Below are 72,089 nucleotides of genomic sequence, written 5' to 3' on the forward strand. Positions count from 1 at the left end.
TATAAATGGAGCAGTACTCTGTACTGTTACATTTGATCGTTTTGAGTGAGTCCTTCTCCTCAATTCAATCCTTTCATCTTGTGCAACCAACCTTGGAGTATCAGGCTGAGGGGGAGCTTAGTTTTGTAAGCATGCTTTGTAATATTTTGACTCAATTGTAATCATTCAGCTTGAAGTAAAGCAAGTGTTTATCAAAACTATTATCTCTTTTGTTTGTGTTTACAAAGTTTGTTGTTCATTTCCGCTGCACTTAAACTCTGTTCATTTCTGTTGATTTGTTCAAATTATACAAACAAACACAATCATGATAGCCTCCGATCCTAACATGATAAACGTATAAACTTGCATGCGATTTACAAGTCAACCCTCTATTTACGCAAGTATGAATGAATACACCTAACATGACCTCCCGTTCACGTGTGGTGCGTTACTCCTATAGCGCTATACATGTTAAGTGGAGGTGTATACGAAGCTAATGACAAGTTCATCACATAAGAATCACCCAGAAAACATGAATCAAGCATAACAAATAGTAAGCATGTATTGGATTGTTTGTTTGTATATTTGCATAAGAATATGTATACTAAGTGTGTTTTGTATATGAAAACATGTTACACCCAAAAGTGTGAAAACGGTAAAATGGGTTAAGTATGCTCACAAAATTGCTAATTCTTTTGATTATCCAATTGTTAACAAGGGAATGAGTTTAGGAGGTTGAATGTATACGGATTGGAGTTCAAGGTAGGTTTAGAGTCGGAATTCGGGATTTAAAGTATAATGAAAGTAAGTATATGAGAAAATAACCATTTAGCACCTAATACTCGTTTTGACACTATGAAATCCATAGGGGTTTGAATGTTTTCATGGGTTAAAGTACCCATTTGAATCGTAACGAGAGCTAAGTTCTTAGATGATCTAACTTAGTATTTTGACAAATAACCACTTGATTATCATCAAAGGTTCGGTTACTATGGATATTATATATTTTATATAGTATATATAATAAGTTTTAGTCCAATAACATAACAAGATTATCATAGAATTCATGCATAGAGGTAGGGAGATAAATCTTCCATTTTAAGACCTCTTTTGTATTCACCAATGCACAAGTTGTCATAAGATAATAAGGATGGTCATGAATGTACAATAAGAAAATGAAATAAACACTAGCTAACAAGGAAAACATCAAGTGATGTGTGGATTTGTAAGTAGGATAGCCCAAGCTATCCAAATAATCACAAATATTCAAGTTCAAGACTTGTTCATCACTTGTGGGTTAAAACCCTTTTTTAAAACAGAAAGTTTTGAGGCTTAAAACCTCTGGATTTATATATTACAACCTTGTTTTTAAGAACACATAATCATAGTCTTGATTAGTGGCATAAGGACATAGGAATGTATGAAGGAATAACAAGTTTAAGCCTTTGTTTTCCATAGAAAACTTGTGGAAACATACCTAAGGTTCTTCCAAGTGCTAAGAAGAAAGAATGAATGAAAAAGATGAAAGATAAGTGAAGTTATGCTCATTTTTGCAACTTGATACGAGTCTGTCTTGCTACTGATTTTCAAGTTGATTCTAGGGTGTTTGAGAGTGAAATTGAGGTGTTTGCAAAGTGGAAAATGTGTGGGAATGGGTTGGGTTTTATAGGGAAGGATTAGGTTAAGTTTGGTGGGCATTTAATGGAGAAAACACACTTAAACTAACCAAAAATCGCCCAATACCCGAGCTGGAAAGAGGGTTCTGTGGATTAGACTCTCTCTCACGGGGTGCGAGCCAGTTGGGGTGGCGGGTCGTGGCCCACGAGCCACCCTGGCTGAGTGTTTTCTTTGTTATTTTGACACTTTTAGCCCCTTTAGTTTCATATTTTGGGGTTTTAAGGTGTTTTAGGCCATTTTATGTGTAAAAGGCAATGTGTAAGGGTATGTAATGTAATTAATTCATAAAAACCAATATAAAACAAGTATTAATAAGTATGGATGTCGAGATATTATCGAATACGCATGAATCGAGCGTGAAAGACAAGTATTTGTAAGTTTTACGTATTTTGTAAGAATTACGAATAAGGTATCGTATGTATAATTAATACAAACGTATACACATGTATGAAGTATGTTGAACAGGAATTTAAAGAAATACGAATTTTATTTATGATCCAAGTCTCGGATTTTACGATGATACAATGGAAGGACGATTACAAGGAATACGAGATTTCCAAGAATAGCATTACAAGGCGAGCTTTCTAATTATGGAAGTATGAAAAAGCAGGGCGTTACAATGGTTTCAAAAAATGGTGGTTTCTTTGGAGCCCAAACAAAATATGGGAGCTGGCACCTCTTTATGGACCATAGAGGCTTTGCCTTTGCGGTCCGTAGAGGATTGGGGCGCACCAGGATTTCACCTGGTCTTTGCGGACCGTATAGGCTATACGTCTATGATCCGTAGACGGTGGCAAAAGACTAAAAATTTCCTCAAGTTTTCATATTTAGTCCCTCCAAGTTCTAACTTTCATATAATGTCATAAATGGTCCCTCTCGTCCAATATTTGGCTCATTTGAGAGTATGGACACGATCGTATAGTATCAAGCTTGCGATCCGTTTAAGGGTCACTCGGAGGCATAGTTTCAGCATGTTGACACCTTTAGTCCCTCCACATTCATACTTTCCATAATTGGCAAAATCAGTCCCTCCCGGCCAACATTAGGCATAATTGGGAGTATGGACACGTGTCGGTACATTACTGGACACGAATTTACAAGGTGTTATAGTTATACCATTTGATCATAATAAGTTGTCAGGTTTTTATACAAGTTCATACATTATGCCTTAAAATGCCGAAATGCCCTTTTGGTGCATAAATTGGTTTTAAACAATGATGAACATATAATTTGATAAACCTACTAACTTGGTAACATAATTAAGATTTTTTGGCATAATGAACTTGTTTATGACTCATCCGATCACCCGATACCGCCTATGCGCGTACGGTTGACTTATGTAACTTAGTTTACGTAAGTTAACCGAATTGGGTCAAACTCCTTCAAATTCTTATAAATTCCAGAATGTATATTTGTTTACCCATATTATTCAAGTCTTAGTACTTGTGAGGGTTTAAACTACATTATATCCGGTCACCGCTTAATCTAGCGTACCGTATCGTTTTCTTTATATTTTAACTTAACCGGTCCAAGTCTATGACTTGAATAGGACCCGCTAACATTCTAATTGGTTATAATACCATTCATTCCAGACTTGGGCGTCCAGCAAATTGCAACCATACTTGTCATTATATTTGAATGGTCGGGTATGGGATCAATGTCGGATTGGGACTAAAAATCCGCATAACCTGTTTTAATTCGTTTTGCTTGATAACTTAAACATTGGGGGTCAATGCGACCGTGTCCTGGATATCCTCGGCTCATTTAATTCCAAATGACCATGACTTAAGCACGAGGTGTAGGCATACACCCGACAAATGCTAATGCTATCATAAAATATTTTCTTACCCATATTGGGGATACCCTTTATGGGTTAAAGTGACGTGTCAGTTAATCATGTTATTGGTGTTTAGTATCGGGCCCCATATGTATTGACAAGCATGTAAATACTGAATACAAGAGACATATTTTATCCCAAGTTATTTATGAAAATGCATGTGCCTAGTGCACTTAAAATGATTTTGAAATATTTTCAAAATATGTCGGTTATTTGTATTTACCAGTGTAAACTGACGTATCTTCAAAAGACTAAGTGCAGGTTGCAAGTTACGTAAATAGGCTGGAAGCTGCCCGGTAAATGCTTAAGTGGAACTTGCAACTCCATGCATTGAAGCCTAGTAGTCTGTTTACATAGTCATTTTGTTATTTTGATCCGCCTGTGGATCTTTTATACTCTTTCATCTATATATTATTTTGAACATTCGGACACTTGTAATTTGTAATAGTATTTTAAATCCCAAGACTTCTGCTGTGTTATTTGTGTATCTATATCAATTTGTCACGTACCCCAAATCCGAGCCCACTGGGAAATCAGGGTGTGACAAATGGACCCTGACTAATAGAAGCCTAATGTTGTTAGTTTCCATCGCCAGAAAACCGTTTTTGGCCAAAAAAATGGTTTCTAAAGGTCTGATCTAAGGTTAAAAAGAGGTTTGAGATGAATATGCTGAGTGTTCCGGCCAAAAAGTTGAGTTTTCCGAACAAAGAGAAGTTTTCCGACGAAAAGGGAGTTTTCTGGCGACTTCAATAACTGGGCCTTTTACTAGAAAAAGCTTCATAAGGGTCCATAATAAAGTTACAAATAGGTTTGGGATGAAAAGGTTGAGTTTTTCAGCCAAAAAAGGAATTTTCCGGCCAAAAACGTTTTCTGACGACCGGAGGCTAACAACGTTAGGGTTCTGTTAGTCAGGGTCTGTTGGAGGCCAATATGTTAATAGTTAGGACTGTTGGCGGCCAACGACGAATAGATGGGATTATTAAAATCCAATATTCCATATATTTATTGTGGCTACTCTAAAAAACCAATTTTAACTTGACTAACAACACCTCTCATATACACAATTATGAGTGTTGACCTTTTGTTACAAACAGAAAAAACAATTGAATTTTTTTAATATAAAGTTTACAATAATGAGGCCGGTGCCTGACTATTTAGATTTTTCTATTTTATGTGTAATAAATAAATATACCATCTTGCAAACACGCAAATGCCTAACTATAAATAGAAAAAAAAAACAATTTAATCTTTTTTTAATATGAAGTTTAAAATAATGAGGCCGGTGCCTAACTATACTGATTTTTCTGTTTTATGTATAATAAAGAAATATAACATCTTGCAAACACGCACATGCCTGACTATTTTGATTTTTCTGTTTTATGTATAATAAATATAACATCTTGCAAACACACACATCATCCAATAATGGACTTTGTGATTATTGTGAGTATACTCTTTTCTTACATCCTCATCCGAGCCACATTCTTCGTTTTTGGTGTGGGTAGACCCAAGAACTTACCTCCAGGCCCAACACTTCTGCCGATCATCGGAAACCTCCATTTGCTTGGAGACCAACCACACCAGTCGTTAGCCAAACTAGCCGAAACCCACGGCCCTATAATGTCTTTACAACTCGGTCAGATCACCACACTTGTCATCTCTTCTGCAACTGCAGCCAAAGAAGTACTCCAAAAACAAGACCTTGCTTTCTCCACGCGTCATGTCCCTGACGCGTTGAACGCTTGTAGCCATGCCAGCCACTCGGTCGCATGGCTTCCGGTCTGCACCGAGTGGCGCACCCTCAGAAGGATCCTTAATTCCAATATCTTCTCCAACAACTCCCTTGAAGCTAACGAGTGCTTGAGGAGCAAGAAAGTTGAAGAGCTAATAGCATACTGTCGGAAAGCGAGTGTGTCGAATGATTATGTGGACATCGGTCGGGCTGCTTTCAGAACCTCGTTGAATCTTTTATCCAACACTATTTTCTCCAAGGATGTAATAGACCCGTATGAGGATTCTGGCAAAGAGTTTAAGGAGGTTATTACAAGCATTATGGTGGAGGCCGGAAAGCCAAATCTTGTGGACTTTTTTCCGGTATTGAAGAAGATTGATCCACAGGGTAACAGGAGAAGAATGAGTCATTATTGTGGGAAGGTTCTTAAGATATTTGAGGAGTTGATTAAAGAGAGGTTGAAAATGGGAAGATTGAAGCATGATGATTTATTGGACGTGTGTTTGAACAACATTCAAGACAACCCAAACGAGAACAATCACACACACATGGAGATCTTGTTTTTGGTGAGTAAATTAGTTATTTTCAAAGGCTTTGATGATGATAAACTTGTTTTATGCAATTAGACATAAAAAAATAAACTTTAATATCAAATATATCTACATATTTTATTAGAAGGTTATATCGTTTTATAATAGAACAGCTAACACATACATTCTCTAAATCTACTCTTAAATGTATATTAATGCATGGGACTTGAACCTTAAAAACTCGGGGAGGAATGTTTTTACTTCACACTTTGATACCACTAGGTTTTGGTTAAAATCTACATCTATTTGAATAAGATACTTGCCACAAAATGAATTTCTTGAGATTTTCTTTGATGTTTCAATTCTAACATGATTCCATATGATGATATAGGATTTATTCAGTGCTGGAACTGATACGACCTCAAGCACATTAGAATGGGCAATGGCAGAAGTACTACACAACCCAATAGTCATGAAAAAAGCCAAAGAGGAGCTTGAGGTTGTAATATTCATAAGTTTATCACGATAAATAAATATAATAACTAAGAAAAAGTTATTTTTATTGAAAATTGGATAGTTAAATTAAGTTTGCATTATAGTTATCTAAATTAAATTAAATTATTTTGATTCATAAGTTCCTAATATGTTATGGCATGGAAACGTAGATGAGAAGAAAAATAATAATAATTGAAAATAATTATGTACTTTCAAAGTTTTGTATTCATTCCATGTGACCTTATAATTCTCGTTCATAAGCATTCTCAAATATTTTCCTTTTCAAAATCAAATTGAACTAACCCACCCGTAGATTTGGGAATACGAAACCGTAGTCTCTATCATTCAACAGATTTTGTATTAGATACTCATCCTTTATAAACGAAACCACGATATCAATAGCCCCATCGTGCCCACGTTCTTTTTCTTAGCTAGAAACCGTGCCCTTCCAATTGTTACCATAAATTCCGACATCTGGAGCCTCCGAGCTGCAACCAGTTCCGTTCAACGACACCCTCCGTACAACCACCACGACTTCTCGCCGCTGCAATCGGACTTTCGACTCACGATTCAGCCGACGTGAATCACCACTATCGCCACCTTAGTCCCGCTCCGTACGACCGTTCAAAGCGCGTATTGTGTGTCTCCGGTTAGCCCCGTTCGGATAATAAGGTACTAAATCGAAGCCTCTTATGATGCAAGTATAGATATACGAATTTTCGGTTTTGTTTCGATTCTTCTGGTGACTAAGTAAAACTACTATCAACCTAAAGATAACAACGTTAAAGACTCCTATGGTTTGGTTTTGTTCACTTTCTTGGCATTCACTTTCTGGTCCATTGTTTAAACAATTGAACTTGAGGTCTAAATTAAGTCAGAGATTATTTACTAAACATTTATATGAAGAAACTAGTAGAACACAAGTTGTTGAGTCCTTTTGTTTTAGTATGATAACCTACTGTTAAAGGTTGAGGATGAAATACTACATCCAAAGAACCGATATATAATAATACTTGGTTGATTAAATCTGTTTTGAGTCGTTAACGTACATTATATAACACCAATAAAAAAAAACGTGTTTGAACAGGTGGTAAGATTTACAAATGTGCTAGTTAACAATCTTTTTCTTTACTATATTATTATTATTATATTATTGTGTATGTTGAGATTAATTATTACCATAAATGCTTAAGAGTAAATAATAAATAAAGATCTCTAAAATCATTGGTCAACGGGAATTCCTTAACAAATAAGTCAAATAATTATCATGAAACTGATTCTGGTTGTAACGGGATTATAGGTTTTTGATTTTCGAGGTCGACTTGATTAATTGGGTTTTCTTTTGCTTGCTAATAAGGTACGGATTCTGTTTTCTTTTCATCATAGTATTTTTATTCAATTCCGTTACTTTGTAGTACGGATGTTTTTGTCAGTAGTTTCTGTTTCGCATTCTTATATGACTAGTGTGTATTGTAGCATGCAATAGACCTTATACATTGTGCTCATTATTGCATGTTCCCTTTAGACTTATGTCAAGATACATTTTATTTCTGATACGGCTTTGTACTCTGTCACCCGAGCGCTTCTGACTTGTCGTTGGGGCGTCAACGACATGGCACTCATCGTGACGGTGCGTAACTAAAGTTCACGGCGTTTCTAGTTTGTGCTTGTGTAGCACATGGCCCCTAGAGGCGAATAGATCGATCTTAGCTCTGACTCCTGACTCCTGACTCCTGACTCCTGTTGAGATGGAATAATGTTTGTACGCCTACATGCACCATCTCGGCGCATGGACTATAGCCATGCATGCCTCTGTTTAGGCTCGTGGGTGCTTCTATATTACGTGACTTGTTTTATTGTTATATGTTGTCACGTATGTCTTGTCTCTGTTATGATATGTTTGATATGTTATATGCATCAGATTATGTTCAGTAACTGTTATCTGTTCAGTATAAGTTTTGGGATTCAAGTTATATAATTATCTGTTTCAGTGCCAAAATCTAGACTTGTTTAACGTCAGTACCGTTCATGTTTCTGTCCGCATGTCTGTCTTACTGTTACTGTTGATTTCTCCGTTACTGGGCAACTTTTTGGCTCAGCCGTATTTTCTTTCTGGTGTTTGTCTTATGTATTTTCAGGTAATCAGGGGAACAGGGATGAGTGAGAGGAATATGAAGTTCAAGTTTTAAAAGTTTTCGTTTTCTTTTATTTCAGTAATTGAATAATATAAGACTTAGGTTTTCTGGTGGGTTCGAGACTTTTGTTTCTTGGTTTCTTTCGTTTATTGAAACTCTTTGGTTTTTGATATCTGTAATAGTGACATGCTAGCCCGTTCTGGGTTGGGGTGTTACAGTTATGGTATCAGAGCCCAGGCTCTTTCTTGTAGAAAACTTAAACAATAATAAATAAACATGTGAGTTAATGGGTAGACGTCGGGTTAGGATTCCGTCCGTGTTATCTTCCGCACGCTATGAAACTTTCCTCTTTTCACACGTATCTTCTTTTCAGATGCCTCCTCGAAGAAATGTGAACAACAACGACGTCCCTATTGAGACTCTGATTGCTAATGCTGTCAATACAGCTATTGCGGGTTTAGTTCCCAACCTTCTACAACAGTTGCAGCAGAACAACAATAATGTACAACCACCCGGGGGAAACAACAATGGTAACAATAACGCTCCTGTTACTATCCTTGATTGGCTTGAGCGCTTCAGAAAGGAAAAGCCAAAATCGTTTAGTACCGCTGCTACACCAGTTGAGGCGGAAAACTGGATTGCTCATATCGAGAAGTTGTTCGAAGTGATGGGCGTGGCTGATGCGTTCAAAGTTAGGCTTGCTAGTTATAAGCTGGAGGACGATGCTCATAGGTGGTGGAAGACTTTGAAAGAAGCTCGTGGAGGAGATCAGTATGCAGCAACACTTCCTTGGGCTGAATTTCGCACTTTGTTTTATCAGCAGTACTTCACTGACGCTGATAGAAGTGAGTATCTGAGAGAGTATGCTTCTGTCAGGCAGGAGGATGACGAGCCTATTATGGAGTTCAAAGCTCGTTTTAGTCGTTTGGTTAATTTTCTTGGCCCGGCAGCAGGTACACCCCAGCAGCAGACTGAGAATTTCAAATGGGCTATATGCGATCGAGATAGGAAGTTCATCCTGAATCTTCGTTTCACTGACATTACTGAGGTAGTTGATGCTGTCAAGAATTTGAATAATGAGAAGAAGCAGCGTGAGAAGAAATCGGATGGTGATCGCAAACGCTCTAGGGAAAACAATCAGGATAATTCCAATAATCAGGGTGGCATTGAGCAATCCCAAGACTGCGAGGACCGTTCTGATAGGTATTACAACAATAAGTCGCGAAGTGGAAGAAACCGTTATCAGAATCGTAGGCCTGCACAGAATCAGACGCAACAAAGCGAGGCCCCTGGAGCACAACCACGTAATCAACAAAACCCGAATCAGAATCGTGCTGATATTCCTCCTTGTACTCATTGTGGGAAACGTCATGGTGGAGCATGTCGTCTTGCTGAAGGTCGTTGTTTCAGATGTGGAGATTCAGACCACTTGATTAGGGACTGCCCTCAGCCCGAGCAGCGAGCTAATACTGGTGAAAACACTAGGACTACTAGGGGAGGTCGAGTTTTCGCACTCGCAGCTAATGATGCAGCTAATGCCCCAGGTACGCTTTCCGGTTATGTGCAATTGGTGAACGTGATACGTATGCTCTTTGATATTGATGCGACACATTTTGTAGTATCACTTTTATTTGCTAAGTGTTTGAAGTCCATGTCCACTGCTTTAGAATATCCTCTAGTTCTATCTGCTCCTTTTAGAGATAGTTATTTTGATTTGATTTAGTATCCGTTTATTTGCCATCTCAGAAACTCCGTACATTAGTACGTATGATGTCTAAATGTTTGTTACGTGTAAAGTCTATTTGGTGCCCGTTATGATTGAGACCGTCCGTACCCATACTTCGCAATTTTGAGGACAAAATTTTTTTTAAGATGGGTAGAATTGTAATATTCATAAGTTTATCACGATAAATAAATATAATAACTAAGAAAAAGTTATTTTTATTGAAAATTGGATAGTTAAATTAAGTTTGCATTATAGTTATCTAAATTAAATTAAATTATTTTGATTCATAAGTTCCTAATATGTTATGGCATGGAAACGTAGATGAGAAGAAAAATAATAATAATTGAAAATAATTATGTACTTTCAAAGTTTTGTATTCATTCCATGTGACCTTATAATTCTCGTTCATAAGCATTCTCAAATATTTTCCTTTTCAAAATCAAATTGAACTAACCCACCCGTAGATTTGGGAATACGAAACCGTAGCCTCTATCATTCAACAGATTTTGTATTAGATACTCATCCTTTATAAACGAAACCACGATATCAATAGCCCCATCGTGCCCACGTTCTTTTTCTTAGCTAGAAACCGTGCCCTTCCAATTGTTACCATAAATTCCGACATCTGGAGCCTCCGAGCTGCAACCAGTTCCGTTCAACGACACCCTCCGTACAACCACCACGACTTCTCGCCGCTGCAATCGGACTTTCGACTCACGATTCAGCCGACGTGAATCACCACTATCGCCACCTTAGTCCCGCTCCGTACGACCGTTCAAAGCGCGTATTGTGTGTCTCCGGTTAGCCCCGTTCGGATAATAAGGTACTAAATCGAAGCCTCTTATGATGCAAGTATAGATATACGAATTTTCGGTTTTGTTTCGATTCTTCTGGTGACTAAGTAAAACTACTATCAACCTAAAGATAACAACGTTAAAGACTCCTATGGTTTGGTTTTGTTCACTTTCTTGGCATTCACTTTCTGGTCCATTGTTTAAACAATTGAACTTGAGGTCTAAATTAAGTCAGAGATTATTTACTAAACATTTATATGAAGAAACTAGTAGAACACAAGTTGTTGAGTCCTTTTGTTTTAGTATGATAACCTACTGTTAAAGGTTGAGGATGAAATACTACATCCAAAGAACCGATATATAATAATACTTGGTTGATTAAATCTGTTTTGAGTCGTTAACGTACATTATATAACACCAATAAAAAAAAACGTGTTTGAACAGGTGGTAAGATTTACAAATGTGCTAGTTAACAATCTTTTTCTTTACTATATTATTATTATTATATTATTGTGTATGTTGAGATTAATTATTACCATAAATGCTTAAGAGTAAATAATAAATAAAGATCTCTAAAATCATTGGTCAACGGGAATTCCTTAACAAATAAGTCAAATAATTATCATGAAACTGATTCTGGTTGTAACGGGATTATAGGTTTTTGATTTTCGAGGTCGACTTGATTAATTGGGTTTTCTTTTGCTTGCTAATAAGGTACGGATTCTGTTTTCTTTTCATCATAGTATTTTTATTCAATTCCGTTACTTTGTAGTACGGATGTTTTTGTCAGTAGTTTCTGTTTCGCATTCTTATATGACTAGTGTGTATTGTAGCATGCAATAGACCTTATACATTGTGCTCATTATTGCATGTTCCCTTTAGACTTATGTCAAGATACATTTTATTTCTGATACGGCTTTGTACTCTGTCACCCGAGCGCTTCTGACTTGTCGTTGGGGCGTCAACGACATGGCACTCATCGTGACGGTGCGTAACTAAAGTTCACGGCGTTTCTAGTTTGTGCTTGTGTAGCACATGGCCCCTAGAGGCGAATAGATCGATCTTAGCTCTGACTCCTGACTCCTGACTCCTGACTCCTGTTGAGATGGAATAATGTTTGTACGCCTACATGCACCATCTCGGCGCATGGACTATAGCCATGCATGCCTCTGTTTAGGCTCGTGGGTGCTTCTATATTACGTGACTTGTTTTATTGTTATATGTTGTCACGTATGTCTTGTCTCTGTTATGATATGTTTGATATGTTATATGCATCAGATTATGTTCAGTAACTGTTATCTGTTCAGTATAAGTTTTGGGATTCAAGTTATATAATTATCTGTTTCAGTGCCAAAATCTAGACTTGTTTAACGTCAGTACCGTTCATGTTTCTGTCCGCATGTCTGTCTTACTGTTACTGTTGATTTCTCCGTTACTGGGCAACTTTTTGGCTCAGCCGTATTTTCTTTCTGGTGTTTGTCTTATGTATTTTCAGGTAATCAGGGGAACAGGGATGAGTGAGAGGAATATGAAGTTCAAGTTTTAAAAGTTTTCGTTTTCTTTTATTTCAGTAATTGAATAATATAAGACTTAGGTTTTCTGGTGGGTTCGAGACTTTTGTTTCTTGGTTTCTTTCGTTTATTGAAACTCTTTGGTTTTTGATATCTGTAATAGTGACATGCTAGCCCGTTCTGGGTTGGGGTGTTACAGAGGTAGTTATTGGTAAAGGTAAGATGGTAAAAGAGAATGATGTCGGGAGGCTACCCTACTTATCATGCATTGTGAAAGAAACCTTAAGACTACACCCACCAGTTCCCTTACTTCTTCCTCGAAAAGTTGTTAAACAAGTACAACTCAGTGGATACACCATCCCAGAGGGTACAAAAGTTCTTGTGAATGCATGGGCCATAGGACGAGACCCAACCATATGGGATGACTCGCTAGTGTTCAATCCACAAAGTTTTTTAGAGTCTGGGCGTGATGTTCGAGGTCAAGATTTTGATTTAATACCATTTGGTGCTGGACGAAGAATATGCCCTGGTTTGCCACTTGCAATCCGTGTGGTCCCAGTCATGTTGGGCTCACTACTCAATAATTTCGATTGGAGTCTTGACACTAATATTCAAGACAAGGCTTTGGACATGAGTGAGAAATTTGGAATCACCTTATCAAAGGCTAACCCTCTTTGTGTTGTTCCTATACCACTAAACTAGCATCCATTCATTCACATCTTTTATAATTTAATGATCCATCATACTCTCTTTAGCCTCAATAATGTAACACGTGCCCAGTTATTTTCATTTGTTCTCGTGTGGAAGTGAATATTTTTAAGTGAATTTGGAGGGGTTCACTTCTTTATGTTACTGTTGGATTTCATATATTATAATTGGATATTCTAGTTTGATGTCGATTGTGACAACTGTGTTCTATAGTCGTGGTTCAATGTAAAACAATGATGATTATTAATAAAACAATGTGCTTTGGTGTTATTATATGTGTTTTGATGTTATTATGTGTGTATTTGTGTTTGGTGATTTTTCAATTTGACTCAAATCCGATTTCAAGCTTTAAATCGCTTTCTGGAAGGTTATACATGATCTGATGCGTAAATATAACCAGTTTAATGCAACAAACACTCCGGAATAGTGAAATAGGCTTAACATACCTTAAATAACCTCCACATAAATTAGAAATAAGTTTTGGATGGTTTGGTGTGTTAAAATCAAGTTTGTTCGATTGCAAGGACTATTTGTGTCAAACTACGAAACTATACAGATTTGTATAGTAACGAACATTCCAGAACTTGATCATAAGTTAAACATACCCTAAATAACCTATACATAGCTTAGAAATAGGCTTTGAGGGGTTCGGTATGCTAAAATAAACTTTATTTATCAATAGGGGCTAAAAGCGTCAAAAGTGCACAAGTTTGCACTTTCGCGCATATCTTACGTTCTGAATACATCCGGACATCCAAAAATTTATGTAAGCATTAAAATATTTTATTTTAGTGTTTGGCATGATAAATTCCATTCGTCGCTTAATTTGGATCGTTTTTTGCGTTCGTTGCGACTTCCGTCGTAATTAAGCGAATAACGCAACCGTACGACCAAACGAACCGACATCCGAGATATTTTTGAGCATGTTTTGAGTTCCCTATACCTTAACATTATTTTAGAGCCTTGAAATGGGGTTAACGGGGCTTAAAAGTGCAAAGAAATCAAGTTTTACAAATGCAGGGACCATTTTTGAAATTTCTGACCAGATTCAGTGAACCTAGTCCATTTTGAAGTGTTGATGGTTTTAACCCTTGGTTTTGCAAAACCATGGGCTGGTATTCAATGAACCTAGTCCATTATGACTCGTATTAGGGGCTCCCATGGTTTTAGAAAACCATGGGCACACATGTAAGGTCCAGATCAAAGCTCAGTTTTCGATGAATGATCTTAACGGTTCTTGAATTCCTATAAATACCCACCCTCACTTCCTCCCAAAGCACACTTGAATCTGATTTTTGCTCTCTAAATTGAAGTTTATGCTTCATACCTGAGAGTAAATCATATCAAGAGCTTGCGGGGACCTTCTGTAAGTATTCTTTCGTTCTTTTCAGTCGTTTCCATCGTTAAAGTCAAACTGCGTTTGACTTTCTGCTTTGCCCAGTTTATGGCCAACGCGAAGTTCGTTTGAACTTCATAACCTGAGCGTAATCACGATGGTTATAGTCCCTAGTGACTATACCTACTGATTACCACGTTATCTAGGCTCAGTGACGAGTCGTAGTTTCGGCCAAAATGCGTTTTCTCGCGTATTTTGTAACCAAACTACTCTAGGATATCAAAATCGTTTGTTTTGATATCAAAAACTATTTTCTAACTTAACTAAACATGTTCTAGCATGTTTAGCTCGTCACTTTTTAGATTAGTGCTTGTGTAGAGTCGTAAGTCAAGCGGACTAAACACCCGCTTAGACTTTCGAACACGACCCGTTTGGTCGATCAATAGGATCCGACCAAACATGTTTAGTGACCATAGTAGTGTAGGTAATAACCTTCTGAGGTTATACCTTATGGTCACTTAGGTTTGATTAGTCGCATGATAGGTAGTTTATATGCCTTTGGTAAATTACCAAAATGCCCTTTTCATACATAATTGGTAATTAAGCATATGTAACCTAACATTTGTCACATAACTGATTATGTAACATATTTAAACATGTCTTGGCATATAATACTTATCATAGGACTAGTTAGACGTCTCGAACACGCTTTTGCGCGCACGACGCGCTAAAGTAGCGTAAGCTACCTTAATGGGTCGCGATGGGTCGAAAGCACTTAGGTTAGGTTTCAATTTAGGATGTAGGCTTTGTTAAACCATATCACATGAGTTCCAACACTCATTTGGTTCACAAGACCTCATTATGTTCGATCTTCCGATTTATGCGTCTATTGTTTGACTAGTGGTTCGATTACTAGGTGCTACTTGATTTCTCTGGTTTGCTTGAGTTTGATTGAAGTTCTATTGATTGAGGATACTTTGCACTTCATGTGAGTACATAGTTCCCCTATTTTACTGTTTTTAAAGGTTTTGGGGTGATTCATATGTACAAAATGTTTTCAAGGTTTAAACGATGATTTCAAAAACGATTAAAACGATTTTTACTAAATAATAACGATTTCAATAATGTGAACAAAACTTTATGGTTGTAGTTACATAACAAATGACATTCATTAATTTTGGCCCAACCGACTAGTATTAGGTTATGGTACCATAGGATCTGAAAAATCCCGTTACTTTACTACACCCATGGTTATGTGTGGGGGTTGTGGGTAGCGACTGAATCTGATGTTTGTTAACTTACCCTTTGGTGGTTTCTTAATTCGAGAAGCGAGAAGCGAGGTAATCGAGTCACGAAGGTTTGAATGTTGTTAGCGAGACGACCATAAATAGTTTTTCACAAATTAAAATGAGGATGATTTTGAAACGATTTTAACGAGTTAAACGATTTGGGTAAACGATTGGTTAGTGTTTAGATAACAGGACGGGTGTAATGTGAGGAAAGCATCGTGGATACGCCGCTGGTACTTCCTATATATAAGTGTTTTCAACATATTACATACCGTGGCGTTATTTAGTTCACTTGGGTAAACGATTTTGAAACAATGTCAAACAACGGTGTTTTTCTAAAGGATATAAACTATACGAGTTATAAACGTGTTTTTACAAGATGTTTTACAAGTTGGTTTCTAAAAACAAATGTTTTTGGGGTTTAGAATCATGGCTACGAGATTTTTAAAACAATAACCATCTTGATTTGAGTTGGTTAATTATGTTGCAATACACTTTTCAAAACAAGGTTTGCATTTTGACTCTTGTAGTCTAATAAAGTACTGCAACATATAAACGAGCCATGATTCCGATACTCTTATAAAACCTATGTACTCGCCAGCATTTCTTTGCTGACTAAGTTTTTACATATGTTTCAGGTGTTGATGCTTGATTGATTTCTAGGATGCATGTGTCACATAGGATCTGGACAAGGCCTTAGTGACATAATAACTATGATAGACGATATAAAACTTGTTTGTTCTATGTGTTAAGACAATGTAATGTTTAATTTTATCAATAAAACGAATCACTTTTTGTATCCATGGTTATTAAACAATAGCTTCGGTAACAACACTCCCCGACGTTTCCGCCACGGTTTGTTGTCCTACGTGGTCGGGGTGTGACAGAAGAAGTTGGTATCAGAGCCAATGGTTATAGGGAATTAGGTTTTTAGTAATGCTTTGACCTAGACTATAACTTTTAGGACCCTAACGCAAGTTTCTTGCATTTAGATTTTAAAACAATACCATTACCTATCCTTAGGTGATAACCACAATGAGAACGCTAAGTTCGAATCCGCTTTGAAAACTAATCATCTGTTCTAGGATGATTGATTACTAGGTTTTGAACCCTTTGTTATAAGGTTTTGGACCCTTTAAGTTTTCAAAATCTCGCAAAGTTTGGGTCTAAATAGTGTGAACACGTGCAAACTGGAAGAGTGGGTGCCTGTACCCTGGGTCTTCTGTCTAAGGCTAGAGTGTTCGTATAAATCCACATAATCGGACTAGTCACTCTTACCTGGGAACTCTTGGGGTGAGTGTTCACTTATAGGCGAGCATGTCTTCGCGATACATTATATTTGACCTATTTACATTGATTAGTCGCTGCGTGTCGTTTGTTTGTTCGAGGTTACGAACAAATGATCGCCTCCTTGTGTTTTGTCGATACCTCTTTTGTTTTTCCTTTTGTCGATCCCGCTCATGGAGGAGCATTCAATCTGAATGCAAACGAGGCCCGAGCTGACCACCTCGTTGTCAATGATACCTTTCTGGTTAACGGTACGTTTCTTGTTTACAACCGACCTGCATCTATTCTTTTTGATTCTGGAGCCGATAGAAGTTTTGTTTCTTTATCTTTTGAGCCTTTGCTTGCGATACCTAGAACTAAACTGAGGAAACCCTTATCTGTTGAAGTCGCTACTGGTAAACCTCTTGTTTTCGATTCTGTTATTCGTGATTGTCAGTTGAACCTTGATAACCATCTTTTTCCTATTGACCTCACACCAATGCAACTTGGGAGTTTCGACATTATCGTTGGAATGGATTGGTTAACCAAACACCACGCTGAGGTGGTTTGTTTTGATAAGATTGTTCGTATTCCTTTGTCTTCTGGCGAAGTTTTGGAAGTTCGTGGCGAGAAGCCTTCAGATGGATTGAAGCTTATGTCGTGTATGGAAGCCCAAATGTATTTACGAAAAGGATATGTTGCTTTTCTGGCACATGTCACCGAGGAGAAAGGCAAGAGCAAGAGTATTCAGGATATTCCGATTGTTCGGGATTATCTAGAGGTGTTTCCTGATGAACTGCTTGGTTTGCCTCCAGTTTGTCAAGTTGAATTCTATATTGACCTTGTACCCAATGCCAACCCTATTGCAAAAGCGCCTTATCGTCTTGCACAGTTGGAGATGCAAGAGTTATCGAAACAGCTTCAAGAGTTATCGGATAAGGGATTCATCCGACCAAGCTTTTCACCTTGGGGAGCTCCTGTCCTCTTCGTGAAAAAGAAAGATGGTCTTTTCGAATGTGTATCGATTATCGTGAGCTGAATAAGCTTACCATCAAGAATCGATATCCCCTACCTCGAATTGATGATCTCTTCGACCAGCTGCAAGGTGCTTCATGTTTTTCCAAGATCGATCTGCGTTCTGGGTATCATCAACTTCGTGTTCTCGAATAAGATATTCCCAAAACTGCTTTCCGTGCAAGATATGGGCATTATGAGTTCACTGTCATGCCTTTTGGTTTGACGAATGCTCCAGCTATCTTTATGGACTTAATGAATAGGGTCTGTAAACCTTATTTAAACAAGTTCATTATTGTGTTTATCGACGATATTCTTGTCTATTCTAAGTCTCGAGCCGAGCACGAGCAACACCTTCGCTTAACATTGGAACTCCTGAAGAAGGAACAACTTTTTGCTAAATTCTCCAAGTGTGAATTCTGGCTTAAAGAGGTTCAATTCTTGGGTCATATAGTCAATGAGCAGGGTATTCATGTGGATCCATCCAAGATTGTTGCAATTAAAGACTGGAATACACCAACAACACCTACAAAGATTCGATATTTTCTTGGTCTTGCTGGTTATTATCGTCGATTCATCTCAAATTTCTCGAATATTGCGGTTCCACTCACTGCTTTAACTGAGAAGAATAAGCCTTTTGAGTGGGGACCCAAGCAAGAAGAAGCGTTCCAAAAGCTATCTGATCTTCAAACTCGTGTTCTTCAAGCTCAGCAATTTTGTCTTTCACAAAATTTGATAGGTAAGGAATTGCCACGTCAACTTGAGCTTAAGCTCGAAAGGAAAGATGATGGTTTGCTCTATTTCAAGGATCGTTTGTGGTTTCCAAAACAAGACGATCTTTGCACCTTGGTCATGGACGAATCTCACAAGTCTCGATATTCTATCCATCCCGGTGCTGATAAGATGTACAAGGATCTTCGTACTAAGTTCTGGTGGCCTGGTATGAAGGAGGATGTTGCCTTGTATGTATCAAAATGCCTGACTTGTCTCAAAGTCAAGGCTGAACATCAACGACCTTCTGGTTTGCTTGTACAACTAGAGATACCGGTTTGGAAGTGGGAGAACATTGCGATGGATCTCATCACTAAGTTACCACGTACATCTAAAGGTCATGATGCTATTTGGGTTGTTATCGATCGATTAACGAAATCAACTCATTTTATTCCAATTCGCGAGGATCTATCTGCTGATAAACTTGCAAAGATTTATGTTGATGAGATTGTATCACGACATGGTGTTCCTTTGGATATTATTTCTGATCGTGATGCTCGATTATCATCTCATTTCTGGAAGACCATGCAATCTGCTTTGGGAACTGTCACACCCCGACCACGTGGAATAACAAAACGTGGCGGAAACGTCGGGGAGTGTTGTAACAAAATTATTGTTTCATAACACATGGAAATTTAAATATTGTTTTATTGATTAAATGAACTCATTGTTCTATTACAATCACATAAGTACAACTATGATCTTCCAAGTTTTAAAGTTGCTAAGGCACGAGTCCATCCTAAATGTAGCATGTATCAACAATCATCTCAAGACAACACCTGAAACATGTGTAAAAATAGGTACGTCAGCATAAAAATGCCTGTGAGATACATAGGTTTTGTGAAAATGGGATTCATGACTTGAGTTTAAAGAAAACGTTTAATAACAGTCAGTCATGAACCTTGTAATTTGCTTTGTCTTGTAAATCATTTGAAAAACGATAAGATTGGATGATATGTATAAATAAGAGAACACTGTATTGTTAAACGGATAACCATGTAAAAATGTGTTTGTATAAGATAAGTCGTTTGTAAAACAATATCTCGTGAAAAGTGTGTTATTTGTATAAAATGCCATATGTCTCAAATTGAAATGATTCAAATAACGCTACAATATGTAATACCATACAAACACTTATATATAGGAAGTACCAGCGGCGTATCCACCATGCTTGTATCATATTACACACGCCTCGTTACTTAAGTCACTTACGCAACCAAACCACCAATATAGAATGTTCATGTTTAAACCAATAGTCCAAGGTTATTATATAACTCAAGTTAAATGTAAACCACGTAATGTATAAACAAAAGTTATGTATGGTAAGTGAAATGATGTAAGGTTAATCGAATAACCTTATAGCAGCATATTAACAGTATACTTTGGATTTGTAAATAACATATTAAAAATATGTTTTGGTTTGTTGATAAAATGCTTATGTTGGTTCTGTACAATACCACACATGAGAGTATATCAAACTATACCTTTTGGGAGTATATCAAAATATACTTTAAAGGTGCGATTTAAGAATTCATTCAGACCTAGTGCATCAAACTACACCTTTGAGACTATAAGGATACCACAAAGGAAATCCCTATTTGGATGGAGAAACAAATTGGTTTCAGACATTCCATGACAACAGGAATGGGGTGTCTAGTCCTATAGCGCTATATCATACTACCAATCGGTCTGGTGAACAAAATAAGTACTATTCCAACAATTACTTTTGTAATCTTTGAGAAATCAGTGTTTAAACCATAGATAGTCATTTAGTTTGTCAAAAGATAAATACTAACATGTATAATCAATTATACTTTGAAATCATGAAAATAACAGATAGGTACACATGCTTCACCCCAAAACAGTTTGGAAAACAGTAAAAGAGGGGAACTATGTACTCACCTGAGATTGCTTTGGAGTTCTTGTATAATAACCAGATAATGCTAAAGATCACGGGATATCAAACGGCACCTAATAGGTAGCTATGTTAATATACCGGACCAAAATGGAAGGATCGGATAGTACGCGGGTTCGTAAACCAAACGAGTATGGAGACTCGTGTAATATGGTTTAACAAAGCCTACATACTAAAATGAAACTTAACCTAGGTGCTTACGGTCCATCACGACCCGTTTAGGTAGCTTATGCTACCTTACGCGTCGTTCGCGTAGAACGCGTCTGGAACGCCTAACATCGTGACCACATGGTATAACCTCGGAAGGTTATAGCTATGGTCACCAAATGTGTTTGGTCAGATCCTAATGATCGACCAAATGGGTCGGGTTCGAAAGTATAAGCGATGGTTTAGATCGCTTACCTTACGACCCTATATAAGCACTAAACTAAAAGTGACGAGCTAAGCATGTTAGAAAATGCTTAACTAAGTTTAGAAAACAGGTTTGGCATCAAAACAAACGGCTTTGATGCTCACGAGTAGTTTGGTTACAAAATACGCAAGAATGCGCATTTGGCCGAAACTACGACTCGTCACTAAGCCTAGATAACGTGGTGACCAGTAGGTATAGTCACTACGGACTATAACCATCGTGATCACGCTCACGTTATGAAGTTCCATGAACTTCGCATCGACCATAAGCTGGTCAATGCAGAAAGTCAACAAAACGTTGACTTTCGGACTCGAAAAGCGATAAAACAACGAAAGAATACTTACGGAGGGTCCCCGAATGCTAATCTAGATCAGAGAAACTCAGGTATGAAGCAATACTTCAACTTAGAGCTTTTAGATCTGATTCTTGTGATTTTTACACAAAAGGGGGGGCATTTATAGGAAAAGTGGAACCGTTAGGATCGTTTATCGAATATCGTGCCGCGATCTCGTGCGTACACATGTAAAAAATGTGGTGGTTACTGAAAATGGCCTTTGGCCTTTGATTGGGTGAAAGGGCATTGCCCCTTGATCGAACGAAAGGCCAACTGCATTGATTAGAAACATTGAATCTGGTCTGACAGTCTGACGCGGCCCGCCTCAACATTTAGGCAAAACTCACGCGGGCCGCCTGAAGCTTCTGATCTGCACATACTTTCAAAAATGGCAGTTTTGGTCCCTGTTGCGTATTTAAGCCATTTCCGACACTTCTAAGGCCCGTAAAGCCAACTTTAAGGCCCTAAGATGATGCCTAAACATTGTGGACATGAAACATGCTCAAAAATGTTCCGGATGTTGGTTCGTTTGGTCGTACGAACGCGATGTTCGCTTAATTACGACGGAATGCGCATAAGCGCGAAAAACGATCCAAATGACGCGACGAATGGATTTTTCTCATGCCAAACACTAAGGCATAATATAAGGATGCTTACATAAATTTTTGGATGTCCGGATGTATTCAGAACGTAAGTTATGCGCGAAAGTGCAAACTTGTGCACTTTTTGACACTTTTAGTCCCTGAATGATCCAAAAGTTTGTTTTAGCATACCAAACACCTCAAAGCCTATTTCCAAGCTATGTAAAGGATATTTATGGTATGTTTAACTTATGGACATGTTCCGGAATGTTTGTTACAGTTCAAATTGGCATACTTTCGCAGTTTGTCAAGTTTAGTCCCTGTAAGCGAATTAACTTGTTTTTGCCATACCAAAGCCTTCGAAACTTATTTCTAAGTTATGTAAAGGTTATTTAAGGTATGTTAAGTGTATGATGGTCCTCCGGAGTATTTGTCGCACTAAACTGAGTACGTTTATGCACTAGTTTGCGTATAATTCCCCAGAAAGTGTTGCAGAGTTTGAAATTGAACAAGAATTGATATGTGCAAAACATACACATATTTATACAAATCCCAAGTATGAAATAAAATATTTTATTGGTTTGGCATTTGTTTGACGGTTGGAGTGACACAGGTGTCACAGGAACCCAACTGAATCTAAGCACTGCTTATCATCCCCAAACAGATGATCAATCTGAGCGAACAATTCAAACTTTGGAGGATATGCTTAGAGCATGCATGATAGACTTTGGTGGTAATTGGGATTCTCATCTGCCACTGATCGAGTTCTCTTACAACAATAGCTATCATGCTAGTATTAATATGGCACCTTTCGAAGCTCTCTACGGTCGAAAATGTTGTTCACCTGTCTGTTGGAACGAGACCGATGAAGCTCAGCTTACTGGACCTGAGCTCGTTCTGGAAAACAACAGACAAAATCAAGAAAATCCGCGATAATCTTGTGACAGCTCGAAGCCGTCAAAAGAGTTATGCGGATATGCGGTGCAAGCCCTTAGAATTTCAAGTCGGCGATCGTGTCCTACTCAAGGTTTCACCTTGGAAGGGAGTGGTGAGATTTGGAAGGAAAGGAAAACTTGCACCTCGATATGTGGGACCATTTAAGATTGTGGAAAGAATTGGGAAGGTTGCCTATCGACTAGAGCTACCTACAGAGCTTGGGAATATTCACCCGACTTTTCATGTGTCCAATTTGCGAAAGTGTTTAGCTGACGCTGATCTTCACATTCCTCTCGACGAGATCCGAATCGACGAAACGATGCACTTTTTCGAGAAACCCGTGGAGATCGTGGACCGTACTTTCAAGCAGTTGAAGAACAAACGGATTCGATTGTTAAAAGTTCGTTGGGATTCCAAACATGGCCCAGAGTTTACTTGGGAACGTGAGGACCAGATGAACGCGAAATATCCGTATTTGTTTTCGCAAGCTTCCTCTAGTTAAAATTTCGGGACGAAATTTCCTAAAGTAGGGGAGACTGTGACAACTGTGTTCTATAGTCGTGGTTCAATGTAAAACAATGATGATTATTAATAAAACAATGTGCTTTGGTGTTATTATATGTGTTTTGATGTTATTATGTGTGTATTTGTGTTTGGTGACTCAAATCCGATTTCAAGCTTTAAATCGCTTTCTTGAAGGTTATACGCGATCTGATGCGTAAATATAACCAGTTTAATGCAACAAACACTCTGGAATAGTGAAATAGGCTTAACATACCTTAAATAACCTCCACATAACTTAGAAATAAGTTTTGGATGGTTTGGTGTGTTGAAATCAAGTTTGTTCGATTGCAGGGACTATTTGTGTCAAACTGCGAAACTATACCGATTTGTATAGTAACGAACATTCTGGAACTTGATCATAAGTTAAACATACGCTATATAACCTTTACGTGGCTTAGAAATAGGCTTTGAGGGGTTCGGTATGCTAAAATAAACATTATTGATCAATAGGGACTAAAAGCGTCAAAAGTGCACAAGTTTGCACTTTCGCGCATACCTTACGTTCTGAATATATCCAGACATCCAAAAATTTATGTAAGCATTAAAATATTTTATTTTAGTGTTTGGCATGATAAAATTCCATTCATTGCTTAATTTGGATCGTTTTTTGCGTTCGTTACGACTTCCGTCGTAGTTAAGCGAATAACGCAACCATACGACCAAACGAACCGACATCCGAGATATTGTTGAGCATGTTTTGAGTTTCCTATACCTTAACTTTATTTTAGAGCCTTGAAATGGGGTTAACGGGGCTTAAAAGTGCAAAGAAATCAAGTTTTACAAATGCAGGGACCATTTTTGAAATTTCTGACCAGATTCAATGAACCTAGTCCATTTTGAAGTGTTGATGGTTTTAACCCATGGTTTTGCAAAATCATGGGCTGGTATTCAATGAACCTAGTCCATTATGACTCGTATTAGGGGCTCCCATGGTTTTAGAAAACCATGGGCACACATGTAAGGTCCAAATCAAAGCTCAGTTTTCGATGAACAATCTTAACGGTTCTTGAATTCCTATAAATACCCACCTTCCCTTCCTCCCAAAGCACACTTGAATCTGATTTTGGCTCTCTAAGTTGAAGTTTATGCTTCATACCTGAGAGTAAATCATATCAAGAGCTTGCGGGGACCTTCTGTAAGTATTCTTTCATTCTTTTCATTCGTTTCTATCGTTAAAGTCAAACTGCGTTTGACTTTCTGCTTTGCCCAGTTTATGGTCAACGCGAAGTTCATTTAAACTTCATAACGTGAGCATAATCACGATGGTTATAGTTCCTAGTGACTATACCTACTGATTACCACGTTATCTAGGCTCAGTGACGAGTCGTAGTTTCGGCCAAAATGCGTTTTCTCGCGTATTTTGTAACCAAACTACTCTAGGATATCAAAACCGTTTGTTTTGATATCAAAACCTGTTTTCTAACTTAACTAAACATGTTCTAGCATGTTTAGCTCGTCACTTTTTAGATTAGTGCTTGTGTAGAGTCGTAAGTCAAGCGGACTAAACACCCGCTTAGACTTTCGAACACGACCCGTTTGGTCGATCAATAGGATCCGACCAAACATGTTTAGTGACCATAGTAGTGTAGGGAATAACCTTCCGAGGTTATACCTTATTGTCACTTAGTTTTGATTAGTCGCATGATAGGTAGTTTATATGCCTTTGGTAAATTACCAAAATGCCCTTTTCATACATAATTGGTAATTAAGCATATATAACCTAAACTTTTGTCACATAACTGATTATGTAACATATTTAAACATGTCTTGGCATATAATACTTGTCATAGGACTAGTTAGACGTCTCGAACGCGCTTTTGCGCGCACGACGCGTTAAAGTAGCGTAAGCTACCTTAATGGGTCGCGATGGGTCGAAAGCACTTAGGTTAGGTTTCAATTTAGGATGTAGGCTTTGTTAAACCATATCACATGAGTTCCAACACTCATTTGGTTTACAAGATCTCATTCTGTCCGATCGTCCGATTTAGGCGTCTATTGTTTGACTAATGGTTCGATTACTAGGTGCTACTTGATTTCTCTGGTGTGCTTGAGTTTGATTGAAGTTCTATTGATTGAGGATACTTTGCACTTCATGTGAGTACATAGTTCCCCTATTTAATTGTTTTTAAATGTTTTGGGGTGATTCATATGTACGAAATGTTTTCAAGGTTTAAACGATGATTTCAAAAACGATTAAAACGATTTTTACTAAACTAATAACGATTTCAATAATGTGAACAAAACGTGATGGTTGTAGTTACATAACAAATGACATTCATTAATTTTGGCCCAACCGACCAGTATTAGGTTATGGTACCATAGGATCTGACAAATCCCGTTACTTTACTACACCCATGGTTATGTGTGGGGGTTGTGGGTAGCGACTGAATCTGATGTTTGTTAACTTACCCTTTGGTGGTTTGTTAATTAGATAAGCGAGAAACGAGGTGATCGAGTCACGAAGGTTTGAATGTTGTTAGCGAGACGACCATAAATAGTTTTTCACAAATAAAAACGAGGATGATTTAAATGATTTTAAACGAGTTAACGATTTTGAAATGATTTTAATGAGTTAAACGATTTGGGTAAACGATTGGTTAGTGTTTAGATAACGGGACGGGTGTAATGTGATGAAAACATGGTGGATATGCCGCTGGTACTTCCTATGTATAAGTGTTTTCAACATATTACATACTGTGACGTTATTTAGTTCACTTGGGTAAATGATTTTGTAACAAAGTCACACAACGATGTTTTTCTAAAGGATATAAACTATACGATTTATAAACGAGTTTTTACAAGATGTTTTACAAGTTGGTTTCTAAAACAAATGTTTTTGGGGTTTAGAATCATGGCTACGAGATTTTGAAAACAATAACCATCTTGATTTGAGTTGGTTAATTATGTTGCAATACACTTTTCAAAACAAGGTTTGTATTTTGACTCTTGTAGTCTAATAAAGTACTACAACATATAAACGAGCCATTATTCCGATACTCTTATAAAACCTATGTACTCACCAGCATTTCTTTGCTGACTAAGTTTTTAGATATGTTTCAGGTGTTGATGCTTGATTGATTTCTAGGATGCATGCGTCACATAGGATCTGGACAAGGCCTTAGTAACATAATAACTATGATAGACGATATAAAACTTGTTTGTTCTATGTGTTAAGACAATGTAATGTTTAATTTTATCAATAAAACGAAACACTTTTTGTATCCATGGTTATGAAACAATAACTTCTGTTACAACACTCCCCGACGTTTCCTCCACGGTTTGTTGTCCTACGTGGTCGGGGTGTGACATCGATCTTGCCATGGTTGATCCATGGTTGCTTCGGCTCAGTAGTTCTTGATGCACTTTTATTTGGCCTTTTTTCTTAGAACATGGGGATATGATAAGTAACATTTTCATCTATGTTCTTATATCTTTTAATAAAAAGCATTTCTTGTAATGATCCATGCATGCACCAATACATGTGCTAATGTAGCCTTTGTTTTGGGCGTATACAACAACAATCCACTAGAAAATCACATACATACATATATATAGGAACGGGATCAGGAGAGAACGGTGAAAAGTGTGAGAATGGTGAGAACGGATCCTGGCCCAACACGTGGTAGAGGGCGCTAATTGATATGCAGGGGTACGATTGTCCTTTTATACGTTCCCTCCTTATTCGCGTTATAATTCTCTTTCAAATTAAAACTCCAAAGATTTCTTGTTAGCTATCCTTTGCAAGCTTTCTCGGATCTATGGCGTCTAACGTGGAATCTGTTCGACAAAGTAAAATTCATTGACGTTTTCTATTTTTGTTCCAGCAAATCATGCAACAGATATGGTGTTTGTTCTTTTATGCTTGTTTCATTGTTTTTTTATATTAGTATTTTATAATGTGTTGTATGATTTTAATGGCGTAATTCAATTATGCAATTTAATCGCGTTTTAATTGGTAGATAAACAATTACTAAAAACTGATAATTGGAATTTTCAATATTAATTTTAATTGTCTTTTACGATCTAGTATATTTCTTATGTTTTTACGATCATTGGAGTTTTGCATCTATTTGATTAGTTTTGAATGTTATTTTGTAGTATTTGTAAACATCAATTATTACTATTTGTGAATTTGTGTAAATATCAGTTTTGTTAACTATGGCGTTTTCATTATGATGTTATATTTTTGTTAATTATTTATGTTGTTAAGTGTTTTTAATTATTCATCTCATGGCGTTTTCATCACGTCATTTTTAAATTATGTGTTTTTATGTCTTGTTTATTATTCAATTAATGCCGTTTTAATCTACAATGTTATTACGAGACATTTTCTATTTTTAATGGCGTTTTCTGATTTTTCTGTTCCTCACTGTGTTTTCTCAGACGAAGTTACTTCCTCGAGTCAAAGGCTTTGCCCCAAAACTTGATTACCATTTATCATTCATGACGTTAGTGAAGAAATAAAGCCCACAATGGACATGGTATTTGTGACATCTGTGCTTCTGATATCATTTTACAAACTCTGAACAATACAATATTAATAAAACAGTGTGTTTTGATCCCAATGTTTGTCATTTATGTTTGGTTTTGTGCCCGTGTTGATTTTTGATCGATTTTGAACTCTATATCGCTTTCTGGAAAGTTATACGCAAACTGGTGCATAAACGCAGTCAGTTTAATGCGACAAACACTCTGGAACATCATCATAAACTTAACATACCATAAATAACCTTTACATAACTTAGAAATAAGTTTTAAAGGCTTTGGTATGGCAAAACAAGTTTATTCGCTCTCAGGGACTATTTGCGTCAACTTGCAAAAGTATGCCTTTTCGTAGGGCAACGTACAGTCCGGAACTTGATCATAAGTTAAACATACCATATATAACCTAAATATGGCTTAGAAATAAGCTTTGATAGGTTCGGTGTGAGAAAACATGCTTATATGATCTTACAGGGACTAAAAGTGTCAAAAACGACGTAAGTTTGCATTTTCGCGCATATCTTACGTTCTGGACACATCTGGACATCCAAAATTTTTGTACACACTAAAATATTTTTATTTTAGTGATCGGCATGCAAAAATTCCATTCTTTTCGCAATTTGGATCATTTTCGCGCTCGTTACGATTTCAGTCGTAATTAGCCGAACAACGCAACCGTACGGCCAAACGAACCGACATCCGACATATTTTTGAGCATGTTTCATGTTCCCTATACTTTAACTTCATTATGAAGCTTAAAAATGGGCTTGACGGGTGTTAGAAGTGCCAATACGCGTTGAAACAAGCTCAGGGGCCAAATCTGTCATTTTGGGAAACTTGCTGATCTGCAGGGGTCCTTACGGACCGTAAGGGTCCCCTTGCGGACCGTAAAGGATGCCCAGCGACCAGAAATCATATTTTGCTAACTGTTTGATAATTCAGGGGCTGTTATGGTTAATTCTTTGTGTGGTGGGCAAGTTTGTGTGTTCACCAAGGCTTTTAACCTGCTTGTAACAAGTGTATGGTTGTGATTCATTGCTTAATGGCTAATTAAAACACTTGTAATGATCTTGTTCATCATCTATAAGTATAAATACCCACCTTCACCTCCTCATTTCATTGCTCATTCTCATTTCTCTTCTCTTCAATCTGCTTTAGAGCTCTCCTAAGCTAATTGGGACTTTGTCTTCTCTGTTGAAAAGATAGCAAGGACCCTTAGTAAGCATTCTTTCATTCTTTTATTGCTTACCAGTTTAAATAGTCAAACAAGTGTTTGACTTTCGGTTTTGACCATTAATTGGTCAAGTCAAAGTTCAATTGAACTTTGAAACGTGATTGTAATCACGATAGTTATAATCCTTCGTGGTTATAACCGCTGATTACCACGTTAGCTAGTTGTAGTGTCGAGTCAAAGTTTCGGTCAAAATGCGTTTTAGCACGCATTTTGCCTCGGAACTACTTTAGGGTATCAAAACACTTTGTTTTGACACCAAATCAGTAGGTTGGACATGTTTTGACATGTCTAACTCGACACTATTAGTTTGTGCTTGTTTAGGGTCGTAAGGTAAAGCGGTCTAAACAACCGCTTATACTTCCGAACCTGACCCGTTTGGTCAATCTTTAGGATCCGACCAAGCTTAGTTAGTGATCATAGTTTCATAGGGAATAACCACTGAGGTTATACCTTATGATCACATAGGATTGGTTAGTCATTTGCTAGTTAGCTTGTATGCCCATAGGAAATGACCAAAATGCCCTTTTGAAGCATAAATTTGTATTTTGACTATGTGAACATATTTTTGACGTATAATCTGATTTAGTAACATGTTTAGGATAATTGGGCATGTAAGACTTGACATAGCACATAGATAACCATCCGAACATAGTTTTTCGCTAACGACGCCTTATAGTAGCTTATGTTACCATAATGTGTCGAAACGGGTCAAAAGCACTTAGGTAGGCTTTCCAATCAGAATGTAGGGCCTATTAAATCATACCATATGAGTTCAGTTACTCATTTGATTTATAGAACCTCATTCTATCCTATCTCCCGATTTAGGAGCCGATTATTAACATAGTTACCTATACTAGGTGCCAGTTGATTCCGTGACCCTTGGAGCTTAAATTGGTCTTATTCTCAAAACTAATTAGCAATCCCAAGTGAGTACATAGTTCCCCTCTTTTACCGTTTTCAAATATTTTGGGGTGATACACATGTACATACATGTTACTTTCGTGTATTTCATGCTTTTATGACATAAACATGCTAGTTTCACCTAGTACATATATAGTACATGCTTTCCATTGTGTTTTGCTATGTATGTCAAGCATGCTAGCACATTGATTTGTTACGCATTTGTTGCATATGTTTACTTAGCATATGTAGCACATTGTTTTACATGACGTTTCTGCTATGTATGTTTACTGAGCATGCTAGCACATTGTTTTACATGAACATTTCTACTAGGCATGTTTACTTAGCATTCCTAGTACATGGTTTTCACATGCTACATTGGTTATGACATTTGGTATGTTCAATCGGGACAATAATACATTCATTAACATTAGCTACGCCGCTCGGACTTATGTAATGGTACCATAGGAATTGACAACTCCCGTTTCCGACTTCCTGGGTTTGTTTGGAAATTGGGGATGACAGAATCCGACTACATAACTTTAGATGAACCTTTAATTCGTTTAAAGGTTTGTCGCCACAGTCTCAAGGCTTGAATGTATGCGATTAACATTACTGCATAAATGTTTGTAATCATAAAGCATTGTTTTTCTGCAAAACATAACATTTGATTTAAACTTAGGTTTATTCAAAAACATGTTTTGTACATTTTCTATGGGGTTGAGTAACTTCTAGTTATTCACCATACATGACATTTGTTTTCACATTAGACATCATTACATAGTTAAGTAGATGATTTCCTACTTGCTATGCATTTCATTGGTTATACATGATACACATGACATTGTACACGGTTTACACATACACATTTTGACATATAACAAGACATCTTGGTTGGTTATTGATAAGTGACTTATGTAACGAGGCTATGTGTTATATGATAAAAGCATGGTGGATACGCCGCTGGTACTTCCTATATATAAGTGCTTTTATCGTATTATACATCGTTGCGTTATATAAACCACTTGGGCAAGACATGAACATTTCATACATAAACATGACATTGTTTTACAAATTACATATTTTACCCAAATTCATTTTCACTTGGTTATTCATTTAACCATGCATTATCATTTCATCATCATTTGATTTTCATTGATTTTTCATATGGTTTTGCAAAGGAAAAACATTTTGTAAGATTCATGACTACACTTTATTAAAAACTTCTTTCAAAAACAAGTCATGAATCTGCACAAACAAAACCTATGTATCTCACAGGCAATTTTATGCTGACGTACCTATTTTTACATGTGTTTCAGGTGCTAACGCATGAGGGTGTTTGTGCTTCACTTAGGCGGACTCGGGCCTTAGTGACTTAAAAGACAGTTATTATATAGTTTTAGTTTGAACTCAAGACAATGTAACTTTAATTTTAATAATACAAAACTTTATTTGCCATGGTTGTTGAAACAATAATTCTGTCGCTACTCACCTCCCCGGCGTTTCCGCCGCGGCTTTCGTTGTTTTACCGCGGCCGGGGTGTGACAGAAGAGTTGGTATCAGAGCCAATGGTTATAGGGAATTAGGTTATTAGCAATGCTTTGACCTAGACTATAACTCTAGGACCCTAACACAAGTTTACTTGTGTTTAGATCTTAAAACAATACCCGTCACCTATCCTTAGGTGATTACCAAAACTTGAACAAAATTTCCAAAATGATTTTGAAATCAATCATCTATCCTTAGATGATTTCTTTTGACCGTGTGCCTTCCAATTTTTCAAAATCTCGTCAAAGTTTTGGGTCTAAATAATGTGAACACGTGCAAACTGGAAGAGTGAATGCCTGTACCCTGAGTTTTCTGTCTAAGGCTAGAGTGTTCGTACAAATCCACAGTATCGGACCAGTCACTCTTACCTGGGAACTCTTGGGGTGAGTGTTCACTTATAGGCGAGCATGTCTTCGCGATACATTATTATGACTCATTTACTTTGATTTGTCACTGTGTGTTGTTTGTTTGCTTTGTGGTAACGAGCAAATGACCACCTTCCTTGCTTTTTGTCGATTTTATTGTTATCTCATTTTCATCACATCATCTCACTCGTTTTCTCTCATGTTTCCTCTTTTAGAATGCCTCCTCGACGTAACGTTCCTCAACCTGATGCCGAACTGGCAGCTATTATAGCACAGCAGATGGCTGCTATGCTACCTGGTCTCATAACTCAAATAAACCAAGCCACCAATAACAATGTTAATGCACCTGCTCCGTGCAACTTTAAACAGTTTAACTCGGCTAAACCGCTCAAGTTTAGTGGTACTGAAGGAGCAACAGGGCTCCTACAGTGGTTTGAGAGTCTTGAGAGCACATTTCGCCATGTTCAGTGTCCGAACAATCGTAAAGTCGAGTTTGCTTCTAGTGTATTTCAAAGGAGGGCCCTTACCTGGTGGAATGGGGTAATGAGAGATAGAGGTGCTGATGTAGCTTTGGGTCTGACTTGGGAGGAACTCAGGACTCTCATGATGAGAGAATTCTGTCCTCGACACGAGCAGAGGGCACTCGAAGATGAGTTCAAGGATCTGAAGCAAGTCAGTGGTGAACACCGGGCTTACACTGACAGATATGAGGAGTTAAGCTTGCTCTGTCCGACAATGGTCACGCCTTTGGATAAGGCTATCGAGAAGTACATAGACGGTTTGCTAGATCCTGTTCAGGACATTGTCACTGGCAGTCACCCTACTACCGTCCGACAGGCCATTGAGCTAGCTGCTACCCTTACCGAATCGCAGATCAAGAAGGGTAAACTCCACAGGAAAGGTGACAAAAAGCAGAAACAGTCTGATAGCACCAAGGAGAGTAAGGGCAAGAAGGCTGCTGAGTCTTTTAAGAAATCGAGGAAGCGTAAGGCTTCCAAGAATTTTGCTGTCACTACTCAGAAAAACCAGACTGCCCCTAATCAGGCAGCGCAGAATCAGGTTGCACAACCTGCCGCCAAGAGGCAGTATGCTGGTAATGCACCCCTGTGCAATAGATGTAACAGCCACCACCAGCCACAGATGCAATGCCGTATTTGCACGAATTGTGGCAAGTCTGGTCATCTTGCGAACACATGCCGTTTTGTTCCTAATCTGAACCCAGCTGCACAGAACCCTGCCCAGAATCCTGCACGACCTCACTTTCCGCCTGGTTCATGTTTCAACTGTGGGGATCTGACCCACTACAGGAACAATTGTCCGAGGTTGGCAAATGCAAATCAGGCACCGACTCGTGGTAGAGCTTTTAATCTGAATGCCAATGAGGCGCGTGCAGATAACGAAGTGGTGAACGGTACGTTTCTTGTTAACAACCATCCTGCTTCTGTTCTATTTGATTCGGGTGCCGATAAGAGTTTTGTGTCCTTAGCATTTGAGCCTTTGCTTGCGATGACTAGAACAAAACTAGGAAAGCCCTTGACAGTAGAAGTAGCTAGTGGTGAACCTGTTGTACTCGACTCTGTTCTTCGAAATTGCCAGTTGAATCTCAATAACCATCTTTTCCCTATCGACCTCACACCGATGCAACTCGGGAGCTTTGATGTTATAGTAGGAATGGATTGGTTATCGAAGTACCATGCTGAGGTGGTATGTTTTGAGAAGTTGGTCCGTATACCGCTTTCGACTGGTGAGATCTTAGAAGTTCATGGGGAGAAACCCGTCAGTGGTCTTAAGCTTATGTCCTGTACCCAAGCCCGCAAATATCTATGCAAGAAGTATGTTGCTTTCTTAGCACATGTCATAGAGGATAAAGGCAAGGGTAAGACAATCCAAGATATCCCTGTTGTTCGGGATTATCCAGAGGTGTTTCCTGAGGAATTACCTGGTTTACCCCCTGTGCGCCAAGTTGAGTTTCGTATCGATCTCGTACCTGGTGCAAATCCCATTGCTAAGTCACCTTATCGTCTTACACCGTCTGAGATGCAAGAGTTATCTAAACAGCTTCAGGAGCTATCTGACAAAGGATTCATCCGTCCAAGCTTTTCCCCTTGGGGCGCTCCTGTCCTATTTGTGAAAAAGAAAGATGGATCATTCAGAATGTGTATCGATTACCGTGAGCTTAACAAGCTTACCATCAAGAATCGATATCCCCTACCTCGCATTGATGATCTCTTTGATCAGCTACAGGGTGCTACTTGCTTTTCAAAGATTGATCTACGTTCTGGGTATCATCAACTTCGAGTTCTCGAAGAAGATATTCCCAAGACAGCATTTCGTACGCGTTATGGTCATTATGAGTTTACTGTTATGCCTTTCGGTTTAACAAATGCTCCTGCTGTTTTCATGGACTTAATGAATAGGGTTTGTAAGCCTTATTTGGACAAGTTCATCATCGTCTTTATTGATGATATTTTGATCTATTCTAAGACTCGTGCTGATCACGAGCAACATTTTCGTCTTACAATGGAGCTTCTAAAGAAAGAACAGCTTTTCGCCAAATTCTCCAAGTGCGAATTCTGGCTTAAAGAAGTTCAATTTTTGGGGCACATCGTCAACGAACAAGGTATACATGTAGATCCCGCCAAAATCAGTGCGATTAAGGACGGGGATACTCCTACTACTCCTACCGAGGTTCGTTCATTTCTTGGTCTAGCGGGTTATTACCGCCGTTTCATTGAAAACTTCTCCAAGATTGTGGTTCCTCTCACTGCTTTAACTCAGAAAGGTAAACCTTTTGAGTGGGGATCCAAACAGGAAGAAGCTTTCCAGACATTGAAACAGAAACTCTGCGATGCACCTATTCTATCTTTGCCCGAGGGTAATGACGATTTTGTTGTGTACTGTGATGCATCCAACTTAGGTCTTGGCTGCGTTCTTATGCAAAGAAACAAAGTTATAGCCTATGCATCGAGACAGCTGAAAGTGCACGAGAAAAACTACACAACTCATGATCTTGAGTTAGGTGCAGTAGTCTTTGCTCTTAGAATCTGGAGACACTACCTTTACGGTACAAAGTGCGTAGTGTTTACTGACCACAAAAGTCTCCAGCACATCTTCAATCAGAAAGAACTAAACATGAGACAACGACGTTTGGTTGAACTCCTAAACGACTACGATTGCGAAATTCGCTATCATCCTGGGAAGGCGAATGTCATGGCTGACGCATTAAGTCGTAAGGAACGTGTCAAGCTTCACTGTGTTCAGGTTCGATCTGACATTCAATCCCGCATAATTCAGGCTCAACATACTTGTGTTGCACAAGACTTGATGGGTAAAGAATTACCGTGTCATACTAATCCTGAGCTTGAACTGAGAGATTTTGGGATTTTCTATTACGTGGGACGTTTGTGGGTCCCAAGCATAGACAATCTTCGCACCTTGCTAATGGATGAAGCTCACAAGTCTCGTTATTCTATTCATCCTGGTGCAGACAAAATGTATAAGGATCTTCGAACCCAGTACTGGTGGCCGGGTATGAAGAAGGACATTGCCTTATATGTTTCCAAATGCCTTACTTGTCTTAAGGTTAAGGCAGAACATCAACATCCCTCTGGATTATTGGAGCAACCAGAGATTCCGGTTTGGAAATGGGAAAACATTTCTATGGATCTCATTACCAAGTTACCGCGCACTAAGAAAGGTCATGACGCCATTTGGGTTGTTGTTGATCGTTTAACAAAGTCAGCACATTTCTTGCCGATCCGTAAGAGTCTATCTGTTGATGATCTTGCTAAGATCTATGTTGATGAGATTGTATCTCGACATGGTGTTCCTTTGAACATTATATCTGACAGAGATGCTCGATTCTCGTCTCGCTTTTGGAGAACCATGCAATCTGCCATGGGTACTCAACTTCATTTGAGCTCAGCGTACCATCCGCAGACAGATGGTCAATCTGAGAGAACAATCCAGACACTGAAGGATATGCTTAGAGCGTGTGTGATTGACTTTGGTGGTAGTTGGGATTCGCATCTACCTTTGATCGAATTCTCCTACAACAACAGTTATCACTCTAGCATCAATATAGCTCCTTTCGAAGCTTTATACGGTCGAAAATGTCGTTCACCGGTCTGCTGGAATGAGATAGGTGAAGCTCAGCTTACTGGACCTGAACTCATTCTAGAGACTACAGATAAGGTCAAGAAGATTCGTGAAAACCTTCAGACAGCTAGAAGCCGTCAGAAGTGTTACGCGGATCGACGACGCAAGCCCTTGGAATTCCAAGTTGGTGATCACGTCCTACTCAAGGTATCCCCTTGGAAAGGTGTGATTAGATTTGGGAAGAAAGGAAAACTTGCACCTCGTTATGTTGGGCCATTTAAGATCGTTGAAAGAGTCGGAAAAGTAGCCTACAGACTTGAGCTACCTCCTGAACTTGGAAATGTTCATCCAATATTCCACGTGTCCAATCTCAGAAAGTGTTTAGCTGATGAGAACCTCCACATACCCCTTGATGAAATTCGTGTTGATAACACGATGCACCTTGTTGAGAAACCTGTGGAGATAGTGGACCGTTCATTTAAGCAGTTGAAGGGCAAACGAATTAAATTGGTCAAAGTTCGCTGGGAATCTAAACGTGGCCCAGAGTTTACTTGGGAACGTGAAGATCAGATGAAAGCGAAATATCCGCATCTATTTTCACAAGTTTCTTCTAAATAAATTTCGGGACGAAATTTCCTGAAGTAGGGGAGACTGTGACATCTGTGCTTCTGATATCATTTTACAAACTCTGAACAATACAATATTAATAAAACAGTGTGTTTTGATCCCAATGTTTGTCATTTATGTTTGGTTTTGTGCCCGTGTTGATTTTTGATCGATTTTGAACTCTATATCGCTTTCTGGAAAGTTATACGCAATCTGGTGCATAAACGCAGTCAGTTTAATGCGACAAACACTCCGGAACATCATCATAAACTTAACATACCATAAATAACCTTTACATAACTTAGAAATAAGTTTTAAAGGCTTTGGTATGGCAAAAACAAGTTTATTCGCTCTTAGGGACTATTTGCGTCAACTTGCAAAAGTATGCCTTTTCGTAGGGCAACGTACAGTCCAGAACATGATCATAAGTTAAACATACCATATATAACCTAAATATGGCTTAGAAATAAGCTTTGATAGGTTCGGTGTGAGAAAACATGCTTATATGATCTTACAAGGACTAAAAGTGTCAAAAACGACGTAAGTTTGCATTTTCGCGCATATCTTACGTTCTGGACACATCTGCACCTCCAAAATTTTTGTACACACTAAAATATTTTTATTTTAGTGATCGGCATGCAAAAATTCCATTCGTTTCGCAATTTGGATCATTTTCGCGCTCGTTACGATTTCCGTCGTAATTAGCCGAACAACGCAACCGTACGGCCAAACGAACCGACATCCGACATATTTTTGAGCATGTTTCATGTTCCCTATACTTTAACTTCATTATGAAGCTTAAAAATGGGCTTAACGGTTGTTAGAAGTGCCAATACGCGTTGAAACAAGCTCAGTGGCCAAATCTGTCATTTTGGGAAACTTGCTGATCTGCAGCAAGGTCCTTACGGACCGTAAGGGTCCCCTTGCGGACCGTAAAGGAGGCCCAGCGACCAGAAATCATATTTTGCTAACTGTTTGATAATTCAGGGGCTGTTATGGTTAATTCTTTGTGTGGTGGGCAAGTTTGTGTGTTCACCAAGGCTTTTAACCTGCTTGTAACAAGTGTATGGTTGTGATTCATTGCTTAATGGCTAATTAAAACACTTGTAATGATCTTGTTCATCATCTACAAGTATAAATACCCACCTTCACCTCCTCATTTCATTGCTCATTCTCATTTCTCTTCTCTTCAATCTGCTTTGGAGCTCTCCTAAGCTAATTGGGACTTTGTCTTCTTTGTTGAAAAGATAGCAAGGACCCTTAGTAAGCATTCTTTCATTCTTTTATTGCTTACTAGTTTAAATAGTCAAACAAGTGTTTGACTTTCGGTTTTGACCATTAATTGGTCAAGTCAAAGTTCAATTGAACTTTGAAACGTGATTGTAATCACGATAGTTATAATCCTTCGTGGTTATAACCGCTGATTACCACGTTAGCTAGTTGTAGTGTCGAGTCAAAGTTTCGGTCAAAATGCGTTTTAGCATGCATTTTGCCTCGGAACTACTTTAGGGTATCAAAACACTTTGTTTTGACACCAAATCAGTAGGTTGGACATGTTTTGACATGTCTAACTCGACACTATTAGTTTGTGCTTGTTTAGGGTCGTAAGGTAAAGCGGTCTAAACAACCGCTTATACTTCCGAACCCGACCCGTTTGGTCGATCTTTAGGATCCGACCAAGCTTAGTTAGTGATCATAGTTTCATAGGGAATAACCACTGAGGTTATACCTTATGATCACATAGGATTGGTTAGTCATTTGCTAGTTAGCTTGTATGCCCATAGGAAATGACCAAAATGCCCTTTTGAAGCATAAATTCGTATTTTGACTATGTGAACATATTTTTGACGTATAATTTGATTTAGTAACATGTTTAGGATAATTGGGCATTTAAGGCTTGACATAGCACATAGATAACCATCCGAACATAGTTTTTCGCTAACGACGCCTTATAGTAGCTTATGTTACCATAATGTGTCGAAACGGGTCAAAAGCACTTAGGTAGGCTTTCCAATCAGAATGTAGGGCCTATTAAATCATACCATATGAGTTCAATTACTTATTTGATTTATAGAACCTCATTCTATCCTATCTCCCGATTTAGGAGCCGATTATTAACATAGTTACCTATTCTAGGTGCCGGTTGATTCCGTGACCCTTGGAGCTTAAATTGGTCTTATTCTCAAGACTAATTAGCAATCCCAAGTGAGTACATAGTTCCCCTCTTTTACCGTTTTCAAATATTTTGGGGTGATACACATGTACATACATGTTACTTTCGTGTATTTCATGCTTTTATGACATAAACATGCTAGTTTCACCTAGTACATATATAGTACATGCTTTCCATTGTGTTTTGCAATGTATGTCAAGCATGCTAGCACATTGATTTGTTACACATTTGTTGCATATGTTTACTTAGCATATGTAGCACATTGTTTTACATGACGTTTCTGCTATGTATGTTTACTGAGCATGCTAGCACATTGTTTTACATGAACATTTCTACTAGGCATGTTTACTTAGCATTCCTAGTACATGGTTTTCACATGCTACATTGGTTATGACATTTGGTATGTTCAATCGGGACAATAATACATTCATTAACATTAGCTACGCCGCTCGGACTTATGTAATGGTACCATAGGAATTGACAACTCCCGTTTCCGACTTCTTGGGTTTGTTTGGAAGTTGGGGATGACAGAATCCGACTACATAACTTTAGATGAACCTTTAATTCGTTTAAGGGTTTGTCGCCACAGTCTCAAGGCTTGAATGTATGCGATTAACATTACTGCATAAATGTTTGTAATCATAAAGCATTGTTTTTCTGCAAAGCATAACATATGATTTAAACTTAGGTTTATTCAAAAACATGTTTTGTACATTTTCTATGGGGTTGAGTAACTTCTAGTTATTCACCATACATGACATTTGTTTTCACATTAGACATCATTACATAGTTAAGTAGATGATTTCCTACTTGCTATGCATTTCATTGGTTATACATGATACACATGACATTGTACACGGTTTACACATACACATTTTGACATATAACAAGACATTTTGGTTGGTTATTGATAAGTGACTTATGTAACGAGGCTATGTGTTATATGATAAAAGCATGGTGGATACGCCGCTGGTACTTCCTATATATAAGTGCTTTTATCGTATTATACATCGTTGCGTTATATAAACCACTTGGGCAAGACATGAACATTTCATACATAAACATGACAATGTTTTACAAATTACATATTTTATCCAAATTCATTTTCACTTGGTTATTCATTTAACCATGCATTATCATTTCATCATCATTTGATTTTCATTGATTTTTCATATGGTTTTGCAAAGGAAAAACATTTTGTAAGATTCATGACTACACTTTATTAAAAACTTCTTTCAAAAACAAGTCATGAATCTGCACAAACAAAACCTATGTATCTCACAGGCAATTTTATGCTGACGTACCTATTTTTACATGTGTTTCAGGTGCTAATGCATAAGGGTGTTTGTGCTTCACTTAGGCGGACTCGGGCCTTAGTGACTTAAAAGACAGTTATTATATAGTTTTAGTTTGAACTCAAGACAATGTTACTTTAATTTTAATAATACAAAACTTTATTTGCCATGGTTGTTGAAACAATAATTCTGTCGCTACTCACCTCCCCGGCGTTTCCGCCGCGGCTTTCGTTGTTTTACCGCGGCCGGGGTGTGACAGTATTCTCAAGCCTCGATGATTGTTATTCAATGTATGTTAAGTATGCCAAGGAGTGTGGGTTTTCAGTCAGGAAAAGGACTACAAAGACGAACTCTAAAGGTATCTTACATATTAAGTATTACTTGTGTAAGAGATCTGGGTTATACAAGGACAAGAAGGTTGATACGTTGGAACCCAATCAAAAGGAGCGATTAGTGTGATCCAACTTTTCAAAGAGGACTGATTGTGGTGTACTATTATGTGTAATTTTTGAGGCTGGATCATGGAAGGTGTATAAGTTTGTCGAGGAGCACAACCATGATCTTATTGAACGTCCTGATAAGTATTTTCTTCCAACTGAACGACACCTCACTCAGCTCCAGAAGCATGTTATACACAGCATGTCTAAGCTGAATTTGGGTCCCGTCAAGGCGTTTAATGTTATGAAGACTTGTTTTGGCAGTTTTGAAGACGTGGGTGCAAGTAAAGTTGAATTTAAGAACTATAAGAGGCAAATTAACTTGTTTATAGGGGAATATGACGCCGATATGGTTTTGAGACATTTGAATGAAAAAAACGTTCCCAGCCTAATTTCTCGTATGATTACTTCACAAACGAAGAGAATCGTTTGAAGGGACTTTTTGGTGTGACGATCAAGCCAAACGTAATTACCACGTGTTTGGTGATGTGATTTCGTTTGACGCCACGTATCGTTCCAACAAGTAATATTTTATAATTCAACTTCTTCTGTTTTTTGGCGTTTTATGAGTTTACATGCAATGGCGTTTTTATTAGTTTACATGATATGGCGTTTTATTAGTTTACATGCAATGGCGTTTTATTAGTTTACATGCAATGGCATTTTTATTATTGTTTCAGTTCTCATGGTGTTTTCATATGCAGATACTCTATGGTGTTTGTACCGTTCACTGGTATAGACAATTGGTGTTTTCATATGCAGATACTCTATGGTGTTTGTACCGTTCACTGGTATAGACAATCATCACTGCAATGTTACATTTGGTGCAACATTATTGGCATCGGAAACTGCTGATATGTATATTTGGTTGTTGAGAGTTTTTCTAAAAGCTGTTGGTTCTCAACCAAAAGTTGTTGTCACGAACCAAGATCCAGCAAGGAAGAAGGCTATTTCTGCTGTATTTGTTAACACGAGGCATCGGTTATGCATGTGGCATATGATGCATAAACTTTCTCTGAAGGTTGGTATTCTTATTTTTACCTTTGGCGTTTTAGGATACACTGTGTTTTAAAATACATGGCGTTTTGTACCTTGTTACTGTGTTTTTTTAATTAAGTTTTGTCTTTGTGTAATTTATATGTTTTTTTATGCATGGCATTTTCGTGTTATACATAGGTTGGTGTTAGGCTATGCAATTCCACCAATTTTAAAGAACATATTTATAGTGTTGTGTGGACGGATACTCTCACACCTGAAGAGTTTGAATTAGAATTGGAAGTGGTTATCACAGAGTTCAATTTAGCAGATAATGACTGGCTATTTGATATTTTTGCACTCAGGGAATCTTGGATCCCTGCATACTATAGAATGGAAGAGATGTCGGGTCTTATGTGAACAACATCGAGGTCGGAGAGTGAGAATCATTTTTTTGGTCAAGTGTGCAATTCGAAAGCTACTCTTATTGAGTTCATGACTCATTATGAAACTGCAATAGAAGCACAGCGTCACACACACCGAAAAATGATCATGAATCTCGATACAAACGACCCCAGTTGAAGAGTAATTACCAATTGTTGGAAGGCCAAGCTGCTGACATAGACACAAAAAGTATTTTTTGTGACGTTCAAGCTTAGCTAATTAGAATTGCGGATTGCATAAATCAACGTTACAAAGATCAGCCCGTTTGGTTTGTTAACTTTTACATAAATGACTTCCAGCAGCCTTGTACATCCTTATTTGAGGTAAACAATGGTGTTTTGTTTTTATATGGCGTTTTCTGTGAATAGCGTTTTATCATATCCAATGTGTTTTTTAATTTTTTTAGACAAACATTCTCTGCATGGCGTTCTAGAGATATTGTTTTTGGCGTTTTTCAGGTAATGTTCCGTAAGTCTGATTGCACATGCAGTTGCTCATGTAGGCGTATTGAACAGATTGGTTTGCTATGTAGATATATATTCTATGTTTTGAGAATTATGTACATTAGGGAATTTCCAAAACAATACATTCTGAATAGATGGCGCAAAGAGGCTTCCCCAAACTGCTCTCCCGAATACTCAATTAGTCGTGAATATATGACCGAGCTTGATCCCGATGTGCAAAGTATGATGCGAGATATTATTTTTTTCAACGGAATATACTTTGAACCGTTTATCTGGTAATAAAGAGGAGCTATCCTTATAAAAGGATCATGTTCAATCTTATATGAAGAAGGTTCAACATATGCAGATTGTTGCTCCTCCCGCTAGTACTAGGGATAGATTTGCCGAGATAACCGGTCAATATAAAAATGACAAGAATCTAATAAGAGTCGTTGTTGGGTATAAATCCAAAGGTTTTGGTTCTCGGAAGCGCCTGAAATCTAAACAGGAGATAGCAATCGAGAAAAAGAAATCATAGTCGAAACCCGAGGCCAAAGAAAGATAGTGTCAGAACTGCAAAGGCTATGGACACTACGCATCGACATGCAAATAGGCCGTAATTAAAAGAAGATCGACAAGGTCTTTGAGAGCTAGTGAAGAGTAGTTTGGCGTTTTGTATTTTTCATTCTTACGAGACACACACAGATGGTCTTCGAGAGCCAGTGAAGAGTAGTTTGGCGTTTTGTAAATTTCATTCCTATAGAACGCAGACATATCTTAGTTTGGCGTTTTACATCATTCATTGTACATCATTTTTTCCATCTTTTTTTCGACCTTTTTGTTTATAACATGCTACTTTAAAGTTACATAACAAACAATATAAGATCGGACAATCAAATCAAACGCCAAGAAAAAAAACAACGCCACTAAATAAAACTACCATAAACCTCTAATTTTGGTCATGCTAAACTCAATAATGTTTTTCTAAACGAGATGGACAACATTGTTAATCCTCAGTCAAGAAAGATGTCTAACAATGTTGTCCATCCTGTTGAGCTAAACTTTATTGAGAACAAAACTGAATCCCCATGAAATGACATTTTTTATTTTTTGTAGTTTTTGTATGTTTTGGTGTTTATATTGAGGATCTTGCCCATTACATCGAGTGAAAGTTTACTGAGAAAATAGTGTATCTCAAAGAAACATGGATTGGAATCTTTGATATTTAGGTTTTTTGGCGTTTTCTAAGATGAATGGTATAGAGGAAAATATGGCGTTTGGGGTTTTGGTGTGGATTTTACTAGGTCTGAGAGGTTGTTTATATAGGAAGTTTTTGGCGCGTATTTTAGGCGCGATTTTTTATAGTAAATGCTAGTAATTAAGTTCCGTTATTTCAGTACTGTTTGTTCAACTTTATCGGTCAAAAACAAAGTTTGGTGTTTTATATCTAATGGCGTTTAGATTAGGATGAAGTGTGCTATGTGTGTTAAGGCGGGATGTTAATAGCGTTTTATTCATGAGTTTCGGGTTTTGTGTAGAGAAGTCAAAAGACCCTTTTACCCTTAATGAATCGCGCCACACTATTAAAAGTGATGTTATTTACAAAAACACCACCGCATCATCTAGTCCATAGATTGTTTTGATATGACGATCCATAAGTGTTCTCTCCGTTCTCACACTTTCCACCGTTTTCTCTAAATCTTGACCCTATAAATATATAAAACTGTAACGTACAATAGGGCTTATCGTACATTGCGTACGCGGTGACAAATCACATGTAGTAAATGTTAAAAACTAAAATCGCATGTGCATAAAAGTGGTTGTATTGTTCATGGAATCGCATGTTCATGTTATATATATACATATATATATATATATATATATATATATATATATATATATATATATATATATATATATGAAATTGGATATAGTTTTAATGAAATCATATATGTTTGTGGGTGCTTTATGAAATAGCATGGGGCATATAAAATCGCATGGGAGGTGCTTTAAATCACAAATTGCATGGTGAAACATAAAATCGCACGTTGGAAAACAATCGCGTACGCAATGTATGTTAAGCCATTTTGTACGTTAATTGGCCTACGGGGCCGCTAAAATGAAAACCACCCCCAGTTAAGAGAACCACGAGAACCACTTTCCAACCATTGATCTTGAGAGATGGATGGATGAGATTAAAAGTAATAAAAACAATATTAAATTCTTTTTGTCTTATTAGGTTTAGAACTCATTCGTTTTCGCTCTTGAATTCTGTTAGTGCAATATGTCTATTGACTTCGTCTTGTATCGAGTCATCTAATAGGATTAGATAGGATAAACCAGTGCTCGGGTGCGAGAAACTGATTTTCATGTAATTGGTGGTGATTCCGCTTGAAACTGTCAAGTGCCATTTCAAGCGAAATCAAAATCAATTGATTCCGCTTGAAAGTGTCTTGGTCATTTCAAGCGGAACCTCATCAACTATATATAGGAGCTTGTTCCCTTTCATTTGAAGCAGAATCAGGATTTTGTAATCGGTAACGAAGTGCTGCCGAATTGTCTCCAGGTGCTGTAATCACGATTATATCAATATACGAGACATTATAATTACATCGAGCGTCCGTGTCATTGATTCCGCCTTTGATTCGGATAAACAACTCTTCTGAACGACTCAGTCTGGTCATACAACGATCCTACAAGTGGTATCAGAGCTCAGGAGGAAGAGTATAGCTCGATTGCATCAGTTTTCTGACTTCTACACCTTCTTTTTCAAAATTGGACAAGATTTCACGGTCAAAATGGATTGAATTTTTCACAGTACATGCGAAACAGTGTTTTAACAAAGCCTTGAGAATATCAGACCTAAATTCAGATTAAAAATGACAAAAATGGGCCAAAAGTCTGATTCCGCTTGAAAAAATCCAGCTGATTTCGCTTGAAAGTACTATTCCGCTTGAAATTAGCAAGTTATTCCGCTTGAATCTGCTATTTCGCTTGAAAAATTCATCAGATCTTGCTTCAAAGTGTTATTCCACTTGAAGATCTCGCTTGAAACAAGTGATTCCGCTTGAAAGTGGAATTCTGTTTAATATTCTGATTTCGCTTGAAGCTGTGATCTCGCTTGAAAGTGTTATATTAGTGATTTCGCTTGAAATCCTTATTTCGCTTGAAAAAGGATTTTTGTGTCAGGATCATTTCACGTCAACCGAGTGTCAGTCTATTTCGGGATATTTGATATTATTGATTCTGATTGTCTTTGTTGAATTGTCTCCAGGATCACATCATGGCTGAAGAATTTTTCAATACGTTCTACAATGCATTTACCTCGGATACAGTGGATGCTTCAAAGGTTACACCCAAAGCAATAACAAAAACCATCAAAGACAACATTAAACATGACAACTTTTATGGAACCTATTCAAAACCTCCGAAGTTGGATAACATTGAGGATTATGTTTGGTGGAAGGAGAGGTTTGTCAACTGGACGAAGGCATATGCACATGAGAGTTAGTTTTGTTTGAAGTTTGGTTATGATAGCCTAGTAAATGACAAAGGAGAAGAAATTCTGATCAAAGATTTTTCAGAGGAAGACAAAAAGAAATTTTCATACGAACAGAAGATGATTGCTTTGATCCAGCAATCAGTTCGAGATGACATTTTTTCTTTGTTAATACATGATGGGTCATCGAAGTCTGTGTGGAAAGATTTGAAGGCGAAAGCTAAGGGGGGTAAACAAATTCAGAAAAACAAAATCGCGTTATTGAAAAAAGAATTTGATTTATTTGATAGTTTAAAAGGAGAGACAGTGAGGCAAATGATTGAGAGGTTTTGCCATTTAAAGATTGAACTAGAAAGATTTAAAATTGTGAAAACTAGAGAAGAAGTTGTTGATAAAGTAATTGAAGCGTTACCACGAGCTGATCAGTGGTAAACGTTTGTTTTTATCTTGAAAAATGATGTTTTGTATGATACAATTTCTCTTGATGTTTTGTTAGAGAAAATTGAAAGTCATGATCTGGAATTGCAAAAGCAAAGCAAGATGAGCAGTTCATCGCATCATCAGAATGTTGGTCTATACTATAAAGGCAATTTACCTTCGGTGAAAGCTGATAGTTCACCAAAGACAACATTCAGTGGTGAGAAGATGAAGGAACCACAAACAACCTCATCAAATTATCATTCTGGATATGATTCATCTTCAAAATCAAGTTCTGATGAAGCAGAGGATATTATGTGCAACATTGCTCTCAAACTGAAGAATTCTCCGTCGATGAGCATCAATGCAGCTAAACAACAAATGAGTTTTCTAGCATCTGTTCTGGAATCGTATGAAGGTCTTGTAGCTAGTAAAATTGGAAACTTAGAATTAACCAAAGAAGACTACGACCAGATTGATCCAGAAGAAATGGAGCTCATAGACATCCGCTAGTGTTTGGCAAGTTGCATTCGCAGAGCTCAAAGATATATGGAGATTACCGGGAAGTAATCGTTAGGTGGTCCGTCAACGAAGCTTGGATTCGACAAATCCAAAGTGACCTACTTCAGATGCAAGCAAAAGGGTCATTTCAAAAGAGAATGTAGAAATTCTGAAGTTGCTGAATCTGAGAGACCTTTCAATGATGACTATTACCGAAAGGCAATTTATCATCGTAGTAAAGAAGAACCAAAGATGATCGAAAATATTCCAAAAGAGAAGTCCAGAGCTTATGCAGTAATTCATGACGATGAAGGTTTTGACTGGAGTCAGATTCTTCCAGATGAAGATCGTCCTGTAACAGCTCATGGCAGAAAAGCATCAAAAGCCCAGCATCATGTTCTTGTCGCTGAAATTCGTGAAGAAAACAAAGAAAAAGATACAGAGATAAAAGAGAAAACTCGAGAAGAGATTCTAAGTGAGAAAACTGAGAGAGAAAGATTCATTGTGGGGTGCAGAATGGAGAAAATGCAGGAAGAATATGAGAATGTTGTTGCGAACAAAAGATGGGATAAGAAACAAGAATGTTATGTCAACAAACAAGGTGAACCAGTTGTTCCAAGAAGTGACATAGTTCATGATGATGTTCTACTTGTTATTTCTCGATCCGGCGAATATTATTCTAGTGTTGCAAAAGACAAGACATATGTAAAAAGGCTAGATAAAATCATCAGGGATGCTATGACAACAAAACTGAGGAAGAGGAATAAAGAAAGAATGAAGAAGAACATTGAGAATTTAGTTGAGGATTTGAAGAAAGCTGCTGAGGAAGTAAAGGTTGAAAAGGTGAAAGAGGAAGATTTGAAAGTTGTTGAGACAGAAAAGGTTGAAGAAAAAGAGAAGGTTGTTGAGAAAGAAGCTGTTATTGAAGAACAGCAAGTTGAAGAAGTCAAGAAGGAGAAGGAAAATTCGATAGAAGTGAAGGTTGAAAGTTCAACAGATGTTGCTGGTGATGTTGGTGATGAGAAGCAGCAGAAAGAAGCTGATCAGACAGAAACAGAAGCAAACACTAAGGTGCCAATCACTGAGGTAAATTCTGATTCTAACATCTTGACTGAAACTGTTGAACAGTGCAAGAAATGCATGGAAACGTGCAGAGCTTGTACTGAAAAAGACGAAAAGATTAGAACAAGAGATCTTGATTTCACAAAACTTGAAGAAGTTTTCAAAAACAAATGCAAAGAAATGTTTGAAAATGAAAAGGTTTTAAAAGAAAATAATGAAATGCTTTCAGCAAAATGTAAAAAGATAGAAAAAGAAAATGAAGTTTTGAAAGAAAATGTTTCTAAAATGACAGAAAAATGTTCACAAAAAGAAAATATTTGCCAAGAAATGAAAAAGGAATATGATTCAATAAAATTGGCTTATCACATTACAAAAGAATCATATGAAAAAGTAAAAAGTGAAATGAAACTTGTTCAATCCAGATTGAAATACTGTTCTGAAACATCAAAGGAACTAAAACGAATGTATGAAATTAAACAAGGTGTTGTAAATTCATATATTGAAGATGTTGCTAAGCTAAAATGACAGATTGCTAATTTAGAACAGGATAATAACAAGTTAAAAAGTTATCACGCGTCATCATATGTGCTTGAACGTATTTTCAACATAAAACCGGATGGGAAAGATTCTGAGCAAAACAAGAAAGGCATTGGCTCAGAGTTTCATCAAGTTCCACCACCGGAAAAGTTTGTGTTTTATGATGATGAAAAGGTCGAAAAAGCTTTCAACATGGTAGATCAATTACCAGATAACATTGACATAACCTATTCCAAATCTGATGATTCTAGTGATTCAGAGGTCGTTGAAAGTGTGTTGAAAGAAGAGTCGGTTGATACAGGTAAATCTGAATCACAGGATGAAAATGAAGGTAATTTTCAAGATGGATATCTGAAAAACACAAAATCCGAGAAAAATTTGAATTTTGGTGGTAACCCTGTGGAGCCCCCTTCAAAGCCTGCTGCAGAGGAACCTGCTAAGGTGACCGAGAAGGTAGATGATGCTGGTGCTTCAAAGGATGCTGGTGGCGATGCTGGGACGAATGCTGGAGAGGATGCTGGAAGGGATGCCGGAGAAGATTTTGATGATGAAGTCATGATGGAAGAGGGTGCTACCCCTTAAAAGCAGCGAAGTGGGCGATGATGGATGTATGTGCCTAGGCTGGAGCCCACTTTTTAGGTCTGATGGTCGTGGTTTGCTTGAACAATTTACTTTTCATGTCTTTGAACAATTTACATTTCCTGCATTCAGACAATATGATGACCAAAGGTGGATGGGTCCTGGGTTTCAGGATGAAGCCCTTGGTCATCAATTAGTATAACCTGTTTTGAACAATTCAACGGTTGGAGGCGGATGGGTTTCGGTTTGAGATGAAACCTTCAACCGTTGCGTAAATATGGTTAGAAACTAATAGTGCTTTCGGTGGATGGGCCGCGGTTTGAAGTGAAACCAAAAGCACAACTTTTGACATGTTAATAATATAACCACCTTTTGACTTACTTGCTGTTGTTTTTCAATCTTTTGTTACACATCGCTTAGTTTAGATTTCAATTTTGCAAAATTAGTGCAATTTTTTTTTTTTTTTTGAAAATATCCTGATCAACATTTTCAGTGATATCCTGCAAAGACTTTCATCTAACAGAGTTTTCAAACTTCAAACAATTCAGATAAAGTCTTTAAGGAAAAAGGATAGTTTATTTTTCAAAATTCGCTTTGATAATACTTGTTTAACCAGAGTATTTGTTTTTAACCCAAGTATTATATCCCAAATATTCCAATCAAATATCCTGAAACATATTCCAAAAACACATTTCGAGAATATATCCTTAACCAGAATAATTAAACCTCTTCCAAACATAGTTTCAAAAGTTCAAATGACTTAACTAAGGTTCACAAAGGAAAGATCATACCGGGAATTGAGTATACCCCTAGTGTCGAACTTCAATCCTTTTGCAACTTCTTCCACTAAGATGCCCCCAAGTCGAGATACTTAGTACACTGGGTCCAAATTTGATCTTTTGAGCTCTACACAATCGCCTTAGAAGGAATGTCCCCTATGCATGAAGTCCTTGAACACTTAGAAAATTTTTGAATATCAGTTCCAACTGTTCGAACAGTTCTTGTGTCACAGGGGTAAAACCCAAAAATATACTTGAGATAAATCCTTAGTATTCTGGGGAAAATCCCATAAGTATCCTGGGGAAAATCCCATATTTTCATGCGCTACAGGCGTGAGTGTATAAAATCCAAAACTTAGAAAGGTGATAACCTTTAAACCTTAGAGAGTATGAAAATACCCTTCCGTGAGAGAGGGTGATCAATCCTCATATACCTTTAGGATCCAGGATATAGCCAACAATAACGAAATTGTCAGCCACTTTTACATGGACTGGTCCCGCTATCTTGAACTATCCCTGGACAGCTTGCGCTCCAGGCAGGGTGTTTAAACCCAATTCGAGAGAAAGGTGAATACCTTTAAACCTGTGAAGGGATCAGGATCCCTTAAACGTGAGAGAGGGGGCCAATCCTCTAATCTTTAGAAGTATCCTGGAGCTATATCCCGAAGCATATACTGCAAGACAATTGTAAGCTAAGGTGGGTGTTAGCCCGGCTAACACCCCTCCGATGCTTAAGTCAGTAATGGTTCAAAACAATAAATAATATTAAAACATATCAAAAGAGATAGAATCCATACCATCCTGAATTAGAATTTAAATTCCAAACTCACTTGAAATAGAGTTTTAAATGTATAGCATTCCAGGATCTTGGTAGCATATCCCCCTCTATATTCTTGAGTCGGTATGCTCCTTTTCCTGATCCTGATTCAATCTCATAGGGTCCTTCCCATTTTGGAGCCAACTTTCTGTAACAACCCTCACTAAAATTAATATTTAGTATGATAATTATGCAATAAGGAAACCCTAATTAAGTTTAGTATGATTAATTAATCAGTTAATCAATATTAATTAAGCTAACAAGATTAATTAAGCTAAGTAAGGTTTATTAAAAATAGATATATATGGGGTCGTATAAGAACGTTTAATATTAATAATTAAATATATTATTTTATTTCCCTTACTCCGTTTTTAATGAAACTTAGGTTAAAACGTAGATAAAAATATGCTCATTCTAAAGACATATTCGTCGTTTTATAAAACGTTATATTTTAAAAGTTATGCAAGAAAAACGAGTGAAGCAGCTGAATTAATATATATAAGCAACCTAGCTAGCACGTCAAGCAGGTAGGCAGGCAGGTCACTATCCCACATCGACAGAATTAGGTTGAGGTGCTTGCTTGCTTGCTTGCTATAAATAGGAAGCTTAGGATTCATTTTTCTTTGCTCATTTCTCTTCTTCTCTCTATACGTTGGTGTTCTAACCAATAATCACCGATACGATATTCTGTTCGGTCGATTCAGGAACCAACTAACGGATGCCAAAGTATTATACTTTGTGAATTTCGTTAAACGGAATCCAAAGTACTACTTTGTGAGTTCGTTAAACGGATGCCAAAGTGCTATACTTTGTGAGTTCGTTAAACGGATGCCAAAGTACTGTCTGAATAAGACTACACTTTGTGAAGTTCGTTAAGGTTCGAATCTCGTGACTATCGTTGAGGTTTGATTTGGGTTTTTACACAAATACGTATTCCGTTCTGTTAAGCTATATGTTTAACTACCGAAAATACTCCCCACCACACACACGCGAATCACTAATTAGTATAGCAGGGTGCTGCTACGATACAGGGTATTAACTCAATCGCTATTACGATTCATTTTCCGACCGATCAATATATCCAATGGATGTTTAAGTGCCACCCACATTAGGGTTATACTTTGTCGTTCGTCGTTAAATCGATGGATGTTTAAGTATCGCACTTTGTCGTTCGTTGTGAGAATTTGATCTCGTGAGTTATCGTAATTGTTGTATTAAGTTACCTACCTAGTTCGTGTGCACTAGGTTACAAGGCTAAATCAATAGGCTAAGCTTTGCCTGTATAAATCTGCAATATATCAAGGCTTATCTGTAGACTAAACTTTGGCCGTATGAATCTGCATGTTTATAATGTGAGTCATTCTTCTTTTTAACTGTTTTCTCACAGTTTGTGAGTAAGTATTACAATACCTCAAATTATTTTCAAGGTTATAATTACAGGGATTAAGTCTTTGTAATCACCAAATTACAGCTGGTATGTGGGGTATTGTGCACATTACTATTTTTATCACTCTAGGTGAGTGAGTATCACTCTATGTGAGTGAGTATTACTCTGTGTGAGTTAGCCGTCACTATTTGGGGCAACGGGACCCAATAGTGGTATGACCACAGTCACAGATCCGGTCGAGTGACAAATACCTATTCTTGATAATTGGTTGATAAAAACATTGTAATCGCTCTTAATACTGTGAATTATAACAAATATGTTTTTGCATAAAACCTGAATGAACTCACTCAGTATTTCCCGCTGACAAAACCTTTTTAAAACGCGTTTCAGGTAATTACAGTATATTGGAGTAAGAATTGGATCCGGCACCGAAGGCATCAAGAAGTGGCTTATTTTATTAATTAAATCAAATTAAGAAATATTGTTTTTATTAAAAGCTACCTTTGAAACAATGGAATTTATTCCATCTATTTAAATAAAATCTGGTGTTTTCTAAACTCTGATATTTTCCTAACTCACGGTCCTGATGAAATTTCCGCTGCAATGTTTTTATAAATAAAAATAATCACCGGTACCACTGGACTGCTCACGGCACCCGATTCCGTCCAGGGTGGGTCGGGGGTCGTGACAGAAGGTGGTATCAGAGCCACTGCTTTAAGCCTATAAGTGTTGTGATAATAATACTTAAGCTTAAATAAAAAGAGTTAGGAGATTTCTATTAAATGGTAGCACAGCTGATAGCAGTTAGATTTGAACATAAGAAAAGATGCCTTAGTATAAGCTAAGCCACTGGTTTACATAATTAGGTATTATAATAATACCTAAGTAAAACGGAGAATTAGAAACTTAATATTATTTGATTGCACTCCGGATGGTATTTAGACTTGAACTTAAGAATTTTGCCTTAAAATAAACTTTAAGGTAAATTACTTATATAAGTATAATGTAATGGATACTGGTATAACGGTTAGCAGGCAATAGCACTTACTTGCTATTTATTCTTGCTTATTGATATTATTTGGTCTAGAATAAGATATGTTATGGGAATACAAATTTCCTTGATTCTGGATAAAAGCCCTAATAAAAGAGGCACTTCTTAAAAAGATACTATTTATGGGAAATAGAAAATTTTCTCCGGCAAAACTGGGTATAGAGTAGCAGACTCTCCAGCTTGTCCGGACATATTGAGATTACCACTCCGGCGCGAACCGGATAAGACGGGGTAAATGATATGTCAAATCAGTGACAAGATTTCCCTAAATAGTATCATGACCAAATACCTGAGTGGTTCTTGGAAATATGAATCTGTTAAATACATTGACCTGATAAATGGTATGTTTATTTCAGCATGTGAAATATGTGATTATATAGATAGGTATATCTATAAGGAAATTCCAAAAAACCATAAGGATTGACAAATTGAAATAAAGCACAAGCATCCGTGTCTAGAATTCTTTATCAGGAATCTCTTTTCCAATATCAAACATTATTTTGTTTGATCATTTACCTCGTAACTCATACAATGAGAACCCTTTAAAGATGGGATATCATCGAAAGTATAAAAATTTACAATGCACAAGTAAGAAACATATAAAGTTGTGCTAATGCACAAGAAAACACATGAAACTTAAAATATACGTCCACAGACGTTGAAATATATCACACATGACTTTCCAAGGCAAGAACTTTGAAAAGTATAAATTGGGCACGATGACACCAATACTAATTCTGTCAGTAGAAAACTACTAATAAAAAAGAAGCACTTTGCCACGTGATCCTACAAACGATCTACATTTCGCTGAGGTACGTTGGAACAAGATTTCACAATCATCGGTGCATAGTCTAACCTGGGTCATAATTATTAGCACTACAAAAGAAGTCATATAGTTTTGCAAATTCCCTATTTCATTTCATTTCATTCGACATTCCTTGGTACTGTCACGTAACAACGGTTATCACACAAAATTCCAGATAAAAGTTCTTATATTCCTTTCGTAGCAATTCTGACTTCTGCCTATAATAAGTTGACTTTCGTGTTCTTTTAATGGTCATCATACCATAAATAATTCTTTCATAATAGCAAATATTGATCCATTTCGTTTCTTGGTAAATCCATACGATACACATGCACTATTTGTTGCGCATGTGGTTCATTTGAGTTATAAGACCCTAGGAAGGCTTCATTCCAAATTATTGTTTTATCCAACCTCAAATATCATTTCGCTATACTTGATCTTTGCATTGTAAACCGCGTTTTGCAAAATGATTACTCTTTGATATTTGATCGATAAATTTTTTTTTGAAAAACTCGATTTTCTTTTTGAAGGTTATACATGGTTTCTGTTGTGATCATGTCCGAACTTCCTTATTAAAACTCGTTTTATCCAAACCCAGTTAACTTGCTCTCAATACGTAATCAATTCGAAGTCCCATATGATGGATTGAAACCATCATATTCAAAATAGTCCCAACAAGCACTTCAATTCTCTTGAACCATAACATGCTTGTTTAGTCTTCGAATTCATCAAATCATTTCTTTGATCACGATCCCTTTGTGAAGACATTTTCAAATTTGAAGATTGCGCTAATCTAGGATTTAATTATTTATTTATTTATATTGAATCCGCTTTGTTGATTTATTTTATGAAAGCAATCTTAACACAATTGTGTGCTAAGATAATGATCCACCATTTCATATCCTAATTCCTTAGTCCTTACAACCTAAATCGAGCTTTTCGTGATATTTCTTATCTTATCATCATTGATCGAAAAACATTATATAAATTTAATTGATTATATATAGAAACTTCCAATATAGTATTCATGTATTTAAAATTTTTGTTAAAACCATTAAGGTAAAGAATTTATATTTTTACGTATAAAATTTTGTTTGAAGTATATTCTCATTTAAGTTTATGCATTTCTTATTGGCAATTAATATTAGTTTTATTATTAGTAATAATATATTAATAGTAATAGTGTTAGTATTATTTTTAGATACTAGAGTTATTATCAGGGGCATGTATTGAATAGACTAGCCTTAATTAGGCATGGACTGGCCACCTATGCTTAAACAAGGCAGCACTAACCAATACCCAACCATGATAATAACCAGTTAAGGAGAAGACATATTTTCATAAAACAAATACAAGAATTAGATGAACGAATAAAATTATTTAAATAACTATCCAAGTAGTCGTGGACAAGACATTTTATAAACAATTGTTCATCTTGATTAATATTTCACAACCATTAAAAATATTCTTTTATATTAAAATATCAAATGTTATTTACGCAAGCCAATACTTAAATATGCTTGATATTAAAATAAACATTTATTATTCTACTTCTATGATTTAAAATACCATAATCTTATAGTTAAACACACTTGATTTTAAAAATAATAATCATAAGTTCTAGAATATTGGGTAAACCTATATCATTATATTGTCAAAATTACCACAGGTTTTGATATTTAAACCTATCTATATTTATTTATTATTCTACCTTATGATAACATAAAAGGAAAAAGGATTTTAATAAATCAAAATATCACCTATCTTTAATCAAACATTTTGATTAAAATCATCTGAATACAATTATAAGACAAAAATACACTAACTTTATTGTCTTTTCATGTATTCTTACAAATCACCCATCTCAGCACATTAGTTTTCTCATATCATAATCTAATATCTGACAAAACATTTTCATGTTTTCATTTTACTTTGACCCGGTCAATCTTAAGTCTTCCTTAGGTACCAATCAAGGTAAGTTTTCTTCTGACAAAGAATTTTACTAATTTCAAAAAAGTTCTTCACATTCATTTTAAGAATCTATAGATCATATATCTTTTGGCTTGAACCCAATCGCCTTGAAAAAAAATATATACCATTTCATCTTATTCGTTTAAACATTTCATCTTTTGAAATATCCAGATTCGCCTCCTTGAAACTCTCAAATTCGAAAACAATAAATTTATTTGGTCATCATTGAATTCTTTCAATCATTACAAACACTTTGTAGCGTCCGAATAGATTTATAGCCTGTGCTAAACCCTATTCATACGCCATTCGTTTGATTTGTCATCAGATTACAATACACTAAATTCTATTGTCCAGTACCATTTAAGTAAACGATATTGACTTTCGGATAATCATTGACAAATCATTTTCCATACTTCCATTCACAAATAGATATTTATCAATTCAGAATCTCCCCTAATTGATGAAAGTAAGTTCATTTCGGATATTGAACCCAATTGTTTCTATAAATCATTTCTATTTTTAAAATTCATACCCCTCAAAATATCTTTTGATTCCATTCCACGCTACATTATTCCTCCTACTTAAAAGAAGAAACATAACTCCAAGAAAATATCATAGTTCAAATCTCGAGGACGAGATTTTTATTAAGGTGGGGAGGATGTAACAACCCTCACTAAAATTAATATTTAGTATGATAATTATGCAATAAGGAAACCCTAATTAAGTTTAGTATGATTAATTAATCAGTTAATCAATATTAATTAAGCTAACAAGATTAATTAAGCTAAGTAAGGTTTATGAAAAATAGATATATATGGGGTCGTATAAGAACGTTTAATATTAATAATTAAATATATTATTTTATTTCCCTTACTCCGTTTTTAATGAAACTTAGGTTAAAACGTAGATAAAAATATGCTCATTCTAAAGACATATTCGTCGTTTTATAAAACGTTATATTTTAAAAGTTATGCAAGAAAAACGAGTGAAGCAGCTGAATTAATATATATAAGCAACCTAGCTAGCACGTCAAGCAGGTAGGCAGGCACGTCACTATCCCACATCGACAGAATTAGGTTGAGGTGCTTGCTTGCTTGCTTGCTTGCTATAAATAGGAAGCTTAGGATTCATTTTTCTTTGCTCATTTCTCTTCTTCTCTCTATACGTTGGTGTTATAACCAATAATCACCGATACGATATTCTGTTCGGTCGATTCAGGAACCAACTAACGGATGCCAAAGTATTATACTTTGTGAGTTCGTTAAACGGATGCCAAAGTGCTATACTTTGTGAGTTCGTTAAACGGATGCCAAAGTACTGTCTGAATAAGACTACACTTTGTGAAGTTCGTTAAGGTTCGAATCTCGTGACTATCGTTGAGGTTTGATTTGGGTTTTTACACAAATACGTATTCCGTTCTGTTAAGCTATATGTTTAACTACCGAAAATACTCCCCACCACACACACGCGAATCACTAATTAGTATAGCAGGGTGCTGCTACGATACAGGGTATTAACTCAATCGCTATTACGATTCATTTTCCGACCGATCAATATATCCAATGGATGTTTAAGTGCCACCCACATTAGGGTTATACTTTGTCGTTCGTCGTTAAATCGATGGATGTTTAAGTATCGCACTTTGTCGTTCGTTGTGAGAATTTGATCTCGTGAGTTATCGTAATTGTTGTATTAAGTTACCTACCTAGTTCGTGTGCACTAGGTTACAAGGCTAAATCAATAGGCTAAGCTTTGCCTGTATAAATCTGCAATATATCAAGGCTTATCTGTAGACTAAACTTTGGCCGTATGAATCTGCATGTTTATAATGTGAGTCATTCTTCTTTTTAACTGTTTTCTCACAGTTTGTGAGTAAGTATTACAATACCTCAAATTATTTTCAAGGTTATAATTACAGGGATTAAGTCTTTGTAATCACCAAATTACAGCTGGTATGTGGGGTATTGTGCACATTACTATTTTTATCACTCTAGGTGAGTGAGTATCACTCTATGTGAGTGAGTATTACTCTGTGTGAGTTAGCCGTCACTATTTGGGGCAACGGGACCCAATAGTGGTATGACCACAGTCACAGATCCGGTCGAGTGACAAATACCTATTCTTGATAATTGGTTGATAAAAACATTGTAATCGCTCTTAATACTGTGAATTATAACAAATATGTTTTTGCATAAAACCTGAATGAACTCACTCAGTATTTCCCGCTGACAAAACCTTTTTAAAACGCGTTTCAGGTAATTACAGTATATTGGAGTAAGAATTGGATCCGGCACCGAAGGCATCAAGAAGTGGCTTATTTTATTAATTAAATCAAATTAAGAAATATTGTTTTTATTAAAAGCTACCTTTGAAACAATGGAATTTATTACATCTATTTAAATAAAATCCGGTGTTTTCTAAACTCTGATATTTTCCTAACTCATGGTCCTGATGAAATTTCCGCTGCAATGTTTTTATAAATAAAAATAATCACCGGTACCACTGGACTGCTCACGGCACCCGATTCCGTCCAGGGTGGGTCGGGGGCCGTGACACTTTCCATCAGCAGGATTAGTAGTATTCTGAAAAGCCTTTCTCAATACCCAATCTCCAACCTGGAACCTTTTAGTCCTTATATTCTTGTTATATGCTTTAGATATACTCTGTTGATATGCTGCAATCCTTAGCCTTGATGCGTCTCTTGTCTCATCAGTAGTATCCAATTCCTGGCATAGGACTTCAGGATTCTGCTCAGGATCCCGGAGGTTGGATCTTGCTGTAGGTATTACCATTTCTGTCGGGATCACCGTTTCTGCTCCAAATACCAAGGAAAACAGGGTTTGGCCAGTTGCACTTTTCACCGTTGTTCTATCAGCCCATAAAACAAAGGGTAGTTCTTCTGCCCATCTTCCTTTTTTGGCTCCTAGTCTCTTTTTCAGGTTGTTGACAATTATCTTGTTTGAGGATTCCGCTTGTCCATTTGCTACTAGTGTGGATGTGATCATTTTAATTCCCCAACTCTTGCAAAAGTCAGTAGTCCTCTTGCATATAAACTGAGAACCATTGTCGCAGATTATCTCGGCTGGTACTCCAAACCTGGTCAGGATATTCCTTTTTATGAAGGATACTACTTCTTAGTCTCTAACTTGGACAAATGCTTCAGCTTCAACCCACTTAGAGAAATAATCGGTCATTGCCAGCATGAAGACTTTCCCTCCTGGAGCCTTTGGCAATTTTCCCACTATATACATTCCCCACTTCATGAATGGCCAAGGGGAAACAATAGGATACAGTGGTTCAGCAGGCTGATGTAATATATTACTATGTCTTTGACATGCGTCACACCTTCGAGCATATTCTGCAGCATCTTTTCTCATCATCGGCCAATAATATCATGTTCTTAATACCTTTGAGAATAACGACCTGCCCCCAGTGTGGTTACCACAATCCCCTTCGTGTATATCCTGAAGCACTTCTTTGGTTTCGGGATCCTCCAAGCACCTCAGATATGGTCTTGCAAGAGATTTCTTATACAAAACATTATTTATAATAGTGAATCGTGATACCTTCATTCTAAAGGTCTTAGGATTCTCATCCTCTGGGATGTGTCCTTCCTTGAGATATCTTAAGATTGGAGTCATCCAAGACTTAGGATCCTTCTCAGGATATTCATCACCAGGATCCTGAACACTTACTACTTCCTTATCCTGAGGATCCGTCGCATGATATAGGATATGTAGTATCGGTATTCGGGTTCCTTCCGGTATCCTGACTGATGATCCTAGATTTGCCAAGGCATCAGCTTCAGCATTATCCTCTCTTGGTACCTGTTCAAGTGTAAAAATATCAAAATATCCTGCTGTGACAATTGTGCTCTGTAATCGATGTTCGGTGTAAAACAATGTTGATTATTAATAAAACAATGTGCTTTGGTGTTATTATATGTGTTTTGATGTTATTATGTGTGTATTTGTGTTTGGTGATTTTTACAATTCGATTCGATTCTGATTTCAAGCTCTAAATCGCTTTCTGGAAGGTTATATGCGCACGGATGCGTAAATATAACCAGTTTAATGCAACAAACACTCCGGAATAGTGAAATAGGCTTAAAATACCTTAAATAACCTCCACATAACTTATAAATAAGTTTTGGATGGTTTGGTGTGTTGAAATCAAGTTTGTTCGATCGCAGGGACTATTTGTGTCAAACTATGAAACTATACCGATTTGTATAGTAACGAACACTCCAGAACTTGATCATAAGTTAAACATACCCTAAATAACCTTTACATAGCTTAGAAATAGGCTTTGAGGTGTTCGGTATGCTAAAATAAACTTTATTGATCAATAGGGACTAAAAGCGTCAAAAAGTGCACAAGTTTGCATTTTCGCGCATATCTTTCGTTCTGAATATATCCGGACTTCCAAAAATTTATGTAAGCATTAAAATATTTTATTTTAGTGTTTGGCATGATAAAATTCCATTCGTCGCTTAATTTGGATCGTTTTTGCGTTCGTTACGACTCCCGTCGTAATTAACCGAACAACGCGATCGTACGACCAAACAAACCGACATCCGAGATATTTTTGAGCATGTTTTGAGTTCCCTATACTTTAACATCATTTTAGAGCCTTGAAATGAGGTTAACGGGGCTTAAACGTGTCAAAAATGAGCCGAAATGCAAGTTTCTTATGTGCAGGGACCTGTTTTGACAATCTGCCAAAGTTGGCAAGGCGGCCCGCGTAAGCCAAGCTTAATTCTTACACGGGGTGCGAGAGCCTGTCAGACAGAAACTTCAGATTTTGCAATCTGGGTCGAATTCAGGGGTTTTAATGCAATTTTTGCAATACCATGGGCTAAATTTGATGGTTTTCTTGTGCCCCATTGTTTAGCAATACCATGGGCCCAAGTGGAGGGTCTAGATCGAAGCTCGTTTCCCGATAAACGATCCTAACGGTTCTAGCTCTCCTATAAATACCCACCTTCATTTCATTCATTCCTCACTTGAATTCTGAGATTTTCTCTAAGTTGGAGTGATTATCACTTCATACCTGAGAAATACTTGGAATTCAATCTTGCGGGGACCCTCTGTAAGTATTCTTTCGCGTTTTTCGTTCGTTTCTATGGTTAAAGTCAAATTGCGTTTGACTTTCTGCATTAACCAGTTTATGGTCAATGCGAAGTTCGTTTGAACTTCATAACGTGAGCGTAATCACGATGGTCATAGTCCCTAGTGACTATACCTACTGATTACCACGTTATCTAGACTCAGTGACGAGTCGTAGTTTCGGCCAAAATGCGTTTTCTCGCGTATTTTGTGACCAAACTACTCTAGGATATCAAAACCGTTTGTTTTGATATCAAAACCTATTTTCTAACTTAACTAAACATGTTCTAGCATGTTTAGCTCGTCACTTTTTAGATTAGTGCTTATGTAGAGTCGTAAGTCAAGCGGACTAAACACCCGCCTAGACTTTCGAACACGACCCGTTTGATCGATCTTTAGGATCCGACCAAACATGTTTAGTGACCATAGTATCATAGGGAATAACCTTCCAAGGTTATTCCTTATGGTCACCTAGTTTAGGTAGTCGCATGATAAGTAGTTTATATGCCTTTGGTAAATTACCAAAATGCCCTTTTCATACATAATTGTTAATTAAGCATATGTAACCTAAACTTTTGTCACGTAACTGATTATGTAACATAATTAAACATTTCTTGGCATATAATACTTGTCATAGGACTAGTTAGACGTCTCGAATGCGCTTTTGCGCACACGACGCGTTAAAGTAGCGTGAGCTACCTTAATGGGTCGCAATGGGTCGAAAGCACTTAGGTTAGGTTTCAATTTTAGGATGTAAGCTTTGTTAAACCATATCACATGAGTTCCAACACTCATTTGGTTTACAAGACTTCATTCTATCCGATCTTCCGATTTAGGCATCTATTGTTTGACTAGTGGTTCGATTACTAGGTGTTGTTTGATTGCTCTGGTTTACTTGAGTTTGCTTGAGTTCTATTGATTGAAGATACTTTGTACTCCATGTGAGTACATAGTTCCCCTATTTTACTGTTTTCAATTGTTTTGGGGTGATTCGTATGTGCTAAATGTTTTCAAGGATTTAACGATGGTTTTCAAAATGAATTTCGATATTATAACGATGATTTCAAAAATGATTAAAACGATTTTTACTAAACTAATAACGATTTCAATAATGTGAACGAAACTTGATGGTTGTAGTTACATAACAAATGACATTCATTAGCATTGATCAAGCCGACCAGTATTAGGTTATGGTACCATAGGATCTGACAAATCCTGTTATTGCACTGCACCCATGGTTATGTGTGGGGATTGTGGGTAGCGACTGAATCTGATTTGTTAATTCGAGAAGCGAGAAGCGAGAAGCGAGGTGATCGAGTCACGAAGGTTTGAATGTTGTTAGCGAGACGACCATAAATAAGTTTTCACAATTAAAATGAGGATGATTTTAAACGATTAAAACGAGTTAACGATTTGGAAACGATTTGAAAACGATTTGAACAAGTTATACGAATTGGGTAAACGATTGGTTTTTGACTAGTGTTTAGATAACGGGACGGGTGTAATATGGTGAAAACATGGTAGATACGCCGCTGGTACTTCTTATATATAAGTGTTTTCAATATATTACATACCGTGGCGTTATTTAGTTCACTTGGGTAAACGATTTTGAAACGATGTCACACAAACGATGTTTTCTAAAGGTTATAAACCATACGAGTTTTTAACGAATTTTTACAAGATGTTTTACAAGTTGGTTTGCTAAATCAAATGTTTTTGGGTTAAGAAGCATGGCTATGGGATTTTACAAACTATAACCCACTTGATTTGAGTTAGTTAACTATGTTGCAATACACTTTTCAAAACAAGGTTTGTATTTTGACTCTTGTAGTCTAATAAAGTATTGCAACATATAAACGAGCCATGATTCTGATACTCTTATAAAACCTATGTACTCGCCAGCATTTCTTTGCTGACTAAGTTTTTACATATGTTTCAGGTGTTGATGCTTGATTGATTTCTAGGATGCATGCGTCACATAGGATCTGGACAAGGCCTTAGTGACATAACAACTATGATAGACGATATAAAACTAGTTTGTTCTATGTGTTAAGACAATGAAATGATTAATTTTATCAATAAAGCAAAACTATTTTGTATCCATGGTTGTGAAACAATAGCTTCTGTTGCAACACTCCCCGACGTTTCCGCCACGGTTTGTTGTCCTACGTGGTCGGGGTGTGACAGAAGAAGTTGGTATCAGAGCCAATGGTTATAGGGAATTAGGTTATTAGTAATGCTTTGACCTAGACTATAAATTTTAGGACCCCAACGCAAGTTTACTTGCGTTTAGATTTTAAAACAATACCGTCACCTATCCTTAGGTGATAACCACAATGAGAACGCTAAGTTCGAATCCGCTTTGAAAACTAATCATCTGTTCTAGGATGATTTATTACTAGGTTTTGAACCCTTTGTTATAAGGTTTTGAACCCTTTAAGTTTTCAAATCTCGTCAGAGTTTGGGTCTAAATAGTGTGAACACGTGCAAACTGGAAGAGTGGGTGCCTGTACTCTGAGTTTTCTGTCTAAGGCTAGAGTGTTCGTACAAATCCGCAGTATCGGACCAGTCACTCTTACCTGGGAACTCTTGGGGTGAGTGTCCACTTATAGGCGAGCATGTCTTCGGCGATACATTATTTTATATCCATTTACTTTGATTAGTCTCTCTGTGTCATTTGTTTGTTCAAGGTAACGAACAAATGATCGCCTTTCTGGTGTTTTGACGGTATTTTCAATACCTCTTTTGCTTTTCAACATCACTCGTTTCTCTTATGTCCTTTTTAGACAATGCCTCCTCGACGTGAAGCACAATCTTTCACTATTGAAGAAATCGCAGCCTTGGTTTCTCAGCAAGTGGATGTTGTGCTTCCCGGTGTTGTGACTCAAGTCCACGAGATATAATAACAACAACAATGCGCCATGTAATTTCAAAAACTTCAATTCTGCCAAGCCTCTAAAGTTTTCTGGGTCGCAAGGATCAACTGTGCTCCTGTAGTGGTTTGAGAGTATCGAGAGCACATTCAGGCATGTGCAGTGTCCGAATGCGCGTAAGGTTGAATTTGTTTAGTGACCATAGTATCATAGGGAATAACCTTCCAAGGTTATTCCTTATGGTCACCTAGTTTAGGTAGTCGCATGATAAGTAGTTTATATGCCTTTGGTAAATTACCAAAATGCCCTTTTCATACATAATTGTTAATTAAGCATATGTAACCTAAACTTTTGTCACGTAACTGATTATGTAACATAATTAAACATTTCTTGGCATATAATACTTGTCATAGGACTAGTTAGACGTCTCGAATGCGCTTTTGCGCACACGACGCGTTAAAGTAGCGTGAGCTACCTTAATGGGTCGCAATGGGTCGAAAGCACTTAGGTTAGGTTTCAATTTTAGGATGTAAGCTTTGTTAAACCATATCACATGAGTTCCAACACTCATTTGGTTTACAAGACTTCATTCTATCCGATCTTCCGATTTAGGCATCTATTGTTTGACTAGTGGTTCGATTACTAGGTGTTGTTTGATTGCTCTGGTTTACTTGAGTTTGCTTGAGTTCTATTGATTGAAGATACTTTGTACTCCATGTGAGTACATAGTTCCCCTCTTTTACTGTTTTCAATTGTTTTGGGGTGATTCGTATGTGCTAAATGTTTTCAAGGATTTAACGATGGTTTTCAAAATGAATTTCGATATTATAACGATGATTTCAAAAATGATTAAAACGATTTTTACTAAACTAATAACGATTTCAATAATGTGAACGAAACTTGATGGTTGTAGTTACATAACAAATGACATTCATTAGCATTGATCAAGCCGACCAGTATTAGGTTATGGTACCATAGGATCTGACAAATCCTGTTATTGCACTGCACCCATGGTTATGTGTGGGGATTGTGGGTAGCGACTGAATCTGATTTGTTAATTCGAGAAGCGAGAAGCGAGAAGCGAGGTGATCGAGTCACGAAGGTTTGAATGTTGTTAGCGAGACGACCATAAATAAGTTTTCACAATTAAAATGAGGATGATTTTAAACGATTAAAACGAGTTAACGATTTGGAAACGATTTGAAAACGATTTGAACAAGTTATACGAATTGGGTAAACGATTGGTTTTTGACTAGTGTTTAGATAACGGGACGGGTGTAATATGGTGAAAACATGGTAGATACGCCGCTGGTACTTCTTATATATAAGTGTTTTCAATATATTACATACCGTGGCGTTATTTAGTTCACTTGGGTAAACGATTTTGAAACGATGTCACACAAACGATGTTTTCTAAAGGTTATAAACCATACGAGTTTTTAACGAATTTTTACAAGATGTTTTACAAGTTGGTTTGCTAAATCAAATGTTTTTGGGTTAAGAAGCATGGCTATGGGATTTTACAAACTATAACCCACTTGATTTGAGTTAGTTAACTATGTTGCAATACACTTTTCAAAACAAGGTTTGTATTTTGACTCTTGTAGTCTAATAAAGTATTGCAACATATAAACGAGCCATGATTCTGATACTCTTATAAAACCTATGTACTCGCCAGCATTTCTTTGCTGACTAAGTTTTTACATATGTTTCAGGTGTTGATGCTTGATTGATTTCTAGGATGCATGCGTCACATAGGATCTGGACAAGGCCTTAGTGACATAACAACTATGATAGACGATATAAAACTAGTTTGTTCTATGTGTTAAGACAATGAAATGATTAATTTTATCAATAAAGCAAAACTATTTTGTATCCATGGTTGTGAAACAATAGCTTCTGTTGCAACACTCCCCGACGTTTCCGCCACGGTTTGTTGTCCTACGTGGTCGGGGTGTGACAGAAGAAGTTGGTATCAGAGCCAATGGTTATAGGGAATTAGGTTATTAGTAATGCTTTGACCTAGACTATAAATTTTAGGACCCCAACGCAAGTTTACTTGCGTTTAGATTTTAAAACAATACCGTCACCTATCCTTAGGTGATAACCACAATGAGAACGCTAAGTTCGAATCCGCTTTGAAAACTAATCATCTGTTCTAGGATGATTTATTACTAGGTTTTGAACCCTTTGTTATAAGGTTTTGAACCCTTTAAGTTTTCAAATCTCGTCAGAGTTTGGGTCTAAATAGTGTGAACACGTGCAAACTGGAAGAGTGGGTGCCTGTACTCTGAGTTTTCTGTCTAAGGCTAGAGTGTTCGTACAAATCCGCAGTATCGGACCAGTCACTCTTACCTGGGAACTCTTGGGGTGAGTGTCCACTTATAGGCGAGCATGTCTTCGGCGATACATTATTTTATATCCATTTACTTTGATTAGTCTCTCTGTGTCATTTGTTTGTTCAAGGTAACGAACAAATGATCGCCTTTCTGGTGTTTTGACGGTATTTTCAATACCTCTTTTGCTTTTCAACATCACTCGTTTCTCTTATGTCCTTTTTAGACAATGCCTCCTCGACGTGAAGCACAATCTTTCACTATTGAAGAAATCGCAGCCTTGGTTTCTCAGCAAGTGGATGTTGTGCTTCCCGGTGTTGTGACTCAAGTCCACGAGATATAATAACAACAACAATGCGCCATGTAATTTCAAAAACTTCAATTCTGCCAAGCCTCTAAAGTTTTCTGGGTCGCAAGGATCAACTGTGCTCCTGTAGTGGTTTGAGAGTATCGAGAGCACATTCAGGCATGTGCAGTGTCCGAATGCGCGTAAGGTTGAATTTGTTTAGTGACCATAGTATCATAGGGAATAACCTTCCAAGGTTATTCCTTATGGTCACCTAGTTTAGGTAGTCGCATGATAAGTAGTTTATATGCCTTTGGTAAATTACCAAAATGCCCTTTTCATACATAATTGTTAATTAAGCATATGTAACCTAAACTTTTGTCACGTAACTGATTATGTAACATAATTAAACATTTCTTGGCATATAATACTTGTCATAGGACTAGTTAGACGTCTCGAATGCGCTTTTGCGCACACGACGCGTTAAAGTAGCGTGAGCTACCTTAATGGGTCGCAATGGGTCGAAAGCACTTAGGTTAGGTTTCAATTTTAGGATGTAAGCTTAGTTAAACCATATCACATGAGTTCCAACACTCATTTGGTTTACAAGACTTCATTCTATCCGATCTTCCGATTTAGGCATCTATTGTTTGACTAGTGGTTCAATTACTAGGTGTTGTTTGATTGCTCTGGTTTACTTGAGTGTGCTTGAGTTCTATTGATTGAAGATACTTTGCACTCCATGTGAGTACATAGTTCCCCTATTTTACTGTTTTCAATTGTTTTGGGTTGATTCATATGTGCTAAATGTTTTCAAGGATTTAACGATGGTTTTCAAAACGAATTTCGATATTATAACAATGATTTCAAAAACGATTAAAACGATTTTTACTAAACTAATAACGATTTCAATAATGTGAACGAAACTTGATGGTTGTAGTTACATAACAAATGACATTCATTAGCATTGATCAAGCCGACCAGTATTAGGTTATGGTACCATAGGATCTGACAAATCCCGTTATTGCACTGCACCCATGGTTATGTGTGGGGGTTGTGGGTAGCGATTGAATCTGATGTTTGTTAACTTACCCTTTGGTGGTTTGTTAATTCGAGAAGCGAGAAGCGAGGTGATCGAGTCACGAAGGTTTGAATGTTGTTAGCGAGACGACCATAAATAAGTTTTCACAATTAAAATGAGGATGATTTTAAACGATTAAAACGAGTTAACGATTTGGAAACGATTTGAACAAGTTATACGAATTGGGTAAACGATTGGTTTTTGACTAGTGTTTAGATAACGGGACGGGTGTAATATGGTGAAAACATGGTAGATACGCCGCTGGTACTTCTTATATATAAGTGTTTTCAATATATTACATACCTTGGCGTTATTTAGTTCACTTGGGTAAACGATTTTGAAACGATGTCACACAAACGATGTTTTCTAAAGGTTATAAACCATACGAGTTTTTAACGAATTTTTACAAGATATTTTACAAGTTGGTTTTCTAAATCAAATGTTTTTGGGTTAAGAAGCATGGTTATGGGATTTTACAAACTATAACCCACTTGATTTGAGTTGGTTAACTATGTTGCAATACACTTCTCAAAACAAGGTTTGTATTTTGACTCTTGTAGTCTAATAAAGTACTGCAACATATAAACGAGCCATGATTCTGATACTCTTATAAAACCTATGTACTCGCTAGCATTTCTTTGCTGACTAAGTTTTTACATATGTTTCAGGTGTTGATGCTTGATTGATTTCTAGGATGCATGCGTCACATAGGATCTGGACAAGGCCTTAGTGACATAACAACTATGATAGACAATATAAAATTAGTTTGTTCTATGTGTTAAGACAATGAAATGATTAATTTTATCAATAAAACAAAACTATTTTGTATCCATGGTTGTGAAACAAAAGCTTCTGTTACAACACTCCCTGACGTTTCCTCCACGGTTTGTTGTCCTACGTGGCCGGGGTGTGACACCTGCTAATTTTTTAAGAATTTCGAGATACTCGATTAACTTCTCACCTTTAACTGCATAGGATCCATTAAATTGATTAGTAATTAACAAAGAATCAACATATACTTGCAAACTCTTGATATTCATGCTTTTAGCCAATTATCCTGCAATTAAAGCTTCATATTCTGATTCATTATTGGTGGCAGGAAACTCACATCTAACAGCCTAGGGTAATATGTCCCCCTGTGGCGATTTTAGTAGTATACCCAAACCTACACCTCTTACATTAGACGCACCATCAGTATATAATGTCCAGGATTCTAAGTTTTCTCCTAGCTATTGTACTTCTAGGTCTACTTCATTTTGAATATCACTACTGAAATCAACCACAAAGTCAGCTAAAGCTTGAGACTTTATGGCATTTCTAGGCTCATATACTAGATCATAGGCACTTAATTTCACTGACCACTTAGCCATCCTGCCTGACATCTCGGGTTTCCTAGGCACATTTTTTACAGGATAGTTGGTTTTAACATGAATCCTATGTATTTCAAAATAATGTCTAAGTTTCGTTGATGCCATAACTAGGGCCAATATCAATTTCTCTAAATGAGAATGTCTAGTTTCAGCATCTAATAAACTTTTACTAACATAATAAACAGGATACTGCTGACCTTCATGATCCTTTACAAGGACAGCACCTACTGCATTCCCTGATACTGCAAGATATAGGGATAGTGGTTCACCATCCTCAGGCTTCATTAACAGAGGTGCAGTTGAGAGATACTGCTTCAAATCCTGCAAGGCTGTCTCGTGCTTCTCTCCCCATTCGAATTTCTTATTCTTCTTCTTCTTCAGGATATCATAAAATTCCTTGCATTTTTTCGAGGATCTCGAGATAAATCTGTTTAATGCTGCTACTCGCCCTGTTAATCGTTGAACATCCTTCATATTTGAAGGTGATTTGATATCCAAGATGACTTTAATCTGCTCCGGGCTTGCCTCTATCCCCCTTTTCGTCACCATGTATCCTAGAAACTTTCCTACCCCCACTCCAAAATGGCATTTAGCAGGATTCAATTTCATGTTGTACTGGTCCAGGATATCAAATGCTCCCTAAATATCCTGGAGGTGATCCTCAGCCTTCTTGGGTTTTACTACCATATCATTGAGGTATACTTCCATGGTGTCCCCCAGTTTGTCTTTAAACATCATGTTCACCAGCCTTTGGTATGTCGCAACTGCATTTTTTAAACCAAAAGGCATAGCAGTATAACAAAAAATACCTGTTGGTGTCATGAAGGCAGTATCCTCCTGATCCGAGGGTTCCATCTGGATCTGCTGGAATCCTGAGGAGGCATCCATGAAGGTTAGCATCTCGTGACCAGCAGTAGCATCCACCATTGAATCGATATGAGGTAGAGGAAACGGGTATTTGGGACAAGCTTTATTCAAGTCTGTGTAATCTACACAAACTCTCCATTTCCCATTCTTCTTTTGAACCACGACCACATTTGCTAGCCACTTGGGAAATTTGACTTCCCTGATCATCTTGGACTTCAATAGTCTTTCAACCTCTTCTTGAATAATTATGTTTCGTTCTGGAGCAAATTTCCTTCTCTTTTGCTGGATAGGCTTGAAAGACCTGTCAATTCCAAGCTTGTGAGTTATAATATCCATAGAAATACCTGTCATATCCTCATGCTTCCATGAGAATGTTGACATCCTGCATTTCAAAAAGTTAGTTAACTGATTTTCAATATCCTGAGGGATATTGGTTCCTACGAGCACCGAGATATCTGGATTATCCTGATCCAGGATAACTTTCTTTACATCCTGCTCGGAAGCCTCCACAATATCTTGGGCCCGCATCTTTAATTGCTATGCTTCACCAGCCTTTGTCGAGGACTTCATTGAAGAGGAATAACACTCTTTTGCTTCCTGTTGATCACTTTCCACTTTTATTACTCCCCAAGGGGTAGGTATCTTGATGCATTGATGATAGGTCGACGGCACAACTTTCATGTCATGGATCCAAGGTCTACCTAATATAATATTATAGCAGGATAGGGAGTCCATGACACAGAAGTGCTGCATTGAGTTGACCCCTTCACATATACAGACAATTTTATCTCCCCTACGGTATTCCTGGCCTCTCCACTGAAACCGATAAGCATAGTGGATTTCGAAGTAATATCCATCGGGGATACATTCATTCTCTTCAATGTCTCCAGCTGAATTATGTTGACGGAGCTGCCATTATCTACCAATATCCTGCGTACAAAATGGTAGCGACATATAATGTAATTACTAGAGCATTGAGGTGAGGATCCTGAACCGAATCCCTGTCATCACTATCGAAAGTGATCACTTTATCAGTTGTGAGGGTTGTCATCCTGGTTGGCTTATCTCCTCTTTCTGCCTTGGCTTCCTTTGCATGCCTCTTGGCCGCAGAATATGAAGTCCCGCAAATGTTAGATCCTCCTGAAATAAAGTTAATTATTTTTGCATCCGCATGAGATGATGCCGCTCGTTCAGGATCCTTCTCAGGATCCTGAGCTTTATTCTTCTTTCTTCCTAGGAGATCCTTTAGATATCCCTTGCTCAGGAGATAGCTTATTTCCTTCCTTAGAGCAATGCAATCCTCTGTAACATGTCCAAAATCTTCATAGAAGGCACACCACTTGGACTTATCCTTCCAATCAGCTTTCTGTTGGTTCTTCCTAGGCAACCTCGCTTTGTCTCCTAAACCCTGCATAGCATACATCAGTTCAGGTATATTAACAGAAAAACAATATTCTAACAACTCAGGATACTCCTCAGGATCCTCGTTTTCGACAGCATTCACTTTCTTGCTGTCATTCCTGCCATATGGCTTAGAGCGGTATGGCTTATATGAGGATTCTGATTTCCTGTTGGTTGACTCATAGGTTGTAGACGAATTCATCCTCTCTTGCATCTTTTTATCATCCTCCAACCGAATATATCTTAGAGCCCTGTTGCGAGCTTCGTCCTAATTCCTGCAGGGATTCATTAAAGATCCTGGTAAAATTGAGAATCTTTTTGCAACCCCATCTTGAAAGCCTGCACAACTGTTGCAACATCAAGATTCGGGATATCTAAGGATTCCCGACTAAATTTATTCACATAATCCCTCAAGGATTCCTGGGGTCCTTGAGTTATCCTGTAAAGATCACTGGTTAGTTTCTCAAAACTTCGGCTGCAAGAAAATTGACTATTAAATAAATTAACCAAATGAAGTAATTGAGTGGGGAGGAACGTTTAAGAGCCATTTTAAGGCTGATCCTGTTAAGGCAGAACCAAAACCCTTGCACAGGCATGCTTCCTTGAGATCCGGAGGAATAGGGTTGATTTCCATCCTTTCCCTATACTGGGCAATATGCTCCTCAGGATTCGTGGTTCCATCATAGAGCTTCATGTTGGGGGTCTGAAATCTTTTTAGGATTTCAGCATCACAAATAGGATGCACAAACCGGGATATCCTATGACTGTCCTGGGACACTTCTGGGATTGGCTAGACCACCCCAGGCACACTGGATATCAT

The 72,089-nt window shown here is 37.3% G+C and overlaps 3 protein-coding genes across 3 annotated transcripts; all 3 read left to right on the forward strand.

Annotated features, from left to right (window-relative positions):
• Window positions 1–4,901: 4,901 nt before the first annotated feature.
• LOC110925611 (7-ethoxycoumarin O-deethylase) lies at window positions 4,902–13,369 on the forward strand. The gene is made up of 3 exons (XM_022169522.2): window positions 4,902–5,791; window positions 6,147–6,254; window positions 12,618–13,369. The coding sequence occupies exons 1-3, from the start codon at window positions 4,919–4,921 to the stop codon at window positions 13,116–13,118; spliced, it is 1,482 nt and encodes a 493-aa protein (XP_022025214.1). The 5' UTR covers window positions 4,902–4,918; the 3' UTR covers window positions 13,119–13,369.
• Window positions 13,370–40,531: 27,162 nt separating this feature from the next.
• On the forward strand, window positions 40,532–42,075 carry LOC110924522 (protein FAR1-RELATED SEQUENCE 2-like). Its single transcript, XM_022168524.1, has 4 exons — window positions 40,532–40,660; window positions 40,757–40,992; window positions 41,443–41,701; window positions 41,857–42,075. The coding sequence occupies exons 1-4, from the start codon at window positions 40,532–40,534 to the stop codon at window positions 42,073–42,075; spliced, it is 843 nt and encodes a 280-aa protein (XP_022024216.1).
• Window positions 42,076–42,387: 312 nt separating this feature from the next.
• On the forward strand, window positions 42,388–49,140 carry LOC110924521. The gene is made up of 7 exons (XM_022168523.1): window positions 42,388–42,422; window positions 42,506–42,557; window positions 45,817–46,013; window positions 46,080–46,270; window positions 46,538–46,775; window positions 47,196–48,045; window positions 48,931–49,140. The coding sequence occupies exons 1-7, from the start codon at window positions 42,388–42,390 to the stop codon at window positions 49,138–49,140; spliced, it is 1,773 nt and encodes a 590-aa protein (XP_022024215.1).
• The last annotated feature ends 22,949 nt before the right edge of the window (window positions 49,141–72,089 follow it).

This window comes from Helianthus annuus, chromosome 17 (genome assembly GCF_002127325.2).
Source record: "Helianthus annuus cultivar XRQ/B chromosome 17, HanXRQr2.0-SUNRISE, whole genome shotgun sequence".
Lineage (NCBI taxonomy): Eukaryota > Viridiplantae > Streptophyta > Magnoliopsida > Asterales > Asteraceae > Helianthus > Helianthus annuus.

Excerpts from the sequence above, each read along its gene's own strand:
- LOC110925611 (XM_022169522.2), top strand. The coding sequence starts at position 4,919 with ATGGACTTTGTGATTATTGTGAGTATACTCTTTTCTTACATCCTCATC. Across the intron at positions 5,792-6,146 it reads ACATGGAGATCTTGTTTTTG|GATTTATTCAGTGCTGGAAC; the intron begins GTGAGTAAATTA and ends ATGATGATATAG. Across the intron at positions 6,255-12,617 it reads AAGCCAAAGAGGAGCTTGAG|GTAGTTATTGGTAAAGGTAA; the intron begins GTTGTAATATTC and ends GGTGTTACAGAG.
- LOC110924522 (XM_022168524.1), top strand. The coding sequence starts at position 40,532 with ATGTATGTTAAGTATGCCAAGGAGTGTGGGTTTTCAGTCAGGAAAAGG. Across the intron at positions 40,993-41,442 it reads GAATTTAAGAACTATAAGAG|ATACTCTATGGTGTTTGTAC; the intron begins GCAAATTAACTT and ends TTTCATATGCAG. Across the intron at positions 41,702-41,856 it reads TGCATAAACTTTCTCTGAAG|GTTGGTGTTAGGCTATGCAA; the intron begins GTTGGTATTCTT and ends TGTTATACATAG.
- LOC110924521 (XM_022168523.1), top strand. The coding sequence starts at position 42,388 with ATGACTTCCAGCAGCCTTGTACATCCTTATTTGAG. Across the intron at positions 46,271-46,537 it reads GAAGGCGAAAGCTAAGGGGG|AGAAAATTGAAAGTCATGAT; the intron begins GTAAACAAATTC and ends ATGTTTTGTTAG. Across the intron at positions 48,046-48,930 it reads CTAAGGTGCCAATCACTGAG|AAAAATTTGAATTTTGGTGG; the intron begins GTAAATTCTGAT and ends ACAAAATCCGAG.